The sequence below is a fragment of the Bos mutus genome, chromosome 5, assembly GCF_027580195.1.
Source record: "Bos mutus isolate GX-2022 chromosome 5, NWIPB_WYAK_1.1, whole genome shotgun sequence".
Classification (NCBI taxonomy): Eukaryota; Metazoa; Chordata; class Mammalia; order Artiodactyla; family Bovidae; genus Bos; species Bos mutus.
The window spans coordinates 109,587,587-109,658,918 of NC_091621.1; the positions used below are offsets into that span (position 1 = coordinate 109,587,587).

The 71,332-nt window shown below is 47.6% G+C and overlaps 1 protein-coding gene and 1 non-coding gene across 2 annotated transcripts; both read right to left on the bottom strand.

Annotated features, from left to right (window-relative positions):
- Positions 1–11,053: 11,053 nt before the first annotated feature.
- On the bottom strand, positions 11,054–54,467 carry APOBEC3B (apolipoprotein B mRNA editing enzyme catalytic subunit 3B). Its single transcript, XM_070370153.1, has 15 exons — positions 54,303–54,467; positions 53,939–54,083; positions 52,572–52,860; positions 51,477–51,588; positions 50,874–50,966; positions 45,638–46,051; positions 26,180–26,183; positions 25,863–26,128; positions 24,167–24,332; positions 20,441–20,720; positions 20,142–20,256; positions 13,585–13,741; positions 12,402–12,669; positions 12,038–12,153; positions 11,054–11,302 (listed from the first exon to the last, which is right to left on the bottom strand). Exons 1-15 carry the CDS (start codon positions 54,395–54,397, stop codon positions 11,291–11,293), a joined length of 2,532 nt encoding a protein of 843 aa, XP_070226254.1. The 5' UTR covers positions 54,398–54,467; the 3' UTR covers positions 11,054–11,290.
- On the bottom strand, positions 52,184–52,288 carry LOC138988020 (U6 spliceosomal RNA). Its single transcript, XR_011464369.1, has one exon. It is a non-coding gene; the product is annotated as a U6 spliceosomal RNA (small nuclear RNA).
- Positions 54,468–71,332: the final 16,865 nt, after the last annotated feature.

The following is a 71,332-nucleotide window of genomic DNA, read 5'->3' on the forward strand; positions in this document are numbered from 1 at the left end:
GACCTTGAGAAGCCTCGTGGAGACCCACAAGGCCAGCTACCACAAAAAGGAGAGAAGAGGACCCGCAGAAGGTGAGGAGGGAGAGGGCCCTGGTCTGGGAACAGGCAACCACCAGCCTTCCCGACTTTCTGAAGGTCCCCAGCTGTCCTTGAAAGGGGAAGAAACATCAGCTCCCAGCATTAGGGCTTCAGTGCAGTCATGTACGGACGTGAGAGTTGGACCATAAAGAAGGCTGCTGGTTGAAGAATCGATGCTTTGGAACTGCGGTGCTGGAGAAGACTCTTGAGAGTCCCTTGGACAGCAAGGAGATCAAACCAGTCCATCCTAAAGGAAATCAAGCATGAATATTCATTGGAAGGACTGATACTGAAGCTGAAGCTCCAATCTTACTTCCCTCTCCAATACTTTGGCCACCTAAGGCAAAGAGCTGACTCACTGGAAAAGACCCTGATGCTGGGAAAGATTGAAGGCAGAAGGAGAAGAGGGTGACACAGGAAGAGGTGGTTGGGTGGCATCACTGATTCAATGGACATGAAATTGGGCAAACTCCGGGAGATAGTGAGGGACAGGGAGGCCTGGCATGCTGCAGTCCGTGGGGTCGAAAAGAGTTGCACGCAACCTAGCTACTGAACACCAACAGTGGCCTTAAAGCACCCCCAGCCCCACCTTCTGGAGCTTCTACCCACTTCTTTTTTTTTTAGTTAATTAATGGATTTATTTATTAGCTGTGCTGGTCCTATGTTGCCCTGCGGGCTTCTCTCTAGTTTCGGTGCCTGAGTTTCTCACTGCGGTGGCTTCTTTTGCTGCGGAGTGGGGGGCCGTATCTAGGGTGCAAGGCCTTCAGTAGTTGCAGTTCCCGGGCTCTACAGCACAGGCTCAAGAGTTGTGGTCCACAGGTTTACTCTTCGATATGTGGGATCTTCCCAGGTCAAGGCTCGAACCTGTGTCTCCTGCATTAGCAGGAAAATTCTTTACCACTGAGCCACCAGGGAAGCCCTGTACCCACTTCTTGCTGAAGACAGGCCTGGCTGGGCTGAGTCTCTCCAGACCCTGCCCTCTACAACCTAGCACCCCACTGAAGCTGACACTCCTAGTCTCTGTATCAGTGTCCCAAGGCCACCAGAACAAAGGACCACAGGAGGGGGTGAGGTAGGGACTGGAGCAGGACCTCACACTTCTAGAGGCTAGGAGCTTGAGGTCTCGGAGTTGGATGAGCTGTTTCTCCTGAGGCTTCTCTCTTTGGCTTGTAGACGGCCATCTTCTCCCCGTGTCTTCACGCGGCCTTCCTTCTGTGTGGGTCTGTCCCCTCTTAAAAGGACTCATACTGAAGTAGGGTTTACCCCTATGACCTCATGTAACTTAATCTCCCCTTTAAAGTTTCTTACTCCAAATGCAGTCACATTCTGAGATCCTGGGGGTTAGATCTCCAACATGATTTTTTTAATTTGTATTTTATTAAAAAAAAAACTTTTTATTTTGTATTGGAGCATAACTGATTGACAGTGTTGTGCTAGTTTCAGGGGAACAGTGAAGGGACTCACCCACACATATCAGCTCAGCTCAGGCGCTCAGTCGTGTCCGACTCTGCGACCCCATGGACTGCAGCACGCCAGGCTTCCCTGTCCATCACCAACTCCCGAAATGCACTCAAACTCACGTCCATCAGGTCGATGACGCTATCCAACTGTCTCATCCTCTGTCGTCCCCTTCTCCTCCTGCCTTCAATCTTTCCCAGCATCAGGATCTTTTCCAATGAGTCAGTTCTTTGCATCAGGTGGCCAAAGTATTGGAGTTTCAGCTTCAGCATCAGTCCTTCCAATGAATATTCAGGACTGATTTCCCTTAGGATGGACTGGTTGGATCTCCTTGCAGTCCAAGGGACTCCCAAGAATCTTCTCCAACACCACAGTTCAAAAGCATCAATTCTTCGGCACTCAGCTTTCTTTATAGTCTCTCACACCCATATATGACTACTGAAAAAACCATAGCTTTGACTAGATGGACCTTTTTGGCAAAGTAGTGTCGCTGCTTTCTAACATGCTATCTAGGTTGGTCATAGCTTTTCTTCCAAGGAGCAAGCATCTTTTAATTTCATGGCTACAGTCACCATCGGCAGCAGTTTTGGAGCCCCCCAGAATAAAGTCTCTCATTGTTTCCAGTTTGCCCATCTATTTGCCATGAAGTGATGGGACCAGATGACATGATCTTAATTTTTTGAATGTTGAATTTTAAGCCAACTTTTTCACTCTCCTCTTTCTCTTTCATCAAGAGGCTCTTTAGTTCTTCTTCACTTTCTGCCATAAGAGTGGTGTCATCTGCATATCTGAGGTTATTGATATTTCTCTCTGCAATCTTGATTGCAGCTTGTGCTTCATCCAGCCCAGCCTTTCTCATGATGTACTCTGCATATAAGTTAAATAAGCAGGGTGACAATATACAACCTGGACATACTCCTTTCCCGATTTGGAACCAGTCTGTTGTTCCATGTTCAGTTCTAACTGTTTCTTCTTGACCTGCATACAGATTTCTCAAGAGGCAGGTCAGGTGGTCTACTATTCCCATCTCTTTAAGAATTTCCCACAGTTTGTTGTGATGCACACAGTCAAAGGCTTTGGCATAGTCAATAAAGCAGAAGTAGATGTTTTTCTGGAACTCTCTTGCCTTTTCGATGATCCAACGGATGTTGGCAATTTGATCTCTGGTCCATACATATACATGTATCCATTCTCTCCCAAACTCCCCTCCGATCCAGGCTGCCACATAACATTGAGCAGAGTTCCACGTGGTATACAACAGGTCCTTGTTGGTAATCCATTTTAAATATAGCAGTTCCAAAGTGAATATTAAGGGGGGACATAAATCATAACAGTTGCCTATGGACATCCAATTCATCTTACTGCTAATAGAACCTTCATCATTTTGGATGAGAGGAAATGGCAACTATCCAACAAAAGGTTCATTTCCTCAGTTCCCCTCCCCAGCTGCCCACAGCAAGGGGTGCTGTATGACCCATGACAGGTAAGTGAGCGCTCTGAAGTGTGTCCCTGAATTTGGGCTCCTCTGATGTTTCCTCGGGGCTTCCCTGGTGACTCAACTGGTAAAGAATCCATCTGCAATGCGGGAGACCTGGGTTCAATCCCTGGGTTGGGAAGATCCCCTGGAGAAGGGAAAGGCTACCCACTCCAGTATTCTGGCCTGGAGAATCCCATGGACTGTATAATCCATGGGGTTGCAAAGAGTCAGACATGACTGAGCGACTTTCACACGTGTCTACGAAAATTCAGTTAACCCTCAAGTTAAGAAGAAAGGCGGGGAATTTTAATTGAGCCAAACAGAGGATTTTAACCTGGGGAACAGAGTCTCAGAAAGCTCTTAGAATTATTCTGCCTGTTAATTAGAAGTCAAGGGCAGAGTTGTTTACATTTTTAAGACAAAGGACCCGACGTCAAAGGGACACACTGCTATTTCACATAAAGTTCACCGAGGATACATAAATCCAGGTAAGTCTGGACAAAGTGAGCAGTGAGTCACCACGACCCCCTGCAGAGCCGGGAAAGAGTGCTGTTCTTTACGTAGTTACGTTGCCAGCGTCTGAAGAAAGGGGAAAAGTTGATCTTTATGGTTGAGCAGGCACTCCTTTCTTTGAGAAACTCTGGTTAATGTGTAGTGCAGATGCATATTGCAAGTTAGGGAGGGAAGGCGGAGACCCAAACAAACACACACACACAGAGAAAATTTTAATTTTTCTCGTCCCGCCCTATTATATAAATTTTATTTCATCACTTGTGATTAGGTTCAGGTCTTGCATCTGCAGCAGGAACATCACAAAAGTGACCTGTGTTGTCATGGTACCCCATCCGCGTGCCGTTCCTCATGTTGTCCAGTTTATTTGATTAAGGAGGTGCCTGCCAGGCTTCTCCACTGTGAAGTTACTTCTTTTGCTTTGAAATTAATAACCATTTCTGGGAAAGGTTCATGCATGCCTTGGAGATATTACAAATTTGGTTTCAGACTACCACAATAGAATGAATACTGAAATAAAGCAAGTCGCAAGAATATTTTGGATTCCTAGCCCATATAAGGGTTTTGTTTACACTCCCCTGTAGGCTACTAAGTGTGCGGTAACATTATGTTTTTTAAGAGTGTACATAATTCCCTGGCGGTCAAGTGGCTAAGATTACACTTCCACTTGCAGGGGCTCGGACCTAAGATCCTGCATGCCGCATGGTGCTGCCAAAAAAAAATTTAAGTACACACTTTAGCTTACAAATACACAACAATAAAAGCAAATTAAAATGGTAATGTCAAAGATCACCGACCAGAAACCAACACAACATGGTTAAGCAATTATCCTCCAATTAAAAATAGATTTTAAAAATAATAAGAAAAAATATCACAGATCACCATAACAAAATAATAATGAAAACCTTTGAAATATTGAAAGTATTGCTAACATGGGACACAGAGACACGAAGTGAGCAAATATTGTAAGAAAAACACTGCTTGTAGACTTGCTCCACGCAGGCTACCACAGACCTTCAGTTTGTAAAAAATGCAGTGCCTGTGAAACGCAAAAAAGGGGAACGCAATTAAACGAAGTCTTCCTGTAATTTGAAACTATGGAAAATCCAATTCCTCATCACACATTCAATGTAGTTATTAACATTTATTTATATTAGTATGGATTCATGGTTCCCTATTTTATTCAATGACTGTCATCCATTATTATCACAACTTGCTCGAAAGCTCAAAATTTATCATTTTGGGCCAGTTTTAGCCTAGTTGGCTGCTATAGCTTTAGGGTATGTTTGACATTTAATATATTCAAAGTTTTTAAATATCTGACAAGGCAATTCCCCTTTCCACAATATTGTTGTTCTTTTTCAGAATCATTTTGGCTATTCCTGCAGATTTTTCTCTTTCCATATTGAGGTTAGAATTGGATTTGTCAAATTATGTAAGAATTCCAAATGAAATCTTTGTTAATACTCTTTCGAATTTATTGAAGAGAAGGAAAAGTAAAATATTTTCCCTGGGAACATTAAATGTTTCTTCACTTCATGTAGCTCTATTTTATGTCCTTTATTATATTGTTGCAATTCTGTTCATAAAGTGTACATATTGCTTCTTGGGTTTCCCTGGTGGCTCAGCAGTAGAGAATCCAGTTGCAATGCAGAAGACGAGGGTTCCATCCCTGAGTCGGGAAGATCTGCTGGAGTAGGAAATGGCAACCCACTGCAGCCTTCTTGCCTGGGAAGAGGAGCCTGGCGGATTACAGTGCATGGAGTCACAAGAGTCAGAGCCGACTTAGCAGCTAAACCACCACATATCTCATCTTCAGACTCATGCTAGGCATTCCATAAATTTTATCACAGTTGTGAATAGCATCCCCATACCAGACACACACAAATATTTCTAAATTAGTTATCACTGATTTGTGCCCACACCTTGATTCCAGACTTCTGCTCTCCAGAAGTGTAAAAGGATACATTTCTGTTGCTCAAAGTCACCCCATTGGCGGTACTTTTTTATGGCAGCCTTGGAAACCAGTCCAATGTAAGTGTCTACAAATAGTGGTCTGATGAGCTAGTGACTGGGCTTCCTAGGTGGCACAGGGGTAAAGAATCCAATGAAGACGCTAGGGAAGACTCCTTCCCATGGCTTCTCCAGGTGGGGCCTTTTTCTCGTGCTGTGCTGATACCCCTTGGCATTCCTGGGCTTGTAGATCATTACTCCAGCCTCCACCTCTGTCCCCACATGAAATTCTCCATGCAAATCTGTGTCTTTCCTCTTCCTAAAGGACTACCAGTCGTGTTAGATGAAGGGTCCACCCTGCTTTGGTGTGATCTGACCATACATAATTATCTCTGCAATGACTCTATTTCCAAATAAGGACAACATTCTGAGGTCCTGGGAAGAGTATTAATTTGGGCGGATACTGCTCAACTTGGTGCATACATATTTCACATTTATTATTAAAAGCTTTTGTCTCTCTCTGTCTTTTTTCTCTGAATTTTGACTGTACTGGGTTTTTGTGGTGGCACTCAGGCATCTCTTGTTGCAGTGTAAGGCCTTCTGTAGTTGTGGAGCACAGGCTGCAGTGAATGCAGACTCACTGACTTCTCGAGTTGCTGTGCTGGCTTAGTTGCCCCAAGGCATGTAGGATCTTAGTTCCCTGACCAAGGATTGAACCCTGCATTGGAAGGCAGACTCTTGTTTGGGCTATTCAGAGTCTGTTGTATTTCCACACAAATTTTAAAACTATTCATTGCATTTCTATTAAAAAAAATGCCTATGGTTTTTGATAGTGATTGCTTTGAATCTGTAGATTGCCTTGAGTAGCGTGCTCATTTTAACAATATTACTAAGAACACTGTATATCTTTCCATCTGTGTCATCTTCAGTTTCTTTCACCAGTGTCTTCAGTTCAGTTCAGTTGCTCCGTTGTGTCTGACTCTTTGCGACCCCATGGATAGCAGCACGCCAGGCCTCCCTGTCCATCACCAACTCCCAGAGTTTACCCAAACTCATGTCCATTGAGTCGGTGATGCCATCCAACCATCTCATCCTCTGTCATCCCGTCCTCCTCCTGCCCTCAATCTTTCCCAGCATCAGGGTCTTTTGCAATGAGTCAGCTCTCCAAATCAGGTGGCCAAAGTATTGGAGTTTCAGCTTCAATCAGTGTCTTACAGTTTTCCAAGTATCTGTCTTTTGCATCCTTAGGTAGATTCATTCCTAAGTATTTTATTCTTTTTGATGTGATGGTAAATGGGATTGTTTCCTTAATTTCTGTTTCTTTTTTTAAAAAAATATTTCTTTGGCTGCATTGAGTCTTAGCTGCAGCACGTGGGATCTTTAGTTGCAGCCTGTGGAAACCGGTTCCCTGACCAGGGACCAAGACCTGGGCCCCTGCACTGGAAAATTCTGAAAGAGACAGGAATACCAGACCACCTGACCTGTCTCTTGAGAAACCTATATGCAGGTCAGGAAGCAACAGTTAGAACTGGACATGGAACAACAGACTGGTTCCAAATAGGAAAAGGAGTACGTCAAGGCTGCATATTGTCACCCTGCTTATTTAACTTATATGCAGAGTACATCATGAGAAATGCTGGGCTGGAGGAAGCACAAGCTGGAATCAAGATTGCCGGGAGAAATATCAATAACCTCAGATATGCAGATGACACCACTCTTAAGGCAGAAAGTGAAGAGGAACTCAAAAGCCTCTTGATGAAAGTGAAAGAGGAGAGTGAAAAAGTTGGCGTAAAGCTCAACATTCAGAAAACTAAGATCGTGGCATCTGGTCCCATCACTTCATGGCAGATAGATGGGGAAACAGTGGAAACAGTGTCAGACTTTATTTTTCTGGGCTCCAAAATCACTGCAGATGGTGACTGCAGCCATGAAATTAAAAGACGCTTACTCCTTGGAAGGAAAGTTATGACCAACCTAGACAGCATATTAAAAAGCAGAGACATTACTTTGTCAACAAAGGTCTGTCTAGTCAAGGCTATGGTTTTTCCAGTAGTCATGTATGGATGTGAGAGCTGGACTATAAAGAAAGCTGAGTGCCGAAGAATTGATGCTTTTGAGCTGTGGTGTTGGAGAAGACTCTTGAGAGTCCCTTGGACTGCAAGGAGATCCAACCAGTCCATCCTAAAGGAGATCAGTCCTGGGTGTTCATTAGAAGGACTGATGTTGAATCTGAAACTCCAATACTTTGGCCACCTGATGCAAAGAACTGACTCATTGGAAAAGACTCTGATGCTGGGAGGGATTGGGGGCAGGAAGAGAAGGAGGTGACAGAGAATGAGATGGCTGGATGGCATCACTGACTCAATGGACATGAGTTTGCGTAAACTCCAGGAGTCAGTGGTGGACAGGGAGGCCTGGCGTGCTGTGGTTCATGGGGTCGCAAAGAGTCAGAGACAAATGAGCAACTGAACTGAACTGACATGAGTGCAATTATGCAGTACTTTGAGCATTCTTTGGCAATGCCTTTCTTAGGGACTGGAATGAAAACTGACCTTTTCCAGTCCTGTGGCCTCTGCTGAGTTTTCCAAATTTGCTGGCATCTTGAGTGCAGCACTTTCACAGCACTATCTTTTAGGATTAAAAACAGCTCAACTGGAATTCCATCATCTCCACTAGCTTAGGTCTACTTGACTTTACATTCCAGGATGTCAGGCTCTAGGTGAGTGTTTCCACCATCATGATTATCTGGGTCATAAAGATCTTTTCTGTACAGTTCTTCTGTGTATTCTTGCCAGCTCTTCTTAACATCTTCTGCTTCTGTTAGGTCCCTACAATTTCTGTCCTTTATTGTGCCCATCTTTGTATGAAATGTTCCCTTGGTATCTCTAATTTTTTTGAAGAGATCTCTAGTCTTTCCCATTCTATTGTTTTCCTCTATTTCTTTGCATTGATCACTGAGGAAGGCTTTCATATCTCTCCTTGCCATTCTTTGGAACTCTGCATTCAAATGGGTATATCTTTCCTTTTCTCCTTTACTTTTTGCTTCTCTTCTTTTCACAGCTATTTGTAAGGCCTCCTCGGACAGCCATTTTGCTTTTTTGCATTTCTTTTTCTTGGGGATGGTCTTGATCCCTGTCTCCTGTACAATGTCGTGAACCTCCATCCATAGTTCATCAGGGACTCTATCAGATCTAGTCCCTTAAATCTATTTCTCACTTCCACTGTATAATCATTAGGGATTTGATTTAGGTCACACCTGAATGGTCTAGTGGTTTTCCCTTCAATTTAAGTCCGAATTTGGCAATAAGGAGTTCACGATCTGAGCCACAGTCAGCTCCCGGTCTTGTTTTTGCTGACTGTATAGAGCTTCTCCATCTTTGGCTGCAAAGAATATAATCAATCTGATTTTGGTGTTGACCATCTGGTGATGTCCATGTGTAGAGTCTTCTCTTGTGTTGTTGGAAGAGGGTGATTGCTGTGACCAGTGCATTCTCTTGGCAAAACTCTATTAGCCTTTGCCCTGCTTCATTCTGTACTCCAAGGCCAAATTTGCCTGTTACTTCAGGTGTTTCTTGATTTCCTACTTTTGCATTCCAGTCCCCTATAAGGAAAAGGACATCTTTTTTGGGTGTTAATTCTAGAAGGTCTTATAGGTCTTCATAGAACCTTTCAACTTCAGCTTCTTCAGCATTACTGGTCTGGGCATAGACTTGGATTACTGTGATATTGAATGATTTGCCTTGGAAATGAACAGAGATCATTCTGTCGTTTTTGAGATTGCATCCAAGTACTGCATTTCAGACTCTTTTGTTGACTATATGGCTACTCCATTTCTTCTAAGGGATTCTTGCCCACAGTAGTAGATATAATGGTCATCTGAGTTAAATTCACCCATTCCAGTCCATTTTAATTCACTGATTCCTAAAATGTCAATGTTCACTCTTGCCATCTCCATGTTGTTTTTGCTTTGGCTCCGTTTCTTCATTCTTTCTGGAGATATTTCTCCACTGGGACTGCAGCATGCCAGGCTTCCCTGTCCATCACCAACTCCTGGAACTTACTCAAACTCATGTCCATTGCATCAGTGATGCCATCCAGCCACCTCATCCTCTGTCATCCCCTTCTCCTCCTGCCTTCAATCTTTCCCAGCATCAGGGTCTTTTCCAGTGAGTCAGTTCTTTGCATCAGATGGCCAAAGTATTAGAGTTTCAGCATTAGTCCTTCCAATGAATATTCAGGACTGATTTCCTTTAGGATTGACTGATTGGATTTCCTTGCAGTCCAAGGGATTCTCAAGAGTCTTCTCCAATACCACAGTTCAAAAGCATCAGTTCTTTGGCACTCAGCTTTCTTTTTTAGCTGTTATTTTTAAAAATTTTTAATTGTATAAAATTTAATTTGCCTGATATCTTTTTGTTCATCCCTTTGTCTCTTTGTTCATCCCTTTATTTCCAAGCTCTATCACTTAAAAAGTATTTTTTTTTTGTAAGCGGTGTGGAAATATTTATTCTGTTCACATTTTGTGTTGTGTTAGTCGCTCAACTGTGTCCAATTCTTTGGGACCCCATTGACTGTAGCCCACCAGTCTCCTCTATCCATGGAATTTTCTAGGCAAGAATACTGGAAGCAGGTTGCCATTCCCTTCTTCAGGGGATCTTCCCAACTCAGGAATCGAACCCAGGTCTCCTGCATTACGGGCAAATTCTTGACCACCTGAGCCACCACGGAAGCCCCTCTGTTCACATTCAGTGTAATACATTAGATTTTACTCTTCTCATCTTATGCTGTGTTCATTATTTATTTTAACTGTTTCCTGTCCCTTTCCGCCATCCTGATGGGACTGTTGGCAGTGGGGGCAGTCGAAGCAGGGATTCTTTGTTAGTATCCAGCTGCTGTGGGTGAAGCATGCCATCACCAGCAGTCCTGGCCACTAGACCAGCTAGCAGCATAGTTTGGAGGCTTCCTGGCAGTGAAGCCTTCAAATCTAGTTCCTCGTCCTTCCTAGAGATTCCGTGAACCATCCAACATCTTTCTATTAAATGTTTTTTCTGTGTCAGGAATTTCAGCATTCCAGGAATGCCTGTTGCTTCAACCAAGAACACCGGAAAACAGTTTCAAGTCTGTTCTTTCCCCAGTCAAGGTTGTGGTCAACTTCATGCAATAAAGTTTTACTTTGCTTATTAACAATATTTGATTTATTATTTTACTTGGCTGTGCCAGGTCGAGTTGTAACATATGGGGTCTTTTGGTTTCGGCTTGCAGGATCTTTAGTTGTGGCATGTGGGATCTCATTGTCCCCTGACCAGGGCTCAAACCCTGGCCCCTTGCATTCGGAGCAAGGAGTCTTAGCCACTGGACCACCAGGGAAGTCCTTATCTTATTTATTTAGGCAAATGTTAGATATAGAGAAGGAATAGAGCATAGTTGAATCACAAAATGATCCCACTATTCCAGACTCTACTAGGAATTCTAAAGCAAATTTTTCCTTAGAGCTGTAGCACTAAAGTTCTTTGTACTCATCGTTTAATGAAGGAAAGACTAATCCTTACGTAACCCTTTTAGAAAGTAAAGTTTTACAGACTTTCAAATTGTCTTTATTATTATTTTTTTCAATTAAAAAAATTTTTCCCACTTAGAAAACAGAAGAAAGATCTCTGGACTTGGGCAAGGGTCCGGCTTGCCTGTGGAGCTTGTTCCTCGATCCTGAGAGTCAGCAGTTCATGAAGCATTGGGATGCCCCAGGAACTGTCATCTTGAGTCTCTCCGTAATGACAAAGGGATGAGAGTCTGATGCTCAAGCCTCTGAAGATCTTTTCTAAATTGGGGCCTGTTGAGAGAGGAATGAGAAAGCTTTGATTGGCAGGAAACTGTGAGGGAGGTAGGGGAGGAGAGGTGATGCTGAAAACGCAGGGACTAGAAATGCAAAGGAAAAGAACTGAGTCAAGTGCGCCCTGGAGGCCTGGAGGGAAACAGAGAGCTAAGGAGAATTTATTAAGGGGCTTCCCTGGTGGTCCAGTGGTAAAGAGTCTGCATTCCAATGTAGGGGACTCAAGTTCGAACCCTGGTAGAGGAACTAATATCCCACATGCTGCAGGGCATCTAAGAGGCTGTGTGCCACAAAGAAGTGTCAGTCACTCGGTCGTGTCCGACTCTTTGTGGCCCCGTGGACTATAGTCTACAGTAGCCCGCCAGGCTCCTCTGTCCATGGACTTCTCCAGGCAAAAACATGGGAGTGGCTAGCCATTCCCTTCTCCAGGGGATCTTCCTGACCCAGGGATCACATCCAGATCTCCTGCATTGCAGGCAGATTCTTTACTATCTGAGCCATCAGGGAAGCCACAAAGAAGACCTGAAGCAAACAAACAAAAAGGATCTATCAAGACAGACATGGAAGGAACTGCAAACGCCTGGGAGAGGGAGCCAAAAGGAGGTGTCATGAGAAAAGAGAAGGGAGTGGGGGGTGGGAGACAGCAAGCAGAGGACAGATGATAGAAGTGGGGAGGCTGAAGCTGGCGAGGGAGTCGGGAGAGGCCGGGGACCTGCTTTGGGGCTGGCTTCTCACCGTTAGGATCCTCTGGAGCCTTCGTCTTATGCTCGCACTGTATTGCTCCAGCTTGTCCCAGGGCTGGAAGGGCCTTGACTGGTTGTCCACAAACTGTTCCCAGCAGTCTTCAAACTCTTGAGATATGAGAGAGAGAAGCAGAGTCAGGCCCTGAGGGCAGAGGAGCAGGTTTCCTCCTTCCTTCCCCCTTCTTTCTATTCCTGTCCCTGGAATTTCCCCTCCAGGTGGTATCACCCCTTGAGTCCCAACTGGGCCTGCGTCCTTCCTGCCCAGCCTCCCCTCTTCTCCCACTCCCACGCAGTGGCTTTCGCTCTTGGAACTTGCAGAACCTCCAGGGCACTGACAGCTCTGTCTCTCTTCCTACCTGTGTGGGTCATGACAGCCACTGAGATCCCAGCTTTCTGCAGATCCTGCAGCCCCATCTTAAATGGCTTGATCCAGTGGAAGTACAGGCGGGAGGCAAAGATCTCCAGTTTCAGGTGGTTATTCCTGGTGATGAAATTGACCAGCTCATTGGCACAGTTCGGGCAAGGGCTCCATGTGATATAGCAGATGATTTTGTAGCTCTGGCTCGGGTTCAGATCCAGTGAGTTGATCTTGTCAATAAAGCGAATTTCTGCATGCCGCTGCTTCTGGAGAGGGTATAAGACAGAGAGCAGGAAGGGCTGGTTAGAAGGCAGAGGCCAGAGGTCACACATGGAGGGTGAAGTTGGGGATGAGGGGCTCTATCCTGTGAACTTTCTAGGATGTGAGCTTGCCTATACCACAAAGAAAGAACCTCCTTTTGTTCATTGTGTATTCCTTCACTCACTCACTCATCCATTAATTCCACACATCTGTATCTTGACCGGAATCTGATCAGGGTCCTTGTGGCCAGAGGAGACGGGTTGTAGACCAGACACCCCCAGGGCTTCGTAGTTATTTAGTCACTAAGTCATGTCTAACTCTTTGTGACCCCATGGACTATAGCCTACCAGTCGCCTCTGTCCATGGGATTTCCCAGGCAAGGATACTGGAGTGGGTTGCCATTCTCTTCTCCAGGGGATCTCCCCAACCCAGGGATCAAACCCGCATCTCCTGTGTTGGCAGGTGGATTCTTTACCACTGAGCCACCAGGTAGAGTGTGAGCTGGTGTTTGGACACAATCAGGAGGTTGTCTGGAGATGTTTGAACCTGAAGGGTAGTACCAAGGAGCAGGTCAGGGAGGAAGAGAGGAAGAACAGACAGGTAGAAAGATGAGCAGAAAGGCAGAAATGTGATGGAGATCTTGCAGGTGAGGTTAGGTGCTCAGTCCTTGGAAGAGCGCTTGGCTTCCCGGAGTGATGACTGAGCTGAGACCTGGAGGATGAGAAAACATGAACTTCTCAAAGAGGAGCAGGAAGACTTTGTGCTGGAAGGAAGGGCTTCTGTGGTGGCCTGGGATGGGGAAGAAGGTGGAGAGTTCCTGGGAAGCTGGGTTAACTCAGACTCTGCTGAGTCTCGCGATTTCCCCTGCATGGATGAGGTTAGCCCCTTCCGGCCCTGTACCCAGAGGACCCGTCTGGCACCTTGTTGCGGAAGCAGCCTCTGTCAAGCGTCAAGTCATTAAGCTGCTTCAGCTGGTAGCACAGGTAGGTCTTCCTCCGGTAGTAAGGTGCTGGGACCCGGGGCTGGTTGCCAAACTGCTGCTTGAACAGAATTTCTCTTAGCAGATTCATCGTGTTTCTGTGCAACAAGGAAGGAGAAAATCCAAGATGCAGAGAGCGTTCTTTCTCTGGTGCCACCCTAGGCTGGGTTACATTCTGAACCCAATTCCTTGGGCTCGCCTGGGCCCTTAAGGGGAGGTATGGGAGGGTCTCTTCCTTCTTGGCTGACCAGGGGGACCGGGGAGGGAGACGGAAGAGTGTGAGTTCTCCCACCTCAGAGACCACCTCCCACCTCTGGCCTGAAAGAGAACCCCTCCACTCCAGCCCACGCTAGAGGACACTGCAGGCAGGATGCCTGGGCTAGGGTAGGGCGGGGGCACCCCGAGAACTGAACACTGCATGTCCTTCCTCGGCTCTCACATCTTTGTCCTGAGCCCCAGACCCCTCTGTGTAGGTCCCACAAGCACCTCAATCTCATGTCTAATGTCAGAACCCTTTCTCTTTGGGGGATGGGGGGATGGAAGCTGGTGTTTGTCCGTTAACTCTTTGTGCTCCTGGCTGAGGTGTGTGTATCACACTTCTGTCTGTAGAAAGAGCACAGAGGTACATGACCAGGAAAAACTGCTGTCACCAAGGGTGTGTTGCAACAGACACCTTTGGTGGAAGCACTCACTTAGCTTTTTCTCCCCCGCCCATTATGCTTGTACTCTGTAAAGTATTTCGTTTTGTACCTTGCTTTCCTTCATGTAATACATTGCAAAGTGGCCCAGCCTACGTGGAAATGCAGAACCACGAGGTTCTAGTATGCGAGCTTGCCCACAGCACAAGGAAAGAACCTCCTTCTTTCCTTCATTAGGTATTCCTTCACTCACTCACTCATCCATTAACCCCACACTCCTCAAGCATCCGTATCTTGATCAGAATCCGATCAGGGTGCCTGAGGCCAGAGGAGATGAGTTGTAGACCAGACACCCCCAGGGCTTCGTAGTTGTTTGGTCACTAAGTCGTATCTGACTCTTTGTGACCCCATAGACTGTAGCCTGCCAGGCTCCTCTGTTCATGGGATTTCAAGAAATCCCATTTTTTTTCAATAAACGCTGCTGGCTCTGCACAAATTGAAGCAGGTGGATACAACCAGGAGCCTTCCTGCCAGACCCAGGGAGGTGCATGAAGGTACGCTCTGGCCAGAGCCCCACCACACGTGGACACCCAAGGCCAAGCAGATGCCAGCCTGAACAAGCTTGGGAGGCTTGATGGCCTCAGACCACCGTCCTTTTGGACTCTCCACCCACGGTAATGTCACTTGGCCTATCATCGCGTCAGACACAGGTGACCTCAGAGCATCGGAACTGGCACAGGAACCAAACTAAGGATGCCCTCATAGCCCAGACCCCGGGTTGCAACACTCTGCCTACAAGGGTGGAAAAGCTCTGCCATATTTCCAGCTGACTCACTGAAATATCACCAGTTCCACCAACGAAAAACCATTTCTGGTATCTGTTATTCTAATTAGCAAAGCCACAGATTTCACCAGTGGAAACCTATCTTATCAATGGAAACCTAACATGCCTCGTGTTAATCAGTAAAACTTCAGGTGGATTTGGAGAACAACTGCTAAAGAGACCACCTCTGGACTGGGACCCTTCATTACCCACCACTGACCTCCCCTGAAGTTCATACTCCCGGTGAGGGGAACTGGTGGCCAGATCAGAAGGGAAATCCCATTTGCAGCACATCTAAGACAACCACTGCCCCATCTGCCCAGAGTCTTCCTGATTTTAGCCCTGAAGTCCCCGTGTTCTGGGAAACTCCCCAGTCCTGGGGACACCCAGACAACTCAAGGCTTAGACCCTTCACATTTCAGACGAGAGGACTTATCTTCATAGCACATATGTTGCACCTTGACCTTGACTAGCTAAAACTGTAGGTGTGACAGAAACAACCTTTAAGAAGTATTTAAAGATCAATTGAATTTTTCACACTTGGTAGTGTCTTCATGGGAAATGAGTTATCTTCTTATCTTGGAGAGTTTTCCCTCCACAGAGCAGAAATGAGAGTATTCTTTTGCAAAATTGTGCCTTTAAAATAAAGTTTTACAAAAACGCTTTTGTAGCTGACTCCAGACATTGTTTCAATCATCCTTGAACCTAAAGTCTAGGATTGAGGGTGCACAAAAAGCTTCAGGAAGACCTGGGGGCCATGTCTATGGGATATGGCCAGGGCCAGACACAGAGATGGCCAGGGACACAGACAGACAGGCTGTGGCAGAGGCGAGGCTGGGAGGCCTGAGGCAAGAGGAGGAACAGAAGTGGAGCCCTGCAGGGAAGGAGCCAGAGAGAGAACCCAGGGCTGGGAGTGGATGGTGGCAGAGCCCGAGGCTGAGAGGAGAACTGGCATCGATACCTGGTCCCCACAGCCTGGCTCCAGCCCCCTTGGCAGTCTCGGCTTGCCCTGGCACTGGGCGCTCTGGCTCCACCTCCCTCTCAGCAGGCTGCCCTTGGCCTTGGGAGAGTCCCTTATCTGAGAATGTTCCCCGACAGCTTTCTGAGTGGCAGATGCCCTTCTGGCCTGGGGAAGCTGAGGCGGGAGGTCCTAGGCTGGTTTTCTTTTTCTCCATCCTCTTCCTCCTCCCAGGCTCTTGACTTACCTGGTTCCGGGAGTCCAAACGCAAGCTCCTTGCCCAGGATGGCCTGACCCAGCCCAGCCCTCGGTCATAGACACTCCCAGGACCCCTGCTTTTAGGACAGTCCCTGATCTGAAAGCAACCTCCCAGCCATCTCAGCTGAGGCTCCACCCACTTCCTGTTTTGGCACCAGGCGTGGGAGGGCCCTGGGGTGCTTTGATTCCTCGGGTTCAGACCCGCCTTCTCTGGGGCCCTCCCTCTTGGCAGAGCTCAGCCTCTGATGGATGGGCAGGACCGACATTACTGCAAAGGGGAAAGAGAAAGTAAAGATGCCAGCAAGAGGGATGGGCCAGACCTTGGCTGTAGAGAGCAGGACAGAGGCTGCTCCCACTGGGGGAGGGGCAAGCTGATGCTCTCTCCACCCACCCCGGCTTGGTACTTTGTTGTCATTTAGTACCCTGGCAAGGATGGAAAGTACTCTGGGCAGGATGGAAAAGGAGGGCTGGGGGTCAGCACTACAGATCTTCATCTCCAGCCCTGTGTTGGGCAGATCTGTGCACCATCAGCCACCCCAGCGCCCCGACAGCCTCAAGCAGGGAGGATCGTTATCCTGACATTTTAGATGAGGTCCTAGCACGGACAGGCTAAGACAGTCTCTCAAGGTCACACAGCAAATATGAAAGAACTGGAAAGCTGTCCAGGCAGCCTGGCCTGGCTCCCTCCTCCCGCTTCCCCATTGTTCCATTAAAAAGAGTGGGTGGAGGGTGGGTACAAAAGAAAGGGTAAGCTGCCTGCTTACCTTGTCATGTCAAGACCTCCAGATGAAAAAGTAGCTCTGGGGAAAGGGGAAACCTAGGGAGGAGGTCTTAGAGCAGTCGTGGCCACCTCCGGTCCAGATTGCACACAGATGCAACTCCTAAGTTAACTTTTCCCAGCTTGTCATCTCACTGCTCTCGGACCCTGCACACACCCCCTTCTGCCCCACAGGCCCTGGTGTGGCCTCGGGGGTAACAAGACCTTGGGCAGGAAGTTAGAGGATCTATAAGAATGCTGTCCCCTTTACCTCCCTTTGTCCTAATGCCCAGGGTCACAGCCAATGGAAAAGTCTAGAATGATCTGGGTCCTTCTGGGAAGACTGATCAGATCTGCACGCTGAAGTGTTGGTCAGACTCAGAGCTAAGTCACCCCTGGCCTGAGAAGCAGGAAGGGTGGACAAGAAGTCTGAAACCCTTTGCTGGCCTTTCCCTAATGACAGCAATCCTCCAGCCCCGGCCCTAGAAATCCCCGTGAGCTGCCGGGGATGGGCCGAGATGCAGGCATGCCAGGAGCGGGGCATTTTGAGCTGGCCACTGGGGCCCTTTCAATGCTGGAGACAATCAGGACGTGTGTCATCCACAGCTGTGTCCGTCTGTGCCTCCCTCCTTGAAGGAAACACCAAGAGGGAGGGCATCGAGGCAGATGAGCTGAAGCAGCCAGGGACCCCCCGGGACTCTGCTCAGGACCCCCAGGCAGCAGTGCAAACAAGAGGGGAGAGCAAACGGACAAGCATCTGCTGCCACTGACAATTCATGCCAGATGCCAAGAGGAGTGGGACCCCCCGACCTTCTCCACGAGGACTTTATGACAGATTCCAAACCAACAGCTTCCTACTTGCCAGTCCTTCCTGTGCCTCTGGTGGCCCAGAAACCCAGCTCATCAGGAGCTTACTCTCTTTACCCCTTGCCATCGTTCCCGCCACCCTTTCTGGAATCTCCACTGAGTTCCTCCTCCTCTGTGCGTTTATGTGGCTGCTGGCTCTGCAATCACAGGGCCAGACACTCACGTTCTGATCTACCTTGAGCAGCCGAGCTGTGGTCTCTGACCTGACTCCTGGAGGCCCTTCCACTTTCTGTTCTGCTTTTGGGAAAATTTCTGATCATCTCAATCCTCAAGTGCCCAATCCTACCTTTTCCCCTAAAGGCCTATTTAAATGTAAACTTAACCATTAACTACCCCCCGCCCCCACTCACTCTCCATCACCATCCTCAGTACTTCATCGCTGGCAGCAATGTGGGAATGGGACCAGGAATGAGCAGAGTGAGCTCGGACTGTGATGATGTCAGAGTGATGGTGGGGTGAGGGTGGGGTTGTGGGGGCACCAAGGTCTAGAATGGAAGCAGACGAGTCAGGGTCAAGGGGTGGGGCATAACCTGGAGAGAGACACACAGGACCAGGATCCTGCTGTCACTGCGCCCGCTCAGCTCAGAGATGCCCTTGGTCATTGTAGGGGCTGAACTGTGAGCTCCAAATCCATATTCTGAAGTCCCCACTTCCACTTCCTCAGAACGTGACCGTAACTGAGATAGGACCTTGAAGGCAGTGATTGAATTAAGAGCAAGCTCTTAGGGCTGGGGTCCCCAGCCTCCGGGCCATGGACTGGCACCTGTCTGTGGTCTGTTAGAAAGGGTCTGCACAGCAGGAAGTGAGCGGTGGGCAAGTGAGCAAAGCTTTATCTGTATTTACAACCGCTTCCCATCGCTCACGTTACTGCCTGAGCTCTGCCTCCCATCAGGTCAGGGGCAGCATTAGATTCTCATGGAAGCACAAATAGGGCTTCCCAGGTGGCATTAGTGGTAAAGAACCCGCCTGCCAATGCAGGAGCCAGAAGAGACTCGGGTTCAATCCCTGGGTCAGGAAGATCTCCTGCAGGAGGGCTTGGCAATCCACTCCAGTATTCTTGCCTGGAGAATGCTATGGACAGAGGAGCTCGGCGGGCTACAGTCCATGGGGTGGCAAAGAATTGGAAATGACTGAAGCAACTTAGCTCACACATACAGGAGTGCAAACCCTACTGTGAACTGTGCAATCAAGGGACCTAGGTTGCATGCTCTTTATGAGAATCATCCCCAAAGCATCCTCTTCTCAACCCTCCGGTCCATGGAAAAACATTGTCTTCCATGAAACTGGTTCCTGGTGCCAAAAAGGTTGGGGACCACTGTCTTAGGGTGACTCTTACTCCAATCTGACTGATGTCCTTGTGTGTGCTAAGTTGCTTCAGTCGTGTCCGACTCTTTACAACCCAGTGGTCTGTAGCCTGCCGGGCTCCTCTGGCCAGAGGATTCTTTAGGCAAGAATACTGGAATGCGTTGCCATGCCCTTCTCCAGGGGATCTTCCTGACCCAGGGATTGAACCTGCATCTCCAACGTCTCCTGCATTGGCAGGCAGGTTCTTTACCACTAGCGCCAGCTGGGAAGCCCCAATGTCCTTATAAGCAGAGGAGATTGGGACACACAGAGGGACACCAGGGGCTCCCCAGAGGTCACGCACAGAAGAAAGGCCATCTGAGGACACAGCGAGAAGGCAGCCACCTGTGGCCAAGGAGAGAGGCCGCAGGAAAACCCAGCCTGCCATCACCTTGGTCTTGGACTTCTAGCCTCCATGACAGCGAGAAAAATTAATGCGTCTTGTTAAGTCACCAGAGTGACTTAACAAGTCTGCGGAGTTTTGTTGCTGACGCCCTAGCGAACGAATACAGTCACTCCCATCAGGAATCCTCGTTCTCTGATTAGTCAAGTCAGTCTTCAAGGTTGTTTTTCAAATCTCATTTTCACACGTATACATGTTCATACCCACTTATGTTCAGTTCAGTAACAAGGTTGGGTCAGCGCGTGAGATGGGAGGAGGCGGGGGCCCCCTTGCTGGGGGAGAGGGAGACGCTGGGAGAAGAAAGGAGAGAGGACTGAGGAAAGGTTCAAGGGCAGGGGCCCGGCAGGACCGGGGCGGGGGGAAGAGGAGGCTGAGAAGGGAGGTAACAGTGGGCGGAGGTGAGGGGGAGGCCGTGGGTCGGGGTAAAGGGGAGGCTAAAGAAGCCCTCACCCGAGAATGTCCTCAAGCTCTTCAACCAGCCGCTGATAATTTCTGTATAGTTTCTTCCAAGGCCTGAAGGGCCTCCTCTGACTGTTTACAAACTTTTTCCAACAGTATTTGAATTCTGAGATAAAGAGGAAAGCAGAGCTGTCAGAACTGGGCCTGTCCTCTGCTGACCCTCTCCCTGTGCCCTGGGCCCTCCTCCCCGCTCCCCAGGCTCCCCTCCCACTCCCCTCTTTCTCGGGAGGTATTCTAGGTGCCCCCCCATACCTCCCCTCGCCCAGCCCCCCAGCCCCCTCTGCTCTCACCTTGGTAGGACATAATGTCCACATGGGCTCCCTGGTCGCTCAGCCTGAGCAGCCCCTGCCTGGACCTCTCCTCCTGGAAGTTGTAGAGACGGGCGGTGAAGATGCTCAGCGTCACATTCTGGTGCCTCCCCAGGAAGTCAGCCACCTCCTTCGCACACTTCATGCAGGGGCTCCATGACATGAACCAGGTGATGTGGTAACGCTCGTTAGAGCGCAGCTTCTCGGCGCGGAACCAAGACAGGAAGCGGAGTTCGGTGTGGCAGCGAGTCCCATCATAGACCTGGGAGAGACGGAGGAGGAAAGCGCGGTTGTTCTTGGCGGCAGAGCAGGCCGTGCGGGTGGCAGCAGGAGGAGGAGTCAGGGGCTGGTGTCCCAGAGGCAGGTGGCTTACTAGTTATCCCTTCTTTCCATCTGTCCCCTCCCTTCTTTTCTTCCTTAGTTGTCCCTTCCCACAGTCACCCACTCATCCATTCATTCCAACATCCATCCTCTCAAGCATTCATTCTACAAGTATCCTGAGTCCGGCTTCGTGCCATGCCCTCTGGGGTCCAGGTTGGTTCCCTGGCTGCTGTCTGCTAGGAGGCTCACAGAGCTGCCCAGCACCTCAGGGAACCCACCAGCCACACACCTCTACAGAGCATCTGACGTGTGGCTCGAGTGAAGGGAGTTGTGTGGCAGGTGTGAAAATACACAGTTAAGGGATTTCCCTGGTGGTCCAGTGGCTAAGACTCCACGCTCTCAATGCAGGGGACCGGGGTTCGATCCCTGGTCAGGGAACTAGACCCCACAGGCAGCAACTAAAACAGATCCCGTATGCTGCCTGGAGCAGCCAAATAAATAAATGTTAAAAATAAAAAACACAGTTCGTTTCAGTGACTTAGTATGAACAAAAAAGAATGCAAACTATCTCATGAAGTTTTATATTAGTTATGCATTATAAAATTCATATAAGTATATAGCTTAGATACACAGACAATTCTCTTATCTGAGGGCTGCTCATCTGTGGATTCAACCAACCACCTATTGAAATTATTCAGAAAAAGGAAATTCCAGAAAGTTTCAAAAGACAAAACTTGAATTTGCCCGGCTGGCAACAATTTACATAACATCTTGTTCATTCGCTAAGTTGTGTCTGACTCTTTATGACCCCATGGACTACGGCACTCCAGGCTTCCCTGTCCTTCACCATCTCCTGGAGTTTGCTCAGACTCATGTCTATTGTGTTGATGATGCCATCCAACCATCTCATCCTCTATTGTCCCCTTCTCCTCCTGCCCTCAATCTTTCTCAGCATCAGGGTCTTTTCCAGTGAGTTGGCTCTTTGCATCAGGTAGCCAAAGTATTGGAGCTTCAGCATCAGCCTCAGTCCTTCCAGTGAATATTCAGGCTTGATTTCCTTTAGGAATAACTGGTTGGATCTCCTTGCAGTCCAAGGGACTCGCAAGAGTCTTCTCCAGCACAATTCAAAATCATCAGTTCTTTGGTGCTCAGCCTTTTTTATAATCCAGCTCTCACATCCGTACATGACTACTGAAAAAAACCATAGCTTTGACTATATGGACCTTTGTTAGCAAAGAGATGTCTGCTTTTTAATACACTATCTAGGCTTGTCATATGCTTTCTTCCAAGCAGCAAGCATCTTTTAATTTCCTGGCTGCAGTTGCCATCCACATTGGTTTGGGAGCCCAGGAAAATAAAACCTGTCACTGTTTCCACTTTTTCCCCATCTATTTGCCATCAACTGATGGGACTGGATGCCATGATCTTAGTTTTTTGAAAGTTGAGTTTTAAGCCAGCTTTTTCACTCTCCTCTTTCACTTACATAGACACTGCATTTACAAATGTTTATGTAGCATTTACATTGTATCAGATATCACAAGTAAGCTAGAGATGATCTAAAGTATATGGGAGAATGTGGGTAGGTTATATGCAAATGCTATGCCATCTTGCATATGGAATTCAGTATCCACAGATTTTGGTGTTAGCAGGGTTCTTGGAACCAACCTCCCGCTCCATACAGAGGGATGACTGCATTGCCCAATACCTTATCAATATTAATTTCATCGGTTTCTCTTAATCTTTTGAATACTGGGTAGTAGAAAAAGTCAGATGACACGTATGACTCGGATTATATTTTGATGGGGTAATATTGCTACAGCACACACTCCTACCCAACCCAGCCCATGAGAGCTGCCTTCCCCAGGTAGGTTCTGAAAAGGCTGCAGGCAGGTGGGGGACATTTTGCAGGAGTGGTGAGATGCTGCCCCAGGAGCCGCAGGGCAGTGGACTTATTAGGCACTGCTGATGCTGCAGTGGTCATCCAGGAGACCTGGCCACGTGCTCACCAGCTGGGGGACAGGCAGAATGAAGGTTGTGGGTCTCCCCTGTGAGATCCCAAGCCCTAGGCACAGAAGTGGAATGGGTGTGGCAGGTGAGGACCCAACTAGCAGAGCAGCTACTAGGGTCTGATCGGCACTGGAACACAATAGACCAGACTTCCTAAACACATCCTTGTTGTTAAGTCACTGAGTCGTCTCCGACTCTTTTGTGACTCCATGGACTGTAGCCCACCAGGCTCCTCTGTCCATGGGATTTCCCAGGCAAGAACACTGGAGTGGGTTGCCATTCCCTTCTCCAGGGGATCTTCCTGACTCAGGGATGGAACCCATATCTCTTGCATCTCCTCCACTGGCAGGTGGATTCTTTACCACCAAGCCACCAGGGAAGCCCACATGCTTTCCTCCGAAGCTAAAGGCCAAGCTTGATGACAACTCAGAGACCCACCACCAGCAGACTCTAAACAAAGCCTGGTGGGATGTCAACTGCCATCTTGTATGAGGTTCCAGGAGCGTCAAGTAGAGACTTCACAGGCCAAGGACTTAGGAAAATGTATGGGAAGACACGGAATTCCCTGACAGCCCCCAAATGGCATAGGACTGATTACAATTTTTTCCACTATATCAACTTGCTTATGAACCTTTGTAATACCTGTGATGGAGGGACAGCATCTGGGGGCTAAAATTTCATCCCGTTTTTGAAACAGGAACTAGATTTGAACGATTACCCTGCAAAGACATTGGACACTATCACTGCTGTGCGTGTGCGCTCAGTCGTGTCCAGCTCTTTGCAATCCCGAGGACTGTAGCCTACCAGGCTCCTCTGTCCATGCACTTTTCCAGGCAAGAATACTGGAGTGGGCTGCCATTTCCTTCTCCAGGTGATCTTCCCGACCCCGGGAAAGAACCGTGTGTCCCGCATCTTCTGCACTGCAGGCAAATTCTTTACTGCTTGAGCCATCCAGGAAGCCCCATCACTGCTATATCTGCATTCTTTTATTTATCTAGGCCCCACCAAACTGCTTGCGGGATCTTAGTTTTCCATGCCCCCACTGGGAGCACCGAGTTTTCACCACTGGACTGCCAGGGAAGTCCCTATAACTGCATTTTTTATAAAAACTGGACGCACTGCAAAAGGAATTTTCCTAGTATCTGACATAACACAGTCGGAAAACCAGTGAATGGCAGTTGTAATTATATCCCCCAGTCATAACTTTGGGAAAACAACTTGTGCAAGGATCCTAAAAGGGCAGTTTGCCATCCACTCCCTGCTCCCGGGCTTTTCCTCCCCTGGCAGGACACAATGCCGGCAGCACGTGAAATCTGTGCTGCCCGCACTGCAATTCTAAGGCACCAAATAAATGCGATGAGAGTTTCCTGGGGCCTGTACCTGGTTATGAAAGACCCCCCAGTCGAAGGAGACACGTGAGTGGTATTTCCTTCTTTCCACCTTGTAGCAGATATAGGAGCAGTTCCTCCTGTTGGCATAGAGTAGGTTGCGAAACTGGAAGTAGAAGGTTTCAGGATCTAACCGTGCCATGTGTTCGCTGGAGTCTCTGGAGCGAAAGAGAGAAAAGAGAAAATGCAGAGAACGCCCCCCTCCACCCCGACCCGGGCATTTCTCCCAGCTGTGTGTGTCTCCTGAGCACAACGCCCTGGCTGCTCTCGGTGCTCTGCTTCCCAGCAACCCTCCTGGGCCTTGGGAATTTCCTGCTGCCTTTGGCAGACAGGAAGACTGGGGAAGAGAAGACGGTGCTGGGTCAGCAGGGTGGGTGACGTCTCCCCCTAGGGCCCAGGCTCTGCTCTTTCCTGTAGCACCCTAATCCCCACTCCAGTTTTCCTGCCTAACATTAGTAAAACATAAAAAATAATAAAAACCTCTCCACTACAAAATAATATCCTTTGACATTTCAGTTCCATTCATTCCTGACTTTTCACTTGTGCATTTGTTTGCTTGTGTTAATTTTTATTGGAGTAAAGTTATTTTATAATGTCGTGTTAGTTTCTACGGTCCGGCAAAGTAAATCAGCTATACACGAACATGCATCCCTTCTTTTTTGGATTTCCTTCCCATTTAGGTCATCACAGAGCACCGAGTGGCGTTCCCTGAGCTATACAGTCCGTTCTCGTTAGTTATCTATTTTATACATGATATCAATAGTTGTTTCAGTTTTTCAACGAGATTAACACCTAAATTCACTGGTTCAGGCTACTGTTTCAAGTGTTTTCTGTATCTGAACTCATCGACTCCTCCCCCAAATCCCAGGGGAACCAAGCCCATTTTATAGAGGAGGGAGCAGGGACACAGCGGGGGCAAGTAGCCCACCCAAGTCACACAGCAGTAAGTGATGGAGCCGGGCCCCAACCAGACGAGGCCATCTCCAGCTATGCCATCTGTGACCTTGCAGCCGTGTGAAGCCTTGGATGTGGCTTTCTTTCCTACTCACTTTTAAAACAGGAGCACTTCCCCTGATCTTTCCTCGATTCTAGACCCATGGTACAGTTATAAATGTTAAGCGTGGTCACCTAAGGTGTGGCCAGGTTGTAAACCATTTAATGGTTTTACTTAAACCAATGGTTGTAAATAAAACCATTTATTTTTCTGCTCAGAGCTGAGGTACCCTCGGAAGAGGGGATGTCTCTACTTGCCTTAGAGAAGTATTCTCACACTGTGCTTACAGTGGTCTAAACAGTAGAGAAAATGGATCGGAGTGCTGTAAACAGTCCACCAGCTGCTTCAGCCATCCTTTGGCCAAATTCTAAGTGTTCATAGAGGGTGCAGCCCAGCACAGGTGGGAAAAGAACTGGCCCACAGCATTTCAGACTGAGAGCTGGGCCAGAGGACCCTCAGAGAGGCGTGGAGGTGTGGGAGGGGCCAGTTCAGAAGCAAGAGTGGGCGCCCCCTCCCCAGAACAGGGCAAAGACTCCAAGTGGGAGAGGGTCCTTTCAGAAAAGGTGCCAGAGGGGGAAAAAGAACGGGGCTGGAGCTGCAGAGACGTCAGGGAGAAGGAGGCTGAGGGATGAGACACAGCCCTAGAGACCTCGGGAGAGGGGGCCCAGTAGACAGAGCGGGCGGGCAGCAGTACCTGGTCCAGGGCATCTGGCTGTAGCCTCGGTAGGCTGGTTGCATCCCTGGCCTTTGTCTTGAGTGCAGGGGCTCCACTTGCTCTCTCAGGACTCTCGGGTAGAAAAACCCCTTATCTATGAGTGACCTCCCAGGCCGGCTCTGCGGAAGCCCGCCCTCCTTCCTGGTTTGGCACGGGGGTGGGAGGAGGGCCCCGGGTGGGAGGGCCCCCGGGGTGCTTTGCTTCCTCAGGCTCAGACCCACCTTCCCCTGGGCCCTCCCTCTTGGCTGAGCTCAGCCTCTGATGGGGCCAGGCCCCTCCATGGGGTAGGACCTGACGTTACTGCAAAGGGAAAGAGAAAGTAAAGATGCCCAAGAGGGGGATGGGCCAGACCCTGGCTAAAGAGAGCAGACCGCAGCCGATCCCACTGGGGGAGGGCAGACTGGATCCCTCTCCGCCCTATCCACTCACCCAGCCCAAATCTGCGCCTAGCTCTACACCTGCCTGTTGAATGAATGGACGCCATGAGGGAGTGTGGCCCTTATGAGGTAGGAGACAGGTGGGCTCCAGGTTGGAAATCTACAATAAGCCACCCTTCTGCTTGCATTTCTTGAGATAAGAGATAGGTGGGCTCCAGTTAAGGAATTTACAGGGTTAGTAGCCAGTCTTTGTCTCTTATCTCTAGGGAATAATCACGGCAAAGACAATGAAAGGAAAAAACCCTGTCTGACAGAGGAGACCCTACAAATGCGCAGAAACTCTCCTTGGAGTCAAGAAATAAAGTAGAAAATTATTAGTTGCCTTGAAGAAGGAATTCATAGGGCCTGGACTCCATCTTAGGCCTGTTCATGCTGATCATGCTCGGCTACCTTTCCAATGGACTCTGAACTCTGTGTTTAGTGCCTATGAAAACAACAGAAGGATAAGACCCCTCCAGACAGGGGAACCTTGAAGATCGTATCTAGGTTACTCATCGCCTAAGAGAAAACATACACTAATCACCCCTTCCTCGAGACAGGCCGTAAGTTTTTCTGTATCTATCAGAGTATAACCTCGGGTTTATTGATTATTGGCTAACTGTTTGACTGTTTGAGCACATGAGCACATAGCACGTGAATGATGGGGTTACTGGGATTGTATTTTCCTTGGTTTATGTAAGTCTCAAGGAATTTGGAGTGGTGGGTTCAGACACATACACACAGGGTATAAAAGATTTTCACAGATGCTGGTTGGGGTCCTTGGCTAAGAGGAGACTCTGCCTTGGGCCCGCCGGTGTAATAAACTGCACTCCACTATCTGCATTGTCCTTCTGAGTGAGTTTGCTTCCCGGAATGTGTGGCTACAACAGCCTGACTCTTAGCGACCCCATGGACTGTAGCCCGCCAGGCTCCTCTGTCCATGGAATTCTCTAGGCGAGAATACTGGAATGGGTTGCCATTTCCTTCACCAGGAGATCTTCCCAACCCAGGGCCACCGGGGAAGCCTTGGAATCAAAAGTCAGAGGATAATTCCAGGCCATGATGAGTCTTGCTCCTCCCAGAAGCCTTCACTTCAAGATCCAACTGGGCTAGGGTGGGCGTGCGCACCCCAGGGGAGGGTCCTGAGACAAATTAACCAGGGAGGACAAAGTAAGGTGATTGGCTTGAGGGAAGACATAGACTCAGAAAACTGCCCTTTTATGAAGGATTTATTATAAAGGATTTAAACTCCCCAAAGTTGCTAATTTCTCTCTCTCGGAGCTCTCTCCTGTGCCTTTCTGAATGTACTTTTTCTTTTCAATAAACTTTTTACTTTACTCTTTACCTTCTGCCTCCTTGCCTGAATTCATTCTTGATTAGGCAGGCAAGACTAGGAACCTTAGCCTTACCTGCTGACTCCTGTGGTCCAGGGCTTAGGACTCCTGGTCTGGGAAACGAAGTTCTTGCTTCCAGTTGCCGGTTGCTGCCGTTTGCTCCTGACTGCATCCGAAATCATTCCCACCTCCAAGTTCCAGCCTGCTTGGGGTTCAGGCTGTACAGAGAAGAACAAACCTGACTCCAGGTTGAATCTGTTCCTTAAGCTCGAACCCTTGTGCTCTGTGGCCTGTGTTCAGTCACGCTGGCTCTGTAGCCTTATAAACCAATGTTGCTTGGAATTTCCCATGGATTCAGGTTACGGGTCCCACTCTAACGCAGGGGTGGTAGACGCTAGCCCCAGACTAACCACATGATTTGTTGTAAATAACAGTTTATTGACACTTTTAAAAAGGGGAAAATCAAGGAGTTCCCTGGTGGTCTGGAGGTTAGGATTTGGCACTTTCGCCACCATGGTAGGCTTCAATCCTTGATGGGGAATCTGAGATCTTCACATGCCTTGCAGCACACTCAAAACTAAAAAAAGGGAAAATCAATCGATAAAGATTACTTTAAACACACACACACACACACACACATATAAGAACGCTGCCTAGAGCCAGGAATATATGTGATAGACCAGTCTCCAGCCAGCCTCTGACCTTTAAAGGCACTTTCCCATTCACATAGAGATTAAAAGTTGCAGAACAGAAAGTAACAGTTGTCTTGTTGGAGGTTTACTGGAACATGGTGACCAGATTTACCTGGATAGCTGCAAGAACAAAGGATTCTCACAACAACCAGCAACACCCCCTCTCCTTTTAGGATTAAAGAAGCCTGAATTCTAACTCAGATAAGGTGGATCTTTGGGACACGAGTCCACCGTGTTCTTGGTCTGCTGGCTTTCCTAATACAGTCGCTATTGCTTGCCCTGACACCTCTTTTCTCAATTTGTCAGCATGTACCGTGGAGAGCAGTATGAGTTTGGACTCCAAAACAGGGCTTCAACATACAAATTTGCACACAGATGTTCACTGTTCACAAGTGACACAGACTTTTAGCCCAGACCAGCCCGTGACCCACAAGATTGCTTTGGTTGCCGCCTGGACAATGATGGTGTAATATTGCTCTCGATACACTAATTGCCGCTTTACACCCAGAGCTGAAACTGCAGTGCACCTGCCTTCCCAGAGGTCGTGTTCATTGCTACAATACCTCACCCGGAGGCCTGGAACATGGCTCCTTTTAGCTGAGCTTTTGCTGCCCTTAAAGGATCGACATCTCCTTGTGGGAATAAAATGCCTTACTTGGCACTCACTGCCAAATTGCTTAAAAAAAAAAAAAGGTTTACCTATTTACTTGGCTGGGCTAGGTCTTAGTTGCAGCATGTGGGATCTAGTTCCCCAACCAGGGATCGAACCTGGGCCCCCTGCCTTGGAAGCTCAGTCTTAACCACTGGACCATCAGGGAAGTTCCCAAGCTGTTTTCTAAAGCTCTAGTACCAGCAGACCCTTCCAGGAGAAACAAAAAATATTACCATTCTGACAGAGTCAATTCCTAGGCAGATTGATAAGAAGTCCAGGGTCCCCAAGGAGAAAGGGGTCTGGGGCTCTCAAAGTGGAGATTGAAAGTGAAAGTGAAAATGAAGTCACTCAGTCGTGTCCGAATCTTTGTGACCCCATGGACTGTAGCCTACCAGGCTCCTCCTTCCATGGGATTCTCCAGGCAAGAATATTGGAGTGGGTTGCCATTTCCTTCTCCAGGGGATCTTCCCGATCCAGGGATCGAATTCGGGTCTCCCGCATTCCAGGCAGACACTTTAAAGTGGAGATTGCTGCTGCTGCTGCTAAGTCGCTTCAGTCGTGTCCGACTCTGTGCGACCCCATAGACGGCAGCCCACCAGGCTCCCCTGTCCCTGGGATTCTCCAGGCAAGAACACTGGAGTGGGTTGCCATTTCCTTCTCCAATGTATGAAAGTGAAAAGTGAAAGTGAAGTCACTCAGTCGTGTCCAACCCTCAGCGACCCCATGGACTGCAGCCCACCAGGCTCCTCCATCCATGGGATTTTCCAGGCAAGAGTACTGGAGATTAGGGGTCTGGAATTCTCGAGGAGGAGAAAAGGACAAACTTTTTTTTCCCTTTACATTCGTTCAGTTCAGTTCAGTTCAGTTCAGTTGCTCAGTTGTGTCCGACTCTTTGCGACCCCATGAATCACAGCAAGCCAGGCCTCCCTGTCCATCACCAACTCCCAGAATTCACTCAAACTCACGTCCATCAAGTCAGTGATGCCATCCAGCCATCTCATCCTCTGTCGTCCCCTTTTCCTCCTGCCCCCAATCTCTCCCAGTATCAGAGTCTTTTCCAATGAGTCAACTCTTCGAATGAGGAGGCCAAAATACTGGAGTTTCAGCTTCAGCATTGTTCCTTCCAAAGAACACCCAGGGCTGATCTCCTTTAGAATGGACTGGTTGGATCTCCTTGCCGTCCAAGGGACTCTCAAGAGTCTTCTCCAACACCACAGTTCAAAAGCATCAATTCTTCAGTGCTCAGCTTTCTTCACAGTCCAACTCTCACATCCATACTTGACCACTGGAAAAACCATAGCCTTGACTAGACGAACCTTTGTTGGCAAAGTAATGTCTCTGCTTTTCAATATGCTATCTAGGTTGGTCATAACTTTCCTTCCAAGGAGTAAGTGTCTTTTAATTTCATGGCTGCAGTCACCATCTGCAGTGATTTTGGAGCCCAAAAATAAAGTCTGACACTGTTTCCACTGTTTCCCCATCTATTTCCTATGAAGTGATGGGACCAGATGCCATGATCTTCGTTTTCTGAATGTTGAGCTTTAAGCCAACCTTTTCACTCTCCTCTTTCACTTTTATCAAGAGATTTTTTAGTTCCTCTTCACTTTCTGCCTTAAGGGTGGTGTCATCTGCATATCTGAGGTTATTGATATTTCTCCCCGCAATCTTGATTCCAGCTTGTGCTTCTTCCAGCCCAGCGTTTCGCATAATATACTCTGCATAGAAGTTAAATAAGTCTTAGTCAATTACACAACTCAGTTTAAACTTTGTACTAGGGATTATACAACAGCAATGTATCCGGCTGGAGGAGCTTCTCCTTCCTGAAAACCTGACTAATTCTGATATTTTAGAATGTATATTATGGGAGTGGGTCTGGAGGATCTTTCTATTGTTAAATTCTAATCTTGTTATCCAAAATGTAAATTGTGGGAGTAGGTCTGGTAAAATTTTCACAAACTTGAGACATTCTTTTGATTCATTGTAATAACTAATTAAAAGGTATATAACTCTATGACCAACCTAGATAGCATATTAAAAAGCAGAGATATTACTTTGCCAACAAAGGTCCATCTAGTCAAGGCTATGGTTTTTCCAGTAGTCAAGTATGGATGTGATAGTTGGACTGTGAAGAAAGTTGAGCACTGAAGAATTGATGCTTTTGAACTGTGGTACTGGAGAAGACTCTTGTGAATCCCTTGGACGGCAAGGAGATCCAACCAGTCCATCCTAAAGGCGATCAGTCCTGGGTGTTCATTGGAAGGGCTGATGCTAAAGCTGAAACTCCAATACTTTGGCCACCTCATATGAAGAGTTGACTCATTGGAAAAGACCCTGATGCTGGGAGGGATTGGGGGCAGGAGGAAAAGGGGACGACAGAGGATAAGATGGCTGGATGGCATCACCGACTCGATGGACATGAGTTTTGGTGAACTCCGGGAGTTGATGATGGAGAGGGAGTCCTGGCGTGCTGCAGTTCATGGGATCACAAAGAGTTGGACATGACTGAGCGACTGAACTGAACTGAATTGAACTCCATTGCTAACACTAGCAAGGGGGTACTCTTTCTGCCCCCTTCTGATGTCTGTGTCAGAAGCTTTCTCTATTCCTTTTATACTTTAATAAAACTCTATTGCACAAAAGCTCTGAGTGATCAAGCCTTGTCTCTGGCCGCGGATTGAATTCTTTTCTTCCGGAGGCCAAGAATCCGGTGTCTTTTCATAGGTCAGCAATAACCTTTCAATTCCCCATATTCTCACCAATACTGGTGTTATGAGACCTCTCATTTCCCCAACTTGATGAAATATGAAAAGCTATCTTATTGAGGTTTTATTTTATATTTTCCAGATTTCTAGGGAGACCAAGCATCTTTTCATAATTTTCTGCCCCTTTCTAGAATTGTTGGCTGCATCCTTTGTCTGTTTTCTAGTAGGAAGTTTGTCTTTCCTTATTGCGTTATAAGAATTTTTAAATATTCTGCATAGTAACCCTTTGTCAGTTATACACATTGCAGATACTCCTTTCCAATCTGTGACTAGGCTCTTAGTTCATGAAGTCTTTCCATAGGTAGATGTTTTAATTTTTAATGTTTTCAAATGTATCAGTTTTTCCATGCATGTATATGATATGAGACAGATATCTAATTTTTTTAAAAATTTCATTTCTTGGCCATGCTGCAAGGCATGCAGGATCTTAATTCCCTGACCAGGGCTCAAACCTGTGCCCCACGCAGTGGAAGCTCAGAGTCTTAACCACTGGACTGCCAGAGAAGTCCCAAGAAAATTCTTCTAAGATAGGGAAATAAATATTACACATCCTGTATTCTTTATTTTGGGCTGTGCTGGTTCTTCGTTGATGCACGGGCTTTTTTCTAGTAGTAGGGGGTAGGAGCTACTCTCTAGCTGCATTGCAAGAGCTTCTCATTGGGCTGGTGTCTCTGGTTGCAGAGCACAGGCTCTAAGGCGCGCAGGCTTCAGCAGCTGCAGCATGTGGGCTGAGTAATCGCAACTCCCAGAGTCGAGAGCACAGGCTCAATCAAGAGCTGTGGCACGTGGGCTTAGTTGCTCTGAGGCATGTGGGATCTTCCTGGATCAGGGATCGAACCTGTGTCCCCTCCATTGTCAGGCAGATTCTTAACCACTGAGCCACCAGGGAAGTCCATAAGTCCTATATTCTTTAAGACTTCCTTGGCGTGAATGTTTGCTAACAATTTAATTATGACTTTTCATATTTATGTTTATAAATAAATATGGTTATAGCTTTTCTTTTTCACATTCTTCTTACTCAGTTTTAAAATCAAGATTATTGTAACTGCTCAAAAACAACTAGGGGAGGTTTAACTTTTTTTTATTTCTTAAGAAAGTTTAGTTCTGATACTTATAGGGTTGATTGAACTCAGCATAAAACTTTCTGGGCTGGTAACATGATATGATTGCTTTTGTGACCTTTTAAACTAATAATTGCATTTCTTCAAATGGTTTAGGGTTAACTCATGTGTTCTTTTTCTTTTGGCATAATTTCTATCATTTTTTTCCTAGAAAGTTGTTCATTCTGCCTCATTTTTCAGATCTATTGGTGTGTGTTCATAGTATTCTCTTCTGACATGTACTTCTATAAAAGGTAGAGACTTTTTATGGTGTCTATAACTATGACTCCATTTTACTCATAATATAGTTTATTTTTGCTTTCTCTCTTTTTTGAAGAGATTTTTCAGCTTTGTCTGCTTCAGTGTACTAGGTTTTGATGTTAATCCTTTTGCTATTCCCTTTTATTGAACTGATCACTTAAGCTTCAAATATCAATTTTTTTCTTTTCTAATACATGCATATTATGAGATAAATTTTATCTTAAGTACTGTTCAATTATACTCCACAAATTTGCTCTCTATTGTTTTAAATGATCGATGAGTTCTAAATATGTCTTTAACACGTGAATTATTTAGCAACGTGCTGGTATAGGTGGAAGCAGGGATCCAATTCAGATCCTGATGCCCTAGCTTGAACCCACTGGAAATCAATATCCAACTGTCCATTGGTACCAGGGACACTCAGGGCTCAGCCTTCATCACATCCCCCAAGAAGCAAATACATCTCCCACAAAGTAGAATGAGCATTAAAATTTTGCTAATGTTCTTGGTTAGTTGATGGAGGAGGGTAACACTTCAGGGATGCGTTCATTAGTCAAAGTTCAACCAAGAAAATCAGGGCATCTGTGATATATACATTTCATATAAGGACTTCTCTTTTTTTCCAGCTTTGTTGAGGTATAATTGACAAATACAATTGTATGTATTTAGAATATACAACATGATGATTTGATACACATATACGTTGTAAAATGATGACCACATTCAAGTTAACACATCCAGAGTCACCTTTTGTATGGTGAGAACTCTTAAGATCTACCTCTAGCAAATTACAAGTTTCCAATACAGGGTTATTAACTATAGTCACCATTCTGTATATTAGATCCTCAGAACTTACTCATGACTGAAAATTTGTACCCGATGCCCAGCGTCTCCCCATTTGCCCACCTCCCCTGGCAACCACCATTATACTGTCTGTGTCTATGAGTCTGACTTTTAAGAAATTTCACATATAGATGATAACATACTTTGTTTTGTCTTTCCCTGGCTTATTTCATGTAGTATAACGTCATCCACTTTCACCCACATTGTCACAAATGGCAGGATTTTCTTCTTTTTATGACTGAATAATATCTCAGGATATGCGTGTGTGTGTTTGCAGTATCTCCTTTATCCACTCTCCCACTGATGGGCACTTTGGTTGTCTCCTTGTCTTGGCTCCTTGTCTTGGCTCCTTGTCTCCTTGTCGTGAGCAATGGTGCAGTGAACACGGAATGCCTCACAAAGCCCTCTCTCGGACATGCTGATTTCATTTCCTTCCAATGTATACCCAGAGGTGGGACTCCGGGATCACATGGCACATATAAGGGTTTCCTCCAGAACTCCCACTTTCTGGAATTGTGGGGGCTGGTTAAGTAGTCTTTGTAAGATGCTGTCTTTGTGTCTGATGCTGAAGTCTGCAAGAAAGCAGCTGGCAAGGGAAGATGGATGTAAGCGTGGGTGAATGAGAACAAGCTGGGACCCTCAGTACGAGCTGTGGAGCACACAAGGGTGAACAGAAACCCCTACAATCATTCTTGCCTCTGACTTCAGTGGTCTGGGTGTCCTGCTGGGGCCCTTCTTCAGCGAGATAAGAATGCGACCAGGGGGATGTGGGAAAGTCCTGGCCGCTGCAGGCAGTTACTGCTTCACACCAGCGTGCTGAGTCTGGTCAGCACATCAACACGTGAGCACCTAGAAGAGGTGCTACTTCTCGTCCTCCCTGGAAACCAGCCAGGACAGTCCTCCCAGGGCCTGGTCCAAAACTTCTGGGAATGGAACTCTGGGAAATGTCATTTGGCCTGGCCAAGCCCACACGTGGCAAAGCTACCACAAGGGGGCAGGATTGGGATTGCGTGGAACCAGAGGATTGACCCCAGTGAATAGTGAACCCTCCCATCCACAAACATGGTACCTCTCTCTATGTATTTAGGTCTCCCTTACCTTCTCTTGGACTTCCCTGATGGCTCAGACAGTAAAGAACCCACCTGCAATGCAGGAGACTTGGGTTTGACCCCTGGGTTGGGAAGATCCCCTGGAGAAGGGAAAGGCTACCCACTCCATTATTCTGGCCTGGAGAATCCCATGGACTGTATAGTCTATGGAGTTGCAAAGAGTCGGACACGACTGAGCAGCTTTCACTGACCCTCTCTTGGGGCTTCCCAGGTGGTACCAGTAAAGAAGAAAGAAGAAAGGTAAAGAGTCTGCTTGCCAATGTAGGAGACACAAGAGACTTTGTTCGATCCCTGGGTCAGGAGTAGGAAATGGCAACCTGCTCCAGTATTCTTACCTGGAAAAGTCCATAGACAGAGGAGCCTGTCAGGCTACAGTCCAAGGGGCTGCAAAGAGTCAGACATACACACATACCTTCTCTTAGAGCTGCTCTCGGTGTATGGGTCTTACACAACATTTTTGTGACAATGTTTAATGCTCTGTTTTCAGAGACAGATTTCTAGTAATGGATAACAGCAAACACATGTATACTGCTTACAATGGGTCAGGCACTCTTCATAATATGTGTAGCTATAAATATAAACAAAGGCATTTAAGCTTCACAGCCACCTATGAAGAAGTTCTATTACTGTCTCCATTTTATAAGACAGGACTGAAGCACAGAAGGGACCCTTCTCCAGCGGATCTTCCCGACCCAGGAATCTCCTGCATTGCAGGATTCAGCTGAGCTACCAGGGAAGCAAGTAACTTGTCAAGTGTTATAATCCAGCAGGTGGTGGAGACAGGATTGGAACTGGCAGCTGACTCCAGCTACTCCCAATATTACCCTATTCTACTTGGTAGTAGCTACCAGCGTTCACACAAGAGTCCAACAGCCCCGAAATCAACACTGATGCTCCGTGAATATAATATCATGTATGAAACGAGTTGCCAGTCCAGGTTCGATGCATGATACTGGATGCTTGGGGCTGGTGCACTGGGACAACCCAGAGGGATGGTATGGGGAGGGGGAGGAGGAGGGTTCAGGATGGGGAACAAATGTATACCTGTGGCGGATTCATTTTGATATTTGGCAAAACTAATACAATATTGTAAAGTTTAAAAATAAAATAAAATTAAAAAAAAAAAACAGAAAACTAAAAAAAAAAAGATTCCATCTGATGTTCAGAGTCATTGAACTGGCGCTTTGAACTACTTCTATGACACAGCAAGGTCTCTTATAACTGCTGTGGGGCGAGGGGACCCTCATCTCTGTCTTACATTATTCTGTGTTTAGGAAGATTAGCAAATATTTTCGAGCAAGTCCATGGAACTTCATCTGTAATAGGAAAGCCAGTAGCAAGCTGGTCAAGTCAAATTTTACAGGAAGAAAGAGAGTGAAAGGAATAGGATTTCCCTTCAAGAGAGTAAACAAACACAGCGTTTTCATCTTGTCCTTAGTGTAACCAAGCAGGACCCCCCGGGCCTCTCCCAGTGTCTTCCACCCACCTCTTTCTTGTCTGTAGAAAATCTTTAGCTTCCTAGGTCTTCCCTGAGTTCCAAAGAATAATTTAATTGGAGAAGTGAGAAAATGCAGAAACAAAGGACAACAGTCAAGCAAGAGAAAATAATATACTAGTTTAGCCATTAAACAAAATCAAGGGCATTTAGAGTCTCCCCAAGGGCTATGGATAACATTCTGAGCCATGTCCTCCGAGCTGTTTTGCAGATACTGAAACCCCCAGCAAGTGGAAGAAATTAACTGTATGTTGCCCATGAGCATGTAGATCCCAGATCAACTGGAACCAGAAGGTCGATGATGTTGACTCCCAGTTACCTCACCACCTACCATTCAGAAGAATCTCCACGAGCTGATCACGCACTTCATGACCCCCTCCCTCACCCTGTCTCTGAAAAATTTTTCTTTGAAGGTCATCGGAGAGATGGAGTGTTTTGAGCACTGGCTGTCTGGACTCCTTGCTTGGCATCTGCAATAAGCGCTGCTCTTTCCTTCATCACAACCTGGTGTCAGTAGATTGGCTTCACTGACTGTGGGTTCGTGGACCCAAGTTTGCCTCAGTAACATCAGGAAAATACAAATTAGGACCACTATGAGAGCTTATCCCCATACAGGATTGGAAAGAATTGATGGGATTGGTTGTACAGACACATGAGCAATGTTCTGAGGGGAAAGAACACAGTCCTGATGAATCTAAGCTCGGGCATTCTCTGTTCTCCTCGGGCTCCTCATGGTCTCCTAAGCTCTGCCACGGTCACTGTGCCCCTAGCCAATGTCCATCAACCGCATAGATGATGAAGAACCTGGTGGGATTCTCTCCAGCAATGAGAACTGATGGTAAGCAGAGTGGATGAACCTCAAACATAATTGAGTGACAGAAGCCAGACTCCAAAGGTTCTGGGGGGAAATGTGTTTATACAAAGCACAGAAAGAAGACGAGTTAGATAGTGAAGGACAGGGAAGCCTGGTGTGTTACTGTCCATGGGGGTCGCAAACGGTCGGACGTGACTTAGCGACTGAATAACACCAACAGATGGTGCTGTGAGCGGCGCAGAGCTTGCAGGCTTGGCGTCATCTCTGCACCCATCGCGCCCAGCCCACCGTGGCCCTGGGGGCGATGGGAGGCCGCCATGAGGCCCCTCTCTGCTGTTGGGTGTGTACATTCACAGACAAGCATGAATGGGTAACAACTGAAAACCATGTTGGAACAGGGGGAATCAGCAATTTTGCACAGGAAGCTTTGAGAGGTTTTTTTTTGTTTGTTTGTTTGTTTTACTGTAGTCTGCTTGAAGTTGAGACCAAATTGGAATTGGACAAACAAGAGGAATTCGGTGCTTTGACGAGTGTGAAAGCTGCTAGTGAACTCTGTTCTCCTCTCGAAGAAGTAACTGAAATGAATGAAACTCTAGCAGAAAATCCAGGACTTGTCAACAGATCTTGGTATGAAGATGGTTGGCTGATCAAGATGATGCTCAATAGCCCTTCAGAACTAGATGAAATAATGAGTGAAGAAGCATATGGGAAATACATAAAAATCTATTGAGGAGTGAAAGTGGAACTCTTAAACTAGTTTGGAACAAAAACAAACAAACAGCAAAATAAGATGAACTAACTTGTGTTAGAAATTAGGAGAGTAGTTATCCTCGGGGAGACAAGGAGAGGGAGTAAGATGGGACAGAGGGGGGCCCCCGAGGCGGCTGGACTTTTCTTTTATGATCTACCTGGGGCATTCATTTGGGGAAACTGTACGTCACACCGTAATGAGAAATCTCCTTACAATCCCACATTTCAGAAATAATGCATGGTATTATAGCACATTCCATCACATACTGATTGGTTCAAGACTGAGAAAGGAGTACGACAGGGCTGTCTGCCGTCACCTTGTTTGTTTCATCTACAGAGCACGTCATGAGAAATACCGGGCTGGATGAGTTACAAGCCAGAATCAAGATAGGCAGGAGAAAACATCAACAGCCTCAGATATGTGAATGACACCACTCTAATGGCAGAAAGTGAAGAGGAACTAAACAGCCTCTTGTTGAGGGTGAAGGAGGAGCATCAAAGAGCCAGCTTAAGATTAAACATTAAAAAAGCTAAGATCATGGCATCTGGCTCCATTACTTCATGGCAAACAGAAGGGGGAAAGGTGGAAATAGAAATTTTTTTTCTTGGGCTCCAAAAATCACTGCAGACGGTGACTGCAGCCATGAAATCAGAAGACGGTTTGCTTCTTGGAAGGAAAGCTATGACAGACCTAGACAGTATGCTGAAAAGCAGAGACATTACTCTGTTGACAAAGGTCTGTGTAGTCAAGGCTATGGTCTTCCCAGTGGTCACGTACGGTTTTGAGAGTTGGACCATAAAGAAGGCAGAATGCCAAAGAATTGATGCCTTCGGACTGTGGTGCTGGAGAAGACTCCTGAAAGTCCCTTGGACTGCAAGGAGATCAAACCAGTCAATCTTAAGGGAGATCAACCCTGAATATCCACTGGAAGGACAGATGCTGATGCTGAAGCTCCAGTCATCTGATGTGAACAGATGACACATTGGTAAAGTCATCTGATGTGAACAGATGACACATTGGTGAAGTCCCTGATGCTGGGAAAGATTGGGGGCAGAAGGAGAAGAGGGCGTCAGAGGATGAGATGGCTGGATGGCATCACTGATGCAAGGAACATAAACCTTGGCATGTTTCAGTCCATAGGGTCACAAAGAGTTGGACATGACTCAACAACATGGACTGTTCAGTTGGGCAACTGAACACCAACAGCAACAACATTATAACATGGTAGATGCATGCAGACCACTATAGATGAGTTTGCATGCACATCTGTCCTTCGTTAATGGAGAAAGGTCTGAACAGGCACACTCAGACATACCACAGCATGTGTCTGGAGAGATTGGGTAGGGTAAGCACTGGGAACGGAAGAAGGAGATTTTCTTTCTAATTCTCTTGATTATAAGTTGTTTGAGGGAGTTCCCTTGTGGTCCAGTGGCTGAGACTCCGTGCTCCCAATGCAAGAGGTCAGAGGTTCAATCCTTGCTCAGGGAACTAGATCCCACATGCTGCAACTAAAGATCCCATGCGCTACAACTGAGACCAGGCACAGCCAAATGAATAAGTAGATTAAAAAAAATATAAAAAATAAGTGCTTGAGTGTTTTACTAGAAACCTATAATTTGGTTTATCTGTATAAAGTATTTTTTTAATACACAAGAATTGTTGTTGTTGTTCAGTCATTAAGTTGTTTCCAACTCTTTGCAACCCTATGGGTTGGGATGATCCCTTGGAGGAGGGCATGGCAACCTATTCCAGTATTCCTGCCTGGAGAATCCCATGGCAGAGGAGCCTGGCAGGCTACAGTCCACGGTGTCGCAAAGAGTCAGACATGACTGAGCAACTAAACGACCAAAACATGTGACCACATCTCATCCTTTGCTATCTGTCACTGGGGTCATGGTCGCCCCAGAGACCCAGGGCTGCCCTCTCTGTGCAATGGCCTCTCCCACTGACTCTCTGGCCTCCTGTTCACTGGGTTTCCCCCACTGCCCACCCTACAGGCACCTCTGTCCCTACAGGTCCCCCTGGACCTCTCCTCTTTTAGGGGACAGTGGTCAGCCGACCTGGGGCTCTAACTGGGTGAATGCTGAGCCCAGGTGTGTAAGGTCGAGCCTTTATTCAGAGTGATGGAATCGCAGTAACACGGGGACTTTGTTCCAGGATCGTGGCTGGGACTTGGTTTGGGGCTGAGCTCCTCTCAGCCTGTGGGTTGACTCCTATTCTTCACCTGACCAGGGACAACCCCAGACGCAGAGGAGCCAGGAGACGGTGGTCCCACAGGGCCCTCTTATGCTTTCCTGCTGGGAGAGGCGCTCCAAGATTTTCAGAGGAAAGTGTGTCTACATGCACCAAAAGCTCGATGTCCAGCTCTTAGGAAATTTCCTAGCCCCAGTTGTCCAAAATGCCAGAGATTTATGAAACTCAGTGTCACTGCCTTATTGACAATACTGAAAATTTGCGAACTACCTAAATGCACTCCGCTGGGGGATTGCTTGGATCAAACAAATCAGGAAATACCCAGATATAGAACAACATACGGCCTTTTGAGTAATGATGCATTCATTTCTCTATTTGATTGTTATGCATGTATAAAGAATCTTTATGACTTGAGGAAGTGTTTATGATGTGCTGTGAAGGAAAAGCAGGACTCCAACTTGAGGGCGTCAAGTGCAGTGCAGTTCATGACCTGGAGGCCTGCCCTGTTCCCAGGGCTATGTCTGTCCTCACCCATTTAATCCTTTTTCTATCCTGTACTTACTGCGGAGGCACAAAAAGGGTTAGTCACTCAGCGGAGGTTACGCAGGTAGAAGGAAGAGTTGCCAGGAGGTGAAACCCAGAAGTCTGTACCCACAGATCATGGCTACAGTCTGTCTTCTTTCTTGTGAACATATTGGGCAGGAAAAAAAAAAAATCAGGCAGAAGAAATATGAGACTGTTCCTAGACTTACTTCTGAGCTAGAAGTCAAGTGTGATTATTTTTCCTGAATCTAAAGAGTTGAAGGGAGATGGGGGTCGGGGAGAGCCCTGATGTGCTGTTTCCTGTCTGTTTCTTAAGCTGGGGAGTGAAGCGAATACTTGGTGATCACATAGTATCATATTTAAGTCTTACAAAGAAAAGAATATCTGCATTGAACATGTAATTAAACTTATTTAAAATATTGAGACTTTCCTGGTGGACCAGTGGTTAAGATTTTGCCTTCCAATGCAGGGGCTGCAGGTTCAATCCCTGGTCTGGAAGCTAAGATTCCATATGCCTCAGGGCCAAAGAAACAAAACATAAAACGGAAGCAAAATTGTAACAAATTCAATAAAGACTTTAAAAAAATGATCCACATCAAAAAAAAAAATCTCTATCAACAACCAAAAAAAAAAAAATTTAGTGGTGCACTTACACTTTGTAACAGGAGTGATTTTGATTGTAGATCTGGGAACATTTTCTCTGTGACATTAAAGGACAAGTTGACTTCCTTTCTGAAAAGTAATAGTTTCCTGATAGGAAACTGCATAACCACTTCTTCCTCTACCAGGAAGCTTTTTTTTTTTTTTTTAAATTGTATCTAGATTAGGAGTTTGCTTATAAAATTGTGTAAACCTTTACAGTAAAAAAACAAATCTTGGCTATTAATTTCAGACTTTCTTCAATCATCCCAGGCAAAGGGTTCAAGGACCACGTGGATGAGAGGTGCTGACTGGTTCAGACTAGCTCTGCTTTGTGACCTCTGACCCCAAGAGCCTCAATTTCCTCACCTGTGCAGTGATCCTCACTGCTGGGCTGGGCAGAGGTTTAAGTGAGCCACTCACTCTGGTTCAGACATGAGGATGAAAATGTGGTGGACATTCAACACACAGTAAGTGTTGCTTATTTTCACATATTTCTGCTTCAGTTTAAGTCCTTAGTTTATAGCACAAGGGTGTCGTGGGGACCCGGGGTCACTTCCCAGGATGTGTGGTTGTGCACACTCAAGGGTTCAACAGCACCAAAGATGAAAACCAAAGGCAGAACATGGAGGAGGAGACGAGAGAGTCGAGGGTGACCGCAGGGTCCAGCCCAAGGGACTGCAGGTGCCTAGCTGAACTGGGCCATTATATAGCAGGAGAATGAAAACCCGAGGACCTGGGTGACAGCTCTCCGGTATCACTACTCTGACACCGTTCTTCTCTTTTTTCTTTAATTTGAAATTTAGTTTTAATAATATAAGTGAGACTATATCTAATGGTATTGATGAAAATGACAATTAAAAATCCCACAACAGCCTGGTATGTTCATACATAGACCCAGTAACATCTGAATATATGTGTGAGTCACACCGGTTTCCTGCACATGGAGCCCTGTTGACCAAGGTGGAGGCACAACTGCTGGGGGTCTGGGACGCCCATCTAGAAGTTCTGGACTCACAAATATAAGGGCACATTTGAAAAGTTACATATCAAAGTGAAAAATAGTAGAGAGCCATCTAATTTGAACAAATGAGACATTCAAGTGACATTATTCAGAGATGAGAAATGAAAGGGTATTCTTGAGTAAATTTTATATGTGTATTATACTACAATTTTTAAAAGTATATTCTTTTTTAAAATATAGTTCTCTGTGCTATACAGTAAGATCTTGTTGTGGATCTATTTTAAATGCCGGAGTTTGGATCTGCTAATCCCAAACTCTTTATTTATTCCTCCCTCCCCCTTGCCCCCTTTGGTAACCATGTTTCTTTTCTGTGTCAGTGAGTGTTTCTATTTTGAAAATTAGTTCATTTGTATCTTATTTTATATTCCACATATAGATGATCTGGCATGCTGTTTGTCTTTCTCGTCTGACTTACTTCACTTGGTATGATCATCTATAGGTGCTTCCCGGAGAAGGCGATGGCACCCTACTCCAGTACTCTTGCCTGGAAAATCCCATGGACGGAGGAGCCTGGTAGGCTGCAGTCCATGGGGTCGCAAAGAGTCGGACACAACTGAGCGACTTCCCTTTCACTTTTCACTTTCACGCATTGGAGAAGGAAATGGCAACCCGCTCCAGTTCTTGCCTGGAGAATCCCAGGGACGGGGGAGCCTGATGGGCTGCCGTCTATGGGGTTGCACAGAGTTGGACACGACTGAAGAGACTTAGCAGCAGGTGCATCCATGTTGCTGCAAGTGCTATCATTTCATTTCTTTCTATGGCTGAGTCGTATTCCATTGTGTGTGTGTGCATTATCCTTCTTTCTGTCCATTTAGGTCTTTTCCATGCCTTGGCTATTGTAAATAGTGCTGCTATGAACACTGGGGTGCATGTATCTAACCTGAGTTAGAGTTTTATCCAGATATATGCCCAGGAGTGGAATTGCTGGATCGTACGGTGGATCATATAGCTGGATCGTATCGCTTTTTAAGGAACCTCCACAGTAGCTGTGCCAATTTACATTCCCACCAACAGCGTAGGAGGGCGCCCTTTTCTCCACACTCTCTCCAGTATTCATTGTTTCTATTTCTTTAACGATGGCCATTCTGACTGGTGTGAAATGATACCCTATTGCAGTTTGATTTGTGTTTCTCTGATAATTAGCGATGTTGAGCATATTTTCATGTTCCTTTTGGCCATCTGTGTGTCTTCTTTGGAGAAATGTCTATTTATGTCTTCTGCCCCTTTTTTATTGGGTTGTTTGGGGCTTTGTTGTTGTTGTTACTGAGTTGTATGAGCTGTTTGTATGTTTTGGAAATTAAGCCTTTGTTGGTCCCCTCATTTGCAAATATTTTCTCACAGTCTGTAGGTTGTCTTTTTATTTTGTTTATTATTTTCTTTCCTGTGCAAAAGTTTATAAGTTTGATGAGGTCCCATTTGCTTATTTTGGCAAAAGCAGAAACTTCTATTGTCTTGGGAGACTAACTTCAGAAAACATTGGTATGATTTATGTCAGAGAATGTCTTGCTTATGCTCTTTTCCGGAATTTCTGTTTCATGTCTTATGTTTAAGTTTTTAAGCCATTTAAAATGTTTGTGTGTGTGGAGTGTGAGTGTTCTAACTTCAATGATTTACATGCCACTGTCCAGCTTTCCCAACACCACTTGCTGAAGAGACTTTTTCTCCATTGTTTATTCTTGCCTCCTTTGTCAAAGATTAATTGACCATAGGTGTGTGGGTTCATTTCTGGCTCTCTATTCTGTTCCATAGCTCTATATGTCTGTTTTTGTGCCAGCACCATGCTATTCTGATTCCTGTAGCTTTGTAGTCTTATCTGAAGTCTGGGAGAGTTATGCCTCCAGCTTTGTTCTTTTTCTTCTGGATTCCTTTGGCAATTCTGGGTCTTTTGTGATTCCATATACATTTGTTCTAGTTCTGTGAAGAATGTCATCAGTAATTTGAAAGGGATCACAAAAATATATTCTTCAAATGATATGAAGTGTGCCTAGTGCCAGTCAAACAGCTGACTGTCCAGATAGTGTAGGGAGAGCATGCTGGATGTCTAATAATACAGAAGAAAAACATTTTAGCTACAAATGAATGAGAGCTAAGTACCCTCCAAGAACTGGCAGTTCCCAATTGGCCATCAGGTTCAGTACAAATTTCCCATCAGTATCCATGCAAAGGCTTGGCGTTAATGAGGTTGGGATGGGATTCACATCCAGCTTGGAATTCACCTTCCTTTGCACCAACAACCCAAGATGAACTTTACAGACACACTAATTTTTTTAAATAACAGTGTCTATTTTTTCAAAGATTTATTTGTTTATTTCTTTCTTTATGGCTGCGCTGGCTCTTCATTATTGTGCATGAAGTTGCAGTTCACTTCTCCAGTTGCAGTGAGCAGGGGCTACTCTCTAGCTGTGGTGCACAGGCTTCTCATTATGGTGGCTTCTCTTGCTGTGGAGCAAGGGCTCTAGGGCGTTCGGGCTTCAGTAGTTGTGGCAGACACGCTTCGTTGTCCTGCAGCACAAGGAATCTTCCCAGATCAGGGGTGGAACGTATGTCCCCTGCATTGCCAGGTGGCTTCTTTACCACTGAGCCACCAGGAAAGCCCCAAGACATGCAAATTCTTAACCTGAGCCTCTTGCAGACCAGGAGAAAGGCCAGGAGCTAGATTATTTCAGCCATGGTTCCTTGGGGCTTTCTGATCGCCTGTTTCACCCAGAGCATGGGGAGGGACATCTCCCTGTCACAGGGTGATGTCCAAGTTCAAGCTCCCTTCCCAGTGGTCTCATGGTTGGACCCCTGATGGGCTTTCGGGCCCATGAGGCCCATGAGATTTTTGGCTGTTTCACCCTCCATCACATGCTTTCTAAATCTAACTTCTTTCTTTTACTATTTTTACCTAAATAGTAGATTTTCTAGTCCAAAAAGCGGCAAAAGCAATATTGTGTTTTTCTGTGGACTTCTATTAAATGTGCATATTACTTTAGTCTTATTCATTTCTTTCTTTTTTTTTTTTTTCATGTAAACTGCACACTTATTAGTACTGGTGCTGCAACACAGCGCTTCCAGTGAACATGCAGAGCTGCATGGACGTGACCGGACAGGTGAGGTGCAGACTCGGGAACCGCGGGTCCTTACGTCTTCCACTTGTCCTTGTCGTAGTCCCGCTTGGCTGAGAAGCCCTGGATGGGGGCCACCTTCACGTCGAGCATCCTCCTGGTCTGCTTGGCCACCCACTCCTCTTCAAAGGTGTGCGGGATGGGGCCGTACACACAGCGCTTCTCCCAGGTGAGGAGCGCGGTGAAGCCGATGAAGAACGTGGCCGCGCCCACCACTGTCTGGCACCTGCTCATCTCAGCGAAGCTCTCCTTGAACTTAAGGTCGTGCAGTTCAACTTTCTCATCGATGGAGAGGCTGCTCCAGGAAGCCTTCTCCTTCTGCTTCAAGACCTTCTGGCTGGCAGACAGGTTCTTGACGTGGGCCACGTAGGGCAAGGGGTAGTCACGCCGGTCCACATAACTCAGGAGAGCATAATCTTCACTCTTTACAACACTTCCATGGGCCCGAACACACACCGAGGTGGAAACCGCACGCCTGCCAATCAGGCTAAATACTCTGGTCGCCAATATTCTGCCACCACTGACCAGCCGCTGCCCACCGTGCCCGCCGCGACTGCCCTCTCTGATTCATTTCTTATTAAATTTATTACAAAGCATTTTCTACAGGTTTTGTCCCTGCTGTGAATGAAATTAGAAGATATTCATGTAAGGACACACACCATGACAAAATCAAAATGACGAGGAAACAGCAAACCCAGAGCAAAGCTGTGTCATCATTCTTGTCGACTCCAGGCCTGCCAGACACCACGGCTTTCAGCCACCTCTCTAACTTCCATCATTTCCTGATTACATGATGTGCTTGTGCTTCTGGGTCTTGATCCATCATCTTTTGACATCAGTTCTGATTGGGGAGAATATACACGGCTCCATCTTCCCATCATTCTTCTCTGCCTTGGAAGTGATATCACTGTTCTCAGACCCTCAACTCATCCCCACCTTCAGCTTTAACTCCCTTTTTCATTCTGCCAACCATGAATATCCCCCTCGGCTCCCACGTTTCTCCCTGCCAGGCCACCCGCCCTGAGGCTCCAGATTTTCATTTTACACTTCAGAGCAAATATTCTGCTGTTTAAACACCCACCACTTCCTGCAGTGTACAGCGGAATATTACTCAGCCAGAAAAAGGAATGAAATTGTACCATCTACAGTGATGTGAGTGGACCTAGAATCTGTTATACAGAGTGAAGTAAGTCAGAAAGAGAAAAACAAATATCTTATATTAACAAATATATACAGAATCTAGAAAAAGGATACAAATGGACCTCTTTGCAGGATAGGAATAGAGACACAGACGCAGAGAATGACATGTGGACACGGTGGGGAAGAGGGAGTGGGCGAACTGGGAGAGTAACATTGACATGTATGACGTCTGTGTGTGCGATAGATAGCTGGTGGAAAAGTGCTGTGTGGCACAGGGAGCTCAGTGCTGTGAGCTGTGATAACCTAGATGGGTGGGATGGGGTGGGTGGGTGAGAGGGAGGCTCAAGAGGAAAGGGATATATGCATACATACGTCTGATTCACTTTGTCACACAGCAGAAATTAGCACAACTTTATAAAGCGATTATACTCCAGTAGTAACATTAAAAAAAAAAGGTATGCGAATATTTGTTGCTGAATGAGCAGTTATCCTTCCTCCCGCAGTGTTGCAGTGTTGCCTGTGCAATGACGCTTGTGCATCTCAGAGGAAAGTCTCTTAGTGTCACGTTCAAAGGATTGCCCCCTTTTGATATTCCACAACCAGGCAGGAGGATGCCCTTGTTAACTGGCATCTTGTTTGGAGCCTGTCAGCAACCATTGTGGGGGAAGGGTGGGGTGCTCCAGGGAGCTCATGGGAGGGAAGTTTGGAGCCAAAGGACCCCCAGCGAGGGTACAGGACCCACTCAGCCCAAGCGGGGCTGCGAAACAGAATGGGAGTTCCTGTAAATGTCTCCTGCATGAAAAGAGCAGCCAGGGCTTCCCTGGGGGCTCAGTGGTAAAGAATCCGACCGCCAATGAAGGAGATTCAAGACCGATCTCTAGACCCGGAAGATCCCTCAGATGCAGAGCCACTAAGCCCAGGCACCGCAACTACTGAACCTGTGCTCTGGAGCCTGGAAGCCACGACTACTGAGCCCGTGAGCTGCAACTACTAAAACCCAAGCACCCTAGAGCCTGTGCTCCTCAATAAGAAAAGCCACCATGATGAGAAGTCCGCACACCGCAACCAGAGAGTAGCCCCCACTTGATGCAACTAGAGAAAAAGCCCTCGCGGCAATGAAGACCCAGCACAGCCAAAAATAAAAAGAGCAGCCAGATTTAGCAAACAAAAATATAGGACCCCAGTGAAATGTGAATACATTTTTGGTTAAGTAAATTCCAAATTATTTATCGTTCATCTGAAATTCAAAGTAAACCGGTGTGCGGTCAGCCATCGGCAGTCCCCTGACACAGTGCTGTGTCTGGGCCCTCGGACACAACACAGAGCCTTGCACCTTCACGGGGGTCCAGGGTGATGAAGAGACCACCCCTCCAGCTCCCTAGGTGACAAATGGTCCTGTCCCCTCACTCCGGGCCTCCTCCAGGCCTCAGCCCTGCCCCTCCTTCGCTCTCTCCCCAGGTCTCCCCAGGGATCAGGTCCTGTCTCAGTCCCTCCCCTGTGCTCTGAAGCCTCCCACGTGCGCTCTCAGGTCTGACCAGGTCAACTCCAGACTCTGGCCCTGGAAACCCCGGCTTTGCTTGCAGCCTTCTTCAGCCTCCCTGTGAGTATCCTTAGGAAGGTCTCTCAGGGTTGGCTGGGGATTGGCAGGGACCCAGGTGTGAATGTGGCCTCTACCTACCTGTGAGACCTTGGGAAGAGGGAAAGAGGACTTTGCTTCATAGCCAAGTGGCGCTAAGCAGTAATTCCCTGAGATTTGGTAAAGCCAGGATGAGCTTGGGTGTGAAAAGGGCTTGGTCAAAACTGGGAGACATGGTGAGTTTAAAACCAAAGGTGGGTGTTGAAGACAAGTGAAAGGGGCCCCCTCTTGGTCCATCTTCCCTCCCGTGGGCGAGTCCATCGTCTCTGGGGACTTGCAAACTCCCTGACATGCCTGCAGCAGGAGAGGGAGGGGACACAGAAATAAGGGCATCAGCACAGAACATGGTTGGGACCCATGGGAAGAGGCCAGGCCCAGGGTCAGCAGTGCAGGAGGAGCCCCCAGGGGTCAGAGAAGGAGTCCCCAGGAGGTAGGAGGTGAGGCCCCATCAGCAACACTGAGAGGAGGGGAACAGGCCTGGCCTGGGTCTGGGCCGTAATGACCCTGCTGCCAAGGCCTCAGATGCTGCTTGTGGCCCATGTCTCCCCTGGCACCTGGCTGCACGCAGGGTGATCCAGAGTGAACTGGAGGGCTGATGGTTTGTTGTAGATTGAGTGATTTATTAAATGGGTGATCTTTCCCCCTTTTTTAAATAGTAACGTCATCATCTGTTGAGGATTAACTATGTCAACATCGTCCTAAGTACTTGACATTTAACTGCCCAACGGCCCTCAGTCAGTCACTGTTATCCTCCATGTATCACAGGTGAGGAACTCAAGAGCCAATCTTGCTCCCTCTGCAGCCCAAACTGGGTCAAGTGCAACACCAACAGGGTTTCCCCACCGGCCCCTCTCGCTGTAAGACGCTGCTAGTGTCCATTAGAAGAACGTGTGGGCTCTGAAGTTCCGGGCTTTGTCCTATCTTCTTTCTCCCCCTCTGGAATGAGGTGTGAGGTCTGGAGTTAGGCAGCCATTCGAGACCCTGAGGAGACACTGAGAGCTGAGCTGAGGGGACAGCAATAGTGGGCCAGCATCACTGAGCAGCCAAGCCAGGCCTGGACCAACCTACCCACCCCACATGGTTTGTTTTATGAAATGAGCCCTACTTTCAGCTTTTCCAGACGGCTCTGAGCCTGTCCACCCTCCTTCACCCCAGCATCCTTTCCTCAGGCCCCTCGTCTTCCCATTGTTGGGTCTCAGCCCTGCTCCTCTGCTCACCTCTCCCCTCCCCTCTCCCTCCCAGGTTACCTTTCTCTACCTGTCCTTCCTTCCCTCAGACGCACCAGCCCTCCCTGATTTAGTTCCTTCCTCCCTTCTCAACCACCATCATCATCTGTCCCTCATTTTCTATCACTTCAGGTCTCACACTGAATGGCTCTGCTCCCAGCTTCTTAGAGTCACATGTGTGTGTGAGGTTGTGATGCAGTTTGGGCCACTTTGTGTGAGGTTGTGACACATTTGGGGCCCGTGACACTGAGCAGAAGTCTGAGAGGAGAGACCTGGGGAGACTTTGCTGTCTGGACGCCTTGTGCAAGGCTGACTCAGCTCAATTCAGTCCCCACAGAGTCAGCGGCAGGAGAGAAATCTAGTGCCTGAGACCGGTTCTGCTTGGGTCCATGTACTGTGCAGGGGCCAGTTCATCATCTGTGCACGACAGCCCCTCCCTCTGGCTTCCTCTCCAGGGCAGTAGAAGTAACAGTGGTGTGGGGACTGCAGTAATCCCTGGAGTTATCTAGCTGCAGATTTGAAAGCTCTCTTTCAGTATTGAGACTTGTTCTTTCTCTTCTCTTATCCCATGGTCTGTCATTTCAAAAACAGTAATGCTACCAGTGTGATAGGTTGTCGAGGGCTGCAGATTTTTGAATCCTAGGCTTCCCTCCTACAAGGGTTAGCTGATTTTAACTCATACCAGCAGGAATTAGTATGACCATTATACCTCCACTCCACCACGAATCAGATCCACTACAAAAGAAAAAGGCATTCGCATCTTTGCAATTATTAATAAAGTTTTTAATTTATTAAACAATTAAAAGTTATTACAGGTGAGGAGCTCACTGGAGAATAACAGGACTGACTGAGGGCTGTTGGGCAGTTAAACGTCAAGTACTTAGGACGATACTGACATAGTTATTCTTCAACAGATGATGATGTTACTATTTAAAAAGGGGGGAGAGATCGCCCATTTAATAAATCTGAATTTTAATAATTTTTAATAAAACTGAGTGAGAGATTCTTAATATTTCATTTTATTGCTTTGCATTTAAAAATCTATTAAAATATTCATTTATCTAAAAATCAGAAACTATTCTGATAGTATTGAATAGAATCCTACTGACGTAGATTTGAAACACAACATAGGTTTGAATGAAAAGTAAATCTACTCAGATTTTTATTTTAAAAAAATCTATTTCTTTTGAGCCATTTGTTTTTTGCTGGTCTGTTTGAATCAGTCTGGAGACAGTAGCAAATGTCATGTTTACACTTCTTGAAAGAAAGTGTTTTGTTCTGCTGTTGAATAGAGGTCTCCTGCCTTCTTTAGAGAGGCTGGCGTCCATCCTTCAGTTTTGCTGAGTCTAGGACAAAGCAGGGAATGAGACAGTTGGAAGATGAAACAAAAACAGAGAGGAGGTCTGGGGAGTGTCACAAAGATGGGAAAGGAAGGAGGGACACAAGCATGTGAGGAAGTAGAGGAAGTAGAGGGACCCCTCGGGAAAGGAAAGAAGGAATGGAGCCAGTGTCGCAGGAGGGAACAGATCACCCCAGAGGAGGCTCTAAAAAGAGGGGAAAGCCCAGGCAGGGACTCCCCTGGTGGCTTAAGAAACTGCCTTCCAAGGCAGGGGTCATGGGTCCCACCCCTGGTCTGGGAATGAAGATCCCACAGGCCTCAGGGCAGTTAAGCCCAGAGAAGTACGCAGCCCGCCCTGGAGCCCTTGCTCTGCAGCAAGAGAAGCCTGTGCAGGGAAACTAGAGAGAAGCCCCTGCATGCTGCAACGAAGGCTTCCTGTGGCCCAAACATAAAGGCCCAGGGAGAGAAGAGGAGAGGAGGGGGGAGGTCCAGGGAAGCAGCCGGGAGGAACCCTCACCTTGAGAATGGCCTGCAGTTCCACACAGAGCGCCTCTTTACATTTAGCCCCTCCCAGGGCTGAAAGGGTTTTCCCTTGTGGTCCACGAAGGTTTCCCAGCAGTGCTTAAAGTCTGAAATGGGACCAGGGAGAGAAAGGTGAGCTCCAGCCTGGCTTTCCCCGTCATCATTTCGCTGCCTGCTATCTCTTTCCTTTCAGGGACTTAGCTTACCCCTCAAATTCTTTCTTCTTAAAAAATGTTTTTATTTTTATTTTAATTGAAGGGTAATTGCTTTACAATGCTGTGATGGTTTCTGCCATACATCAACATGAATCAGCCATAGGTATACACATGTCCCCTCCCTCTTGACCTTTCCTCCCATCTCCCTCTCCAATCCCACCCTCCTCGGTTGTCACGGAGTCCTGGCTTTGGTCCCTAGCCTCACACAGCAAGCTTCCAGTGGCTTTCTATTTTCCATATGGTAATGTACATGTTTCACTGCTACTCTCTCAAACCATCCCACCCTCTCCTTCCTCCTCTGTGTCCAAAATTCTGTCCTTTCTGTCTGCGTCTCCTTTGCTGCCGTGCAAACAGGTTCATCAGTTCCATCTTTCTAGATTCCATGTATATGCGTTAATATATGATATTTGTCTTTCTCTTTCTGACTGGCTTCACTCTGTATAATAGGTTCTAGAACTTCGTCAGCACGTTCCTTTTCTCAGCTGAGGAGAATATGGAACGCTTCACGGGTCTGTGCGTCCTCCTGGCCCGGGGGCCATGCTCCTCTTCTCTGTATTGTTCCAGCGTCAGCATATGTGTAGCCGAAGCAAGCCCTCAGATTCTTTCTTGCTCCTGGAATCTGAGCCAGCCCGTTCTCCTTCTTTCTGGAAGCCCCCTAGTCCATTCATATTCACCCCCCCCACCCTCCCCTCCTGAACCACCTCTGCCCCTCTGAACTCTCTCTTTCCATAGGCTCTTTCCAGAGCCTAGCCTCCCTTCTCAGGCAGCACACAAAGGCCTCTGCGCCACGGATTCCCACCCTGCCCAGCTCTTTCTAGCAACTTCCCACAGGCCTCTCCCTGCCACTGCCCCACCCCCAGGAGACCCCTGCCGACCCTCAAAGGTCATGATGGTGATTCGGGCCCCAGCCGCTTGCAGTTCGCACAGGCCACTCTGATGGCACCCAAAACGGTTGTTGGTATAGATGCGGGAGGCAAGGATGTGCAGGCTTATGTGGCGGTTCTCCTTCAGGAATGTAGTCAGTTTCTGGGCACAATCGTAACAGGGGCTCCAGGAGATGAAACAGGTGAGCCTGTAGTGCTGATTCTGGTCCAGAGTCCAAGAACGGATCTTTCCCAGGAAGTAGAGCTCTGCATGGCAGCGTTCCTCTGGTTGACCCAAACCCTACAGAGAAGAGGAAGACAAGCGTCCTGTCCTTTGCTGTGTAGGGACTAGCGCGGAGGGAAAGACCACGGAAGGAAGGCGGGTGAGGCGCTGGCCCCCAACACGAAGTTACAGTGGGGCAAGCCTCAGCACCCAGTGAAACGCTATTTCAATGCAGGATTTACACGATCCAAAGGAATGCCAAGCCCCTTGAGAAACACAGTATCCCTATGGCTCTGCACAGCTCTGAAACTGATCAGTCTTCAGGCAGATGTTGCTGTTTCCTGCATCACAGAATTGCGTTAATTTTGACTTTTAAACTATTGAGTTGAAGTATGACTCATCTCGATTTCTGAGTTTGCTGGAGTCCCTCTTACCTTGCGCCCATGATAGGGACTTCAGGCGCTTCACCTAGTCCAGCTGTGCGGGGAGAGAGGAGGCCAGGGGAGCTCCAACACTGGCCTCCTGCCATGGAAGTGGGCATTTCCTCCCTGGAGCGATTCACTCTGCTCTCCAGCTCCTCCACGACCCTACCCCACTAACCCAGGGGTGTGCCAAAACTTTTACAAGCTTCTACTCTGGGCATCACCCTGTGCTGAGCCCAGAGCATCCCTGGACTAAATACAGCTGGCAGCGGCAGCGTTGTGGGGATCAGTACCCTTGCCAGAATCTCTCAAGCAGTGGGCTGATGTCTTGCCCGGCCGCCCAAGCCCGTGGTGATTGAGAGAGGATCGGGCTCTCTGGCAAGAGCCTGCCCTGGGCAGAGTCAAGGGAAGAACCCAGCCCCTTGTCCCCATGCGTCACCCTCCGTCCCAACCCCTCCCCAGAGGCGGAGGAGTAACGAAGTCATGAAACTCCGGGGTGACACTGGACTGGAGGTACCAGGCCCTGGGTGGCTGTGACTGGCTGCTGACATGTGGCTCAAAGCTGTAAATCACACAGAGAGGGTCCCCACCTGATTCCAGGCAGAGCAGCAGCAGCAGCTACAGGGACCTTGTAAGAGAGCTTGTGGGCCACCCCGTGTGCAACTGACAACCTTCTACCCTGAGCGTCCCCCCACGGGGAGGGCCCGCCGGCTGCGGGCAGGCTGGTCGGTCACCTTGTTGCGCACAAAGCCCTTGTACTCGTCCAGAGGGATCGTAGCGTCCCCGTCCAGCCTCTCCACCTCGTAGCACAGGTAGGTCTTGCAAGGCCATCCTTGATTGTTGAAGTTCTCAGTGAAGGTATATTCGTCCATCAGGTGTCTGAGGACAGAGGTGGGAGAGGCCAGGAGACATGGGGCTCCTTCTGGGACCGCCCAGGGCTCCCCTCTCTGCCACACCCCTTCCTCCTGCACCCCACATCTCTGCTGAGCCACTAGACCTCCTTCTCTGACCCCTACTGGGGGCTCCCAGGGAAGTCAGGGTCTCCCCGCAGGAGCAATGCAGGGTTCTCAGAGCCTCGATGATGACCCAGTCCTCTACCTGGAGTCTGACTGGACACGGCCTCTCCATGCCACTCTGCCCCCGTCCTGGGTCCCCTGTCGTGTGGTATCCAGCCCCGCTCTGCCGGGCCCCATGAATCAACTTCTTTACCGTCCCTGGCTCCGAGTCCTCTGATGGTATGCTCAGTCAGCCTGTGGCCTCCTCCTTGAAGTTGTTCAAGCGGCAGGCCTGGCTCCGAGTCCTCTGATGGTATGCTCAGTCACAGCCTGTGGCCTCCTCCTTGAAGCTGTTCAAGCGGCAGGCCTTATATATCATCAGAGCACCTGGAAGCCGTTGTGTCAGCAGAGTTGGGCCTCACCTCTTCCTGAAATTGGGCCACTCATGCCACCCATGAACTTCCCCACCCAAATGTCATACCCTCGTGGACAGCTTCAGTTTCCATTTCCCTGTTCTGATAAAGGCCTTACCTGGATGCCACCAGGACTGACCACGGACCAGTGCGGTCTGGGAGGGTGTCTGGGAGGTCATCTGGGAAGCAGCGGCCAATCAGGCAGGCAGCGAGGGGACACTTCTGTGTAGGAGATGGCATCTGTACGAGGACCTGGGTTGCAGAGACCAGGCTGGGTCCCCAAGAATCTCTTGCCTTCCAGGGACGGAAGATGCTGTGACTCAAACCAAGCCCCGCTCTCGCATCCCCAGTGTCTCCTCCCATCGCTCAACCCACTGAGTGCTCCTTGTTCCCCCACCTTCTCCCCCAGAGGTTTCTGAGGGAGAGTCTCCGGTGCCTGAAACCTGGTGCTGGGGGCAGATGGCGACCTGAGGAGTCTGGGGCTCCTGTTGCTAAGCCCCTGTGCCCTGGAGGACCCTCAGAAGACTGAGCCCCCAAATCTGCCCCAACCCTTCCCAGGTGGCTCCAGCACCCAGAATGCTAGGATGTCTCTGAGCTCAGCCCAGCATCAGTTGCCCCTCAAGGCTGGGCGGGAGCATCTTATGGGGAGACCAAGGCAGGGGTCCATCGCAGGGAAGGCACCTGGCTCCCGCATCCCCAGGGGAGGTGTCCCGGCCAGTGTAGCTCCTCATCCAGTAGCTCTGAGGTCTCTTCTTCTAGAATGTTCTCCAACACCGTCTCCTTCCTCACCCTCCATACCCCAGCCTGGCCAGGCACCCCTGGACCTTCTGTTCCCTGCTGAGGCCCGGCTGCCCCTCTCCAATGCAGACAAGCCAACCTAGCTTGTTTCCACATCTGGGGGGCAGGGGGAGAGGGGTCCATGTGCCAGTGACCGACCAGCACACAGCACAGGCAGCTGAGAGAATCCGTGTTTGGGGAAGGTTGGAGGGATATCAGAGGTGGCAGTGTTTGACCTTCTCGCCAATGTTTTAAGTCTTGAGTCACCCGAGTCACAGAGAGAAGGGATAAGAGGATGAGAAGCTATCAACTCAGATCTGGGTGGGCCTCACCCCTCTCTTCTCCCCCTGCACCCCCCAGCACCCTCCCACATGCTCTCCCTGGAGTCCAAGGCCCTCGGGGCAGCAGGAGCCCTGGGACCAGTGCACCACCTCACCATCTCCCTGAGGTCAGGGAGATGCTGGTTTGGTAAAGGTCTTAGTAGAACCTAGTGATGAACATCCGGGCCCAAACTAGCGCCCGACACCGCTGGTGTGATGATGAGGGAGAAGGACAAGTGGGGCCTCAAAATGAATGTTGTTGCTGTTCAGTCGCTCAGTTGCGTCTGACTCTTTGTGACCCCCGTGGACTGCAGCAACCAGTTCTCCTGTCCTTCACCATCTCCTGGAGTTTGCTCAGACTCATGTCCATTGAGTCAGTGATGCTATCCAACCATCTAATCCTCTGCCATCCCCTTCTCCTCCCACCTTCACTCTTTCCCAGCATCAGGGTCTTTTCCAATGAGGAGGCTCTTGGCATCAGATGGCCAAAGTACTGGAGCTTCAGCTTCAGCATCAGTCCTTCCAATGAATAGTCAGAGTAGTTGATTTCCTTTAGGATTGACTGGTTTGATCTCCTTGTTGTCCAAGGGACTCTCAAGATCCTTCTCCAGAGCCACAATTTGAAAGCATCAATTCTTCAGTGCTCAACCTTCTTTATGGTCCAACTCTCACAACCATACATGACTCCTGGAAAAACCATAGCTTTAACTATATGTACCTTTGTTGGTAAAGTGTGGTCTCCACTTTTTAATACACTGTCTAGGTTTGTCATAGCTTTTCTTCCAAGAAGCAAGCATCTTTTTATTTCATGGTGGCAGTCACCATCCACAGTGATTTTGGAGCCCCCACCCCCCCAAGAATAAAATCTGTCACTGTTTCCCCTTTTATTTTCCATGAAGTTATGGGACCAGTTGCCATGATTTTAGTTTTCTGTATGTTGAGTGTTAAGCCACTTTTTTTACTCTCTTCTTTCACTTTCAACAGGAAGCTCTTCAGTTCCTGTTTACCTTCTGCCATTAGGGTGGTGTCATTTGCATAGCCTGGCATTTCACATGATATACTCTGCGTATGAGTTAAATAAGGAGGATGGCAATATACAGCCTTGAAGTACTCTTTTCCCAATTTTGAACCAGTATGTTGTTCCATGTCCGGTTCTAACTGTTTTTTCTTGACCCACATACAGGTTTCTTAGGATACGAGTAAGGTGGTCTGGTATTTCCGTCTCTTTAAGAATTTTCCACAGTTTGTTGTGATCCACATAGAGTCTTTAGCACAGTCAGTGAAGTTGGAAGCAGATATTTTTCTGGAATTCCCTTGCTTTCTCCATGATCCAACAAAATGTTGGCAATTTGATCTCTGGTTCCTCTGCCTTTTCTAAAACCAGCTTGAACATCTGGAAGTTCTTGGTTCACATACTGTTGAAGCCTAGTTTGAAGGATTTTGAACATAACTTTATTAGCATGTGAAATGAGCGCTATTGTCCAGAGTTTGAACATTCTTTGGCACTACCCTTCTCTGGGATTGTAATGAGAACACCTTTTCCAGTCCTGTGGCCACTGCTTTGTTTTCCAAATTTGCTGTCATATTGAGTGCAGAACTTTAACAGCATCATCTTTTTAGGATTCTAAATAATTCAGCTGGAATTCATTCACTTCCTTTAGCTTTGTTTGTAGTAATACTTCCTAAGGACCACTTAACTTCACACTCCAGGATATCTGGCTCTAGTTATGACCACACCATGATGGTTATTCTGGCCATTAAGACCTTTTTTGTGTAGTTCTTCTGTGAATTCTTACCACCTTTTCTTTTTTTTTTAATTAATTAATTTATTTTAATCGGAGGCTGATTACGATTTTGTAGTGGCTTTCGCCATACATCAACACTAATCAGCCATGGGTGTACACGTGTCCTCCACCCTGAACCCCGCCTTTGCCACCTCTTCTTAATCTCTTCTGCCTCCGTTAGGTCCTTGCCATTTCTGTCCTTTATTGTGCCCATCTTTGCATGAAATGTTCCCTTGATATCTCTAATTTTCTTAAATAGATCTCTAGTCTTTCCCATTCTATTGTTTTCCTCTACTTCTTAGCATTGTTCATTGAAGAAGGCCTTCTAATCTTTCCTTGCTATTCTCTGGAACTATGCAGTCAGTTGGGTATATCTTTCTCTTTCTCCCTTGGTTTTTGCTTCTCTTCTTTCCTTAGCTATTTGTAAAGCCTCCTCAGACAACCACTTTGCCTTCTTGCATTTCTATTTCTTTGAGACAGTTTTGGTCATTGCCTCTTGTTAAGTGTTACAAACCTCCATCCATAGTTCTTCAGGCACTCTACTGGATCTAATCCCTTGAATCTATTTGTTGCCTCCACTATATAATCGTAAGAGATTTGATTTAGGTTACACCAGAACAGTCTAGTGGTTTTCCCTATTTTCTTTAAGTCTGAATTTTGCAATAAGGAGTTCATGATCTGAGTCATAGTCAGCTCCAGGTCTTGTTTCTGCTGACCATACAGAACTTCTCCATCTTCAACTGTAAAAATATAGTCAATTTGATTTCAGTATTGACCATCTGGTGATGTCCATGTGTAGAGTCATCTCTTGTGTTGCTGGAAAGGGGTGTTTGCTGTGACTAATCTCTTGACAGAACTCTTGTTAGCCTCTGCCCTGCTTCATTTTGTACTCCAAGGCCAAATTGCCTATTCCTCCAGGTATCTCCTGACTTCCTACTTTTGCATTCCAATTCCCTATGATTGAAAGGTCGTCTTGTTTTGTTGTTAGATCTAGAAGGTCTTGCAGGTCTTCAAGGTCAGAAGCTTCAAGTCAACTCCAGTTTCTTTGGCATCAGAGCTTGGGGCAAAGGTTTGGATTACTGTGATGTTGAATGGTTTATGTAGGAAATGAACCGAGATTGTTCTGTCATTTCTGAGACTGCACCCAAGTACTGCCTTTTGGACTCTTCTGTTGACTATGAGGACTACTCCATTGCTTCTAAGGAATTCTTGCCCACAGTAGTCGATATAATGATCATCTGAATTAAATTTGCCCATTCCCGTCCACTTTAGTTCACTGATTCCTAAAATGTCAATGTTCATTCTTGCCATCTCCTGCTTGACCACGTCAAATTTACTTTGATTCATGGACCTAACATTCCAGGTTCCTATGCAATATTGTTCTTTATGGTGTCAGATTTTACTTTCATCACCAGACACATCCACAACTGACTGCTGTTTCCACTTGGGCCCAGTCACTTCATTCTTTCTGGAGCTATTAGTAATTGCCTTTCACTCTTCCCCAGTAGCATACTGGACACCTTCTGATCTGGGGGTTCATCTTTCAGTGTCATACCTTTTTGCCTTATCATACTCTTTATGGGGTTCTTGTGGCAAGAATATTGGAGTGGGTGCTCACCCTCCCAGATCCAGAGCCCAGTGACGGGGGCCAGCCACAGTTCTCTAGAACAGCATCAGGTTGTCTGAGCCTGAGGAAAAGAAACAGCCTCTGGGTGCTTTCCTCAGAGGACTCAGGTGGCCGTGGGGGGTGCCTACATGGAGTGTGTGTGGTCGGACTCCTCTGAGAAGCAAAGGAAGCCGGGTATGCTGGATGGATCCACAGGCTTCTCTCTCCCTGATCTCCTGTGTCTCTCTGGAGCAGGTGAATACTGGCAAAGTGAATAAGGTCAATAATACAGACCATTTGTCAAGTGTTTGCTCGGTGCCGAGGGTGAGCTGCTGGTACGTGGCAGAGTCACAGGGGGCCCGGAAGACACACTGGTGGGGGGCCAAGAGGGAGGGTCCTGAGGAGGGAGAATGTGCCAGCGCAGAAAGGAGAGTGGGACCCTGGCATGCACCCTGTCTCAGCTGACAGCCTTTCCTCTGAGCTGCCTCAAACCTGGACACCTTCCCCCATCTCAAGGCCGTGATCCCTGGGGGTAACATCTCGTGGCCCACCCCCCCTCCCCACAATGTCCTGGAACACCAGAAACCACACAATGACAACAAAGGAAAGAAAAAAGAAAAACAGGTCTTGCATAGAGTTTGCCAGGGCAAAGAGACATAGCCACGCCTGGCTCAGACACATAGCACCCGTAATCCCTTACTCAAGGAATTGACAAAAAGAACATCCTGGGGTTCCCCAGACACACCCAGACTATCTCAGCTCTGAGCCAAATCAGAGGATTGTGACACATCTCATGCGTGTTTGGTGGGAGAACTTTGTCACTGTATCTCCTTCGGTTTCAATTGCTAGGCTCTTGCCAGCAGCCCTCCTCCATTCCTCGAAGCAAGTGACCAAAACAATCTACAAGGTGTAGTCCTTCTGGGCAAAGAGGGCCACACAGATGGAGAATAGGTGGGCTTACGCTAGGAGAAGGGCCCCCGCCCTGGGCTGTGAGAACGCAGGTCCCAGGCAGACCTGTCTGCATCTCCCTAGGGTCCCCGTTCCTAGGGTCCCATCCTCCCAGGTCCTGGTCCCAGAAGCTGTTCTTAATAAGCAGTTCTCAGGGACCCAGCCTGGTCTCCGCAACCCAGGTCCTCACAGAGATGCCATCTCCTACTCAGAAGGACTGGAGGCGCTGGGTGCACAGGGTCTGCTCAGGGTGCAGACTGTGACCCCGGAAGTGTGGGTGCTGCTCAGGACACCCCACTCACCAGGTCTGTTCTCACTCAGAAACCACCCACCACAAAAATGGGGGCTGAGCCACCACCCGGAGGACCACATCTGTTCTCCAGGGGACCAGGTCTAGAGGGTAGAGGGTGGGAGGGGCCTCAGCCCGGGGGTGGGGGCGGGGGTGGAGGGCACCCTCCTGGAGGAGCAGCACCCGCCCAAGAAGGAGGGCGACACTGTACTGAGTGTCCACCCCGAGGATGTGGGTGAGCAGCATGGTTCTCAGTGCAGGTGGCCAGGCTGGAATTTGGGGGGCAACCAGTTCCCTGGGAGGGAGCGCTGGGCCAGGACGGGGGTGTCTGAGAGGAGCCAGATGGGGAGTCAATGGGACAAAGGGACAGCCCCTCGGGGACGAACAGGGCCAGCTAGGGGCTGGAATACACAGTCCCCACATTCCTCAGGCCTGGAAAGGGCAGGAAGAGCATAGTTGGCTGGGCCTCTAAGGCAGATATATGTCTCACATCCAGCTGTCCCTGTGCCATCCTGGCCAAGCCCAGTCCCTTTGGGGGCCTTTCTCCTTTCCTCTGTGGATTGGCGGAGAGGTGGAAACCTCCATGTCCCAGCTGCTGGCCTTGCATGGGGGCACTCCTAAGGAGAGCTCAGCCCATGGTTCTCCTTTCTCCTCTCCTCCCCAAGGATGAAGGCGGCTGCCTGCCTATAGGACCAGCTTCTCTCCTCCCCACCGTGCATCCCCCAGGCCCCACAATCCAGTGGGCCCCGGGGAGCTTGGGCCGGGCCATGGCCCGTGCTGGCTGCTGCAGGAGGCTCAGCGATGGGTTTTCATGAAGCTTGTCCTCCAGGATACAGACCCTGTCCTTTGGCTTGTCCCCTCACTGCCTGCCTGGCTGGTCCCTGCTGCCCCTATGACCACACTGTCCCAGACCTCATTGGTCGGTGGTCAGCCAGGTGGCATCCAGGTAGGGCCTTTGCTAGAACGGGGAGGTGGAAACCTCTTCATATGAGAATCGGCCAAACTGAAGGGCAGCGGGGATCCATGGCTGATGTGAGAGAGAGGCAGGTGGAGCTGGTGGCTGTTGTCCTCATGGGTGGATGGACAGCTGCCTGAGGGGGCACAGGTTGTGGAAGGTGGTCTCCTCACTTCTCACAGCAGCACCAGCCTTTAGGGAGCATCAGATGAGCCCCCAAATTTAATATGAAATGAAAGATGTCACATATAAAGGCGTTCATACTGATGCCATCTATATGAAGCTCAAAACCAGGGAAAGTCAATCTATGATCATAGATAGCCCTAATATGGGTTCCCTCTGGACAGAGCTCATCTGGGAGGGGATTCGAGGGATCCCCCATTTGGGATTTTGGGAACAGCCCCACTTCAGTCTGGTTGGTGGTTACACTGCCTAGAAATGTAAGATTTTGCACTTAACTGGAAGTTATAGGCCACTTTTTAAAAAACGAAAAAAATTCACAAAGCCTACATTTTTAACAAGGAAAAAGTTTTACTAAAAAACTCAAATGTAATATCCCAAATAAACTGATAGACAAGAATGCAAAACAAATTCAAACAGAATCACCGTGATAGCTCTTAGGGTATTTTTTTTTTTTTTTTAATGAGAAAGAAGCCGGGGCAGGTGGGCGGGCGCTGTTTGTCTCCAAAAGAGAGACTAAATGTGGTTGAAAATGAAGAAGTGAGGGAGAAATGGGGAAATGGTGTGAGGTAATCCTTATACTATCCAAAAACCCAGAAAAGCTATAAAGCCTCTGTAAACAAAAGCGTGTGATGTAAGCCAGGACCAGAAATGCAGAGCAGGAAAATACCACAGAGGAGTATGTTTGGGAACCTAGTTGATGACAAAGTGGAGTGGCAATTCACCGAGGGCAAGGTGGGCATCATTCATTTGACACTGTCAACTGGACGAGAAATGAATTCTTATGGCGTCTTCACTGTGACGTAAGACTGACCCTTCTTCTACGCCATTGCTCTGCTTCGACTCTGCAGCCCCCCACCCTCCCCATTCCAACCTTCCCTGAGCCAGCAGAAGCAGAAAGCCCCCTCCCACCTCCCCACCTGCACCCCCCCACCGCCCCCAGTACCCTCATTCATTCAGCCAACACCAATTTTATTGAACACCTTCCAGCACCATGTGCTATTCTAGGGGCTGGGTGTTCGTTGAGAAGAAGAGACAGGATGCCTGACTCCGTGGTCGGCCACCGTCTGTCTCCCTGTTCAAAGTCCACCCGTCCATCCGAGCTCCGGGGCTCACACCTTCCTTTTCCAGCGGATTTCTCTTCTGTGGTTTTCGGCATCATGCCCCGCCCTGCTGGGTTATTCCCATCAGCAAACCGCACGCTCAGATATCTCCCACTTTGAAAAACAAAACATCTCCTTTGAGTCACATCTCCCTGCATTCTCTTCATTGCTTCGTGGAGAAAAATAGCTGTAAATAAACACACGTCTATCAAAGAGTGTTCTGCATGTTCTGTTCCGTATGCTCTGCTTCCCACCACCTGTCTGCTTTCCTCCAATGACAGTCCCTGTCCCCCATCATTCCAGGGAAACTGCTCTCGACAAGGTCACCCATGAGCCCCGTGTGGCCAGAAGAAAGGGATATTTCAGGACTTCCTTGATGGCCCAGTGGCTAAGACTGCGCTTCCACTGCAGGGGACGCAGGTTTGATCCCTATTCAGGGAACTAAGATCCCACACACCTCACGGCGCAGCCAAAAGAGAAAAAGAGGAAGAAAGGGGGTATTTCTCACTGCCCTTCTCGCCCCTCCATGCAGCAGCAATTGACACAGCTGAACACGCCGCCTTCCTGAGACTCTCCTCGCCTGCTGTGGTGATAATCCCACAAAGTCCCATGGTGTTCCTCTTTCTACTTACTTCCCAGCTCCTCTCTTCTCCTGGATGATCTGGGTTCCTCTGCCTCCATCCTCCGTGCACCCCACTGTCTCTCTGGGAGACACAGCCTGCGCTCGGGCACACGGCTCACATCTCTGGTCCTGCTGCTCCCCCGAGTTGGACACTCAGGTGCCAGCCTCTTACCGGATATCTGCCCTCAGATGTCTGACGGGCACTGCACACCTAACCTGCCCAGTAGAACTCTGTGTGGGGTATTTTTCCCTAAAGCTCACTTTTCTCAGATTTCCCCAGCTCTGTACAGGATGTCACCACTTAACCCAGTGAGCAGTGAGATTGCGCCTAAACCCAAAGGCCTATCTTCAGTCCTCTTTGCCCTGACATCTAACCCGTAGCCGTGCGCGCTCAGTTCTCAGTCGTGTATGACTCTGTGACCCCATGGACTGTAGTCTGCCAAGCTCCTCTGTCCACGGGATTTCCCAGGCAAAAATACTGGAGTGGGTCACCATTTCCCTCTTCAGGGGATCTTTCTAGTCCAGGGATGGAACCCTCATCTCCTGCATTGGTAGGCGGATTCTTTCCCACTGAGTCACCTGGGAACCCCAACCCATAACCAAGTCCTGCTAATCCATGTTACCTCTAAACTCACCTTGTTAATCTCCACCCCCACAGCCTCCAATGTCACCTCTCCCTGGGCTGACTGGATAACCTTCTGGCTTCCACTCTTCCTCCCTCTATTCGGCGTCCTCAGAGCCTTTGGAGGGAGGCTTTAAACAGGAGGCAAGGCACCTTGATGCAGCTCCTTACCCCCTCAACACACACACACACACACACAGTCTTTTTTTTTGGCAACACTGCATGGCGTACAGGATCTTAGACCAGGGATCGAACTCATGCCCCCTGCAGTGGAAGCGTGGAGTCTTAACTGCTGGACCACCAAGTCCCACAGTCTTGTACTTACTATGCGATCTAAACGTCTGCTTATGACCAGCTCCCACGACCTCCCCGCCCCAACACTTTGCTCCTCAGACACACTTCTCTTTTCTCTTCCTGCCTCAGGGCCTTTGCACTTGACTTCTCTCTGCCTGGAAAGCCCTTCCCCCAAAGTCCTCCCAGGGCTAACTTTTTCTGCTCCTTTCTGTCTCCGTACAGCAGGCACCAGCTATTTAAACAGCTTCCCACCAGCCATTAGTCTCTATTACAGCATCCTGTTTATCCCTTCTAACAATTGCCTCGATCTGGAGTTATCTTACCCATTCCCATTTTTTTTTTTAATTTCCTTTGGGTCTCCTTCCACCATGACATCATCCCCTGAGGTCTGGAGCCCCCTCCACCTTACTCAAGTTTGTAGCCGACACCTAGGACCAAGCCTACCCTCCCCCCAGGAAGTGCTCAATCAGTATTAGTCAAAAGAACAAACAAAAAAGAAAACAAATGAATAAATAAAGTGATGCAGAAATGAAATACAAGCTTTTCTTCCCCTGTGGAAGAGGGAGATTAGAGAGGAGAGGGTTAGTGATGAGAGACTCTAAACTTTCCTGTGAGCTATTTTGGTATCACTTGACTTGTTTCATTAATCTAGCACCTTGTGAATCATTAAACACTAATAAAGTCACTGCGGAAGAAGAGGTTTCCAGGCTGACAAAGATAGGGAGAGCCAGGTTCAGGCTGCCAGGGCCAAAGTCCACCCAAGCATCAAATACTACCTGTAATTACATGGCTGGGAGGAGGAATTCTGGTTCGGAGCCAACTGGCAGTGCCCACAGGGGGAAGAGGACAGTGGAGCTTCACGGTGGTGATAGAATAAACCTCGCCCTGTACCCAGGTTACAGTATCACACGTACATTACCACGCGTCAAATAGATCGCCAGTGGGAGTTTGATGCCTGACACAGGGCACCCAAAGCCGGTGCTCTGCGACAACCTGGACGGATGGGGTGGGGTGGGAAGCGGGAGGAGGGTGTTCAGGATGGAGGGGACATATGAATGCCTATGGCCACTTCATATTCATGTATGGTAAAAACCATCACACTACTGTAAAGTAATTGTCCTCCAGTTTAAAAAAATTAATTAAAATGAAAAACATACCACACCACAATGAAAGGAGACAAGGCAGTTGAAGACGAGCCCCTGAAAACTAGACCCCAAATGATGACGAGTCAGGATTTGCTAGCCGTCCCACCAAAGGGTTTTCAGTAAAACCCAGATTTCAGTCTGGGCTCTGGAGAGTGTTTCCACATTAGCAAGTCTACACTCCCCACCCCACTCCCCTCGTGGCTGATCCCCTGTGGAAGGAGAGGCAGGGAGCAGGAAGTTGCAAAGAAAGGAAAATAGGAGTTATGTGGAAGGATGTGACCAAGGATGAGGAGTCCACAGCAAAGGCCAGGACTCCCCCACCCCAACCTGTACCCTCTCGTGGCAGTGTCTTTTCTATGCTTCCTGGGGGTTTCCCAGGTGATGAATCTGTCTCCCTCCCCGGACGACTCCTCTTCTCCTCCTGGGCTCTACCTGGATCCTCTCTAACACAGCCACAGCCACCTGTCCTCCCCTGGCCTCCTTCCTCCTGGCCAGGAATGGGCTCTGTCCCCTAGAGGCCAGCTCAGCTGAGGCCCCCAAACCGGCTTCTCTAGCCCAACCCCCTCCAGGCTCCTGGCCTGGACCCTTTTCTGCCTGTGATGCCAAGCCCTGGCACTCCTGCCTTTGCAAAGGCTCTGGGGCCTCCGGTATCTCCGTGACTACTGGACAGACGTGTGCTCACCTTCAAACTCCATAACCAGATTTCAGGGCTTGCAGAACCTCCTGGACCTCTCAGAGCATCGACTGAGGTGGAGCTGAAACTATGTCGAGATGGATTTAGAAGTTCCCAACATGTGCAGAGAGAGTATCCTTGTTTCCAGCCTTATGACCTAAAAGCCAGGTAGCCAGGCAAGGTTACACTGGTACCTGTGTGGACACAGTCAGTTGTAAGAGCATCTTCTTCACTCTTAAGTCCTGCTTACTAATTATTTGTATTATAACTGCAGCCTATGTGAGCAATGCTTAAAATATTATAACTTTAAAACGATGCATTCAATATCTGATAATATAGAAAACGAGCCAAATAAAAAGAACAAGAAGAGAAAATTGTAGTCAGGAAATCATTGCAGAGGGACTTCCCTGGTGGTCCGATGGTTAAGAATCTGCCTGCCAAGGCAGGGGACATGGGTTGAGCCCCTGGTCTGGGAAGATTCCTCATACTGTGGAGCAGTTAAGCCCACATGTCCCAACTACTGAAGCCAAAGGGCTCTAGAGCCCTTGATCTGCAACAAAAGAAGCCACTGCTATGAGAGGCCCCTGCACCGCGACTAGAGACTAGTCCCCACTCGCCACAACCAGAGAAAGCCCTCACAGCAACGAAGACCTAGCGCAGCCAAAAATAAATGAGTAAAAAATACCAGTTAGCAGCTTACATTCCTTTTTTCTTTTTTAAAATTTATTTTTAATTGAAGGATAATTGCTTTACAGTATTGTATTGGTTTCTACCAAATATCAGCGTGAATCAGCCATAGATTTACTCCTGTCCCCTCCCACCTGAACATCCTTCCCACCTCCCTCCCCATCCCACCCCTCTAGGTTGTTACCAAGCAGTTTACAGTCTTTAAAAAATAGCCCTTTCAGAAACGGAAGAATTGTGTATGTCCACAGCTGCAGGATTCCATTCCAATATTTCTCAAAATCTCCCAGGATAGCTGGCCTTTTAGACACAACTGGTGGCCATTTGGTTTCTGCATGTGATACAGGTTTTAAAACCTCATTTCCTTCAACCATGAAAACACCCCCTCCCAGCCTCTGGGGAGACCAGAGTGGCACCTTCCCTCCTGCTTCGTGATCCCCAGATCTGTCTACACTGCTTTTCACGCACGGCTCCTGAGCTTCCTCTCACCCGCATCAGTGCTTTCATGGCCCAGTGCACTTACTTTACAAGGTTACGGGGCAAAGGCAATAACGCAGTGAGGCTGTGGTGTGCACCCTGCCGTAGAGACAGAGCTGGCGTTTCTGCAGACACTTGGGCCTGTGCCAGCTGGCCCGTCAGAACCTACCTTGGCTGTGGAAATGGTGCCCGGAGCTGCCAACTATCACAGCCCACAGGATGAATTGAGCCAACCCACGGTGACTACCAGTCTGAGGTAGCCTGATGGCCATGCCCCTTCTTTCATACAACCACAGTGGTGAATTCTGTACAAAGGGGTGGCAGGCCCACCTGAAGACAGAAAAATGTCAATTTCATGATTAAATGAGAAGCAAGTGCCCAAGAGGTAGATAGACGATAAATAGATAGATAGATAAATGATGGAGATGATAGACAGAGGGAATTCCCTGGCAGTTCAGTGGTTAGGACTCTGAGCATTCACTGCAGGGGTCAGGGGTTCAATCCCTGGTCAAGGAACTAAGATTCCACATGTAGTGTGGTATGCCCCTCCTCCGCAAAGATAGATAAACAGGTAGATAAGTAGACAGACAGTTGGAAGATAGACGATAGATAGACGATAAAGACAAAGACAGGTAGATGGTAAATAGATGATAGATGATTGTTTGGTAGGAAGAGAGCACTCGAATGTTGAAGCAAATGGGGAAAAGATTGACAACAGGTGAATTTGGGTAAAGGGTATATGGATGTTCTTTATATGCAATTTATATGCTAAAATAAGAAGTTTAAACAAATAAAAAGTAAAATTAAAATGCTCAGTATCTCTAAGGTGGTAATATGAATTGTTTTCTGTCCCAACTTATCTCTGCTTTTCAAATTTCTACAGTGAGTGTTGTTCATAATAGCTACAGATGTTATTAAGAAAGAAGTCTCGAAGCCATCATTTCTCCAAGGGTAGATCTCAGCCCAGGCACAGTCTAATAAGGCCCCTACCATGGGAGCCACCGTTTCAGTCTACAAAGAACCCAGCAGGGCGAACAGGGGCTGCCGTCCTTGGGTCAGGTGGCGCCTCCCAAGGGCCAGGAAGAGACAGAACACGTGTGGGCTGTAGGAGCCAGAAGTTGAAGAACGGAAGCCACGCTCACCTAGAAAGAGTGCGCTGCTTTTTTCTACCTCCTCAGATCTTTCTGATCATGATGAGTTTTGCTAATGCCTTTAATACCTTAAAGCCTAAGGACAGTGTCTTTCCAGCCTGTGCCTCTGGCTACAGCAACTGACGGGTAATGACAGCCCAACCTTGCTGGACACTGGTCCCTTCAAAACCAGAGATCAACAGAGTCCAATTTTTCCAGAATCCAGGACAAGAGCTGGGCCTGCTTAGCCCCAAATGTCATGTTTCATGATTTTAAATTCTTGAAACTCCATATCTTGTTTTCTGTTGCTTTAATCTGTTTGGGCTGCTATAACAAAGTCCCATAGACTGGATGGTTTAAATATACATTTATTTCTCACAATTCTGGAGGCTGAGATCAGGGTGCCAGCATGGCTGGGTTCTGGTGAGACCCTCTACTAGACGGCAGACGGCTGACTCCTCGTATCCTCCCGTGGCAGAGGGCAGAGAGGAAGCAAGCTCTGCAGGGACTCTTATAAGGGCATTAACTCTCATGGCCTCAGCTAATATTAATTACCTCCCAAAGCCTCCACCTAATACCATCTCATGGCCAGTAGGGTAGGATGGGGGCGAGTGGGGTGGTGTTCAATTTTAGGAAAACACATTCAGTTCATAGCATCCTCCAGGACTTCCCAGGACCCTGACACCTGGACAGACTTGAACCCCACCCTTTCTCCACCGGCAGTGCTGGGGAGAGGAGTGACCAGGTAGGTATGAGGCTTTAGAACCAGGGGGAAGTTTGCATCACAGCTGCTGTGGCCACATAGGCTAAGGTAAATGTCAGGAATTCCAGGGGCCCCAGAGCCTGCCCAGGTATGTTCTGACTCACTGGCTACTTCACTGCAGATAGAAAGGACAGAGTGGGGAGGACTTAGATCGTGAGTGGATCCCCAAAGCTGATTTTTGTGAGGCTGTGATTCCCAACTGTCTTCTTCCTTATTCAAAATGATGGGGGAAGGGGGTAAGCGCGGGGAATGGACCACGTGAAGAGGAGGCCCTGCAGACAAGAGCAGAGCAAAGATGTAGAAGCCAGGAGAGGCAGGGCTGTTGAGGGGGAGGTCAGAAGTACAGCACGCTGTCACTGGGACATGATCTGAGGGCCAAGAGGGGCTGAGGGGGTAGCGAAGCCAGGACACAGAAGGCCTTTTTTGAAGTTGTGGTGAAATATATACAAAAAAATGTTTTTTTACCTTTTTTGTTTGTTTGCTTTTTGGCTGCTCCACGTGGCTTGCAGGGATCTCAGGTCCCTGACCAGGGATTGAACCTGACCATGGCAGTGAAAGTGACAAATCCTAACCACTGGGCCACCAGGGAATTCCCGTAAACGTAACCACTTTTAAGTAGACAGTTCAGCTGCCTTAAGTAAACACTTTTGTGCAGCCATCACTGCCAACCGTGTTTTAGAATGTTACCGTCTTCCCAAACTGAATCTCTGTACTCATTCCTCTCCATTCTCCTTTCCCTTCCAGTGGCAAAAATGTCAGCTGTTTTCAAAACGTGTGGGACAGTTTCTACTTCACGTCGGCAAGTCTTCACTCATCGTTGACCGGAGACACATTAATGTCACGGGCGTTAGTTTCTGCAAAAATCCCCCTTAAATAAATGAAGTGTTATTTCACTTTAATAAAATGTGAACGTTTTACTTTAATAAAGTGCTAATCCACAACAACAATTTCTGATTTTTTTTTTTAATTTAGAAGTCTCTTAGGATTGCGAAATTAGCTGCCCAATTTCATTCAGCCACCACACAGAAAACAGACCCAACAGTCCCAATAGTGCGAATTTTGAAAGGATTGCGGTTATTTGACTAGAGTAGTTATGACTTGTTTCACCCGAAACTTTTGGCTTAGTCTCTTAATAAGAACCAATCTGTTTCAGGTCTAACTTTGCAAGACTGGGCTCCAGAAGCATAGTGAACAAGAAACACAAATTCAAAGTATGACAACTTAAAAGTCAATCTGTTACTTATACAGACAGAACACTTTGGAATTTTGCAAACTGCATAAAGACAGTTGTTTTTTGTGGGTTTTTTTTTTTTTTTTAACAATGTTGTGTTAGTTTCTTATATACAGCAAAGTGACTCAGTAATGCATATATATATTCAGATATTCTTTTTTACAATGGTTTATTACAAGATATTGAATGTAGTCCTCTGTGCTACAGAGGACTTTGTTGTTTATCTATCTTGTATACAATAGTTTGCGTCTGCTAACCCCAAACTCCGCACGACTTGGTAACCACGAGTTTGTTCTCTTTCTTCTCTTTGAGTCCGTTTCTGTTTCATAAGTTCATTTGTGTCATATTTTAGATTCCACATGTAAGTGACATCATATGGTATTTGCCTTTCTCTTTACGACTTACTTCACTTAGTATGATAATATCTAGATCCATTCATGTTGCTACAAATGGCATTATTTCATTCTTTTATGGCTGAGTAATAGTCCATTGTATATATGTGTGTGTGTGTATGCCACATCTTTATCCATTCATCTGTCAATGAACAGTCAAGTTGTTTCCATACCTTGGTTATTGTAAACAGTGTTGCTATGAACATAGGGATGTATATATCCTTTTTTAATTAATTTTTTTTGTTTGGAGTATAGTTGCTTTACGATGTTGTGTTAGTTTCTGCTGCATAACAAAGTGAATCAGCTGTACGTATACATATATCCCCTCTTTTCTGGATTTCCTTCCCATTTAGCTCACCACAGAGCACTGAGTAGAGTTCCCTAAGCTATGCAGTAGGTTTTCATTACTTACCTTTTTGTTTGCTTTATATATATTTTAATTGAAGGGTAATTGCTTTACAGAATTCTGTTGTTTTCTGCCAAATCTCAAAATGAATCAGCCATAGGTATACATGCATCCCCTCCCTTTTGAACCTCCCTCCCATCTCCCTCCCCATCCCACCCCTCTAGGTTGATACAGAGTCCCTGTTTGGGTTTCCAGAGATGTATAGCAAATTCCCGTTGGCTATCTATTTTACATATGTTAATGTAAGTTTCCATTTTACTCTCACCATACATGTCACCCTCTCCTCCCCTCTCCCCATGTCCATAAGTCTATTCTCTAT

Bases quoted from the DNA above. Each gene is read 5' to 3' on its own strand.
- APOBEC3B (XM_070370153.1), bottom strand. From the start codon at position 54,397: ATGGGGCCCGGCAGAGCGGGGCTGGATACCACACGACAGGGGACCCAG. The intron at 50,967-51,476 runs GTGAGGGTTCCT...GCTTTGTCCTAG, and splicing joins AACTGCAGGCCATTCTCAAG to ACTCAGCAAAACTGAAGGAT. The intron at 20,721-24,166 runs GTACAGGCCCCA...CGTCTCTCCCAG, and splicing joins GGGGGGTCTTTCATAACCAG to GTCTATGATGGGACTCGCTG.